At 37.4% G+C, this 72,089-nt stretch overlaps 1 pseudogene; it reads left to right on the top strand.

Annotated features, from left to right (window-relative positions):
* Positions 1–30,768: 30,768 nt before the first annotated feature.
* LOC148107652 (translation machinery-associated protein 7 pseudogene) lies at positions 30,769–30,992 on the top strand (annotated as a pseudogene).
* The last annotated feature ends 41,097 nt before the right edge of the window (positions 30,993–72,089 follow it).

Genomic DNA, 72,089 nt, shown 5'->3' with positions numbered 1-72,089 from the left:
AATTAATTCTGTGTATGGACATACAAGTGCATGTGAGTATGGACATGATATCATGTTTGGTTATAATACTAAAATTCTGGTGATTATAGAACATAAGGTAGGAAAACATATAGAAATCTGTGTATTATTAAAAGACACAGTATAGCATTAATATATATGGCGTGAGATAAACATAGGTTTGAATCCTATCATTTACTCATTAAAAGAGCCTAGATAAGTTCACATAACTTCTGTAGAGTCTCTTCATCTGTGATACAGAGATCACAATATTGACTTTATGGATCACTAAAAAAAATAATTAAAATAAGATATGTAATTATTTTTAACAGTGTGGTATTGTACTGACTTTTCTTTTTAATCTTGGTTTTCTGATAATGTTTAGGATTTTGTTTTTCAGATTTATTTATTGATTTGAGGAGGGGGAGGGGCAGAAGGAGAGAGAGTCTTATGCAGACTCTGTGCTGGGTGCAGAGCCTGATGTGGGGTTCGATCTCATGATGCTGAGATCATGACCTGAGCCAAGACCAAGGGTCAGAAGCTTAACTGACTGTGCCACCCAGGTGCCCCAGTAATATTTATGATTAATTGATTTATCCCCAGATTAAGGAATGTTCACTAAAGAATCTTATCAGTTCTTCTATTGTGTGTAGTGGATTCATCAGATATGGTGTAAATCGTATGACTACTGTTAAAGTATTTCTCCTAGACCAGGGTGAACAGACTATGGTCCGTAGGCCAAATCTAGACTGCTGCCTGCTTTGTAAATAAAGTTTTATTGGAACATAGTTACACACAATTGTCAACATGTTGTTTATGGCTACATTTGTACTACGACAGCAGAGCTGAGTGCTTTTGAAAAAGACAGTCTGGTCAGCAAAGCCAAAAATATTTACTATTTAGCTCTTTACAGAAAAATGTGCTGATCCCTCATTAGACTGTCAGTCTTAGATTTTAAAGAAAATCTACTGGTTGATAAGATAATTTTTAAAAATTACAATACAAACTATATGGCCTAAATCCCTAAATGCAATGCAAATAATATTGAATGCATAATCCATAAAAGAACTAGTATTATATGAAAACATAAATGATTTACCAGTTAAATAGAATGCCTATCAAATATCAGGCTCAACATAACCATAACATTTAGAGGTATGCCATTCAATTACATTTCCCAACTCATTGTGATAACTTAATACTTTACTAGAAAATGATCGGATTGGAAAATTATAACTCAGAGTCAAAGGAATTCTGCAACATTGTTTGGACATGTTCTTCATTAATTGCAATTTATTTTTTTAAAGCTGTTATAGCACCAACAGCATCAGTGTGGGCTTCAGGAGTATACACGGGGAGTGTGGGATCTGGATCCATGTTCCTGATCAGTTGCAGCAGAAACAATTGCACCAATAGCCACGGTGTTGGCAGTGCTCCCACCAGCAGTGTCTGTGCCGGGGGTGGGCTTCCGGGCTCTGAGCAGTGGCACTTTCTCTTTTTCACTTTTCCAGCCTGAAGAATGGAGACAACTGCTTTCTGTAATTTCTTATCTCTTGTAAACACCAACATCCTGCCTTTCCTCCTCTAGTTCTTCCAACACTTTTGCAACAAATCCCTGTATTAAATTCCTCTCCGTGAACATAGGCAACAACCCCTACGACATCGGCCAAAGCAACCTTTTTCATGATACATCCCCAAAGGCAAGAGAAACAAAAGATAAAATGAATTTATGGGACTTCATCAAGATTAAAAGTTTCTGCACAGCCAAGGAAACAGTCAGAAAAACTAAGAGGCAGCCCACGGAATGGGAGAATATATTTGCAAATGACACTACAGATAAAGGACTGGTATCCAAGATCTACAAAGAACTTCTCAAACTCAATACACAAGAAACAAATAAACAAATCAAAAAATGGGCAGAAGATATGAACAGACACTTTTCCAATGAAGACATACAAATGGCTAACAGACATATGAAAAAATGTTCAAAATCATTAGCCATCAAGGAAATTCAAATCAAAACCACACTGAGATACCACCTTACGCCAGTTAGAATGGCAAAAATAGACAAGGCAAGAAACAACAATTGCTGGAGAGGATGTGGAGAAAGGGGATCCCTCCTACATTGTTGGTGGGAATGCAAGTTGGTACAGCCACTCTGGAAAACAGAGTGGAGGTCCCTTAAAAAGTTAAAAATTGAGCTACCCTATGATCCAGCCATTGCACTGCTGGGTGTTTACCCCAAAGATACAGACGTAGTAAAGAGAAGGGCCGTATGCACCCCAATGTTCATAGCAGCAATGTCCACAATAGCTAAATCGTGGAAGGAGCCGAGATGCCCTTCAACAGATGACTGGATTAAGAAGTTGTGGTCCATATATACAATGGAATATTACTCAGCTATCAGAAAGAACGAGTTCTCAACATTTGCTACAACATGGACGGCACTGGAGGAGATAATGCTAAGTGAAATAAGTCAAGCAGAGAAAGACAACTATCATATGATTTCTCTCATCTATGGAACATAAGAACTAGGATGATTGGTAGGGGAAGAAAGGGATAAAGAAAGGGGGGGTAAACAGAAGGGGGAATGAAGCATGAGAGACTATGGACTCTGAGAAACAAACTGAGGGCCTCAGAGGGGAGGGGGGTGGGGGAATGGGATAGGCCGGTGATGGGTAGTAAGGAGGGCATGTATTGCATGGTGCACTGGGTGTTATACACAACTAATGAATCATCAAGCCCTACATCGGAAACCGGGGATGTACTGTATGGTGACTAACATAATATAATAAAAAATCATTATAAATAAAAAAAAAAAAAGAAAAAAAATAAATTCCTCTCCGTGTGAAATACATGGAGTATATTCTGTTTTCCTGATGGAATCTCAACTGCTATAGTGTCTCCAATGAGGAGTACGTACACTTCAATTTTGTGAAAGATACAATGATATTAATTAAGGTATTCCTATGCTCACCTACGGTGGTGCAGGCAGAGGTACTGTGGTCAAGAAGGACAAATCCACAGACAAAATCAAAGGGAATGGGTCCAATGTAAACAACCTGCCATCATGTGACTGGCTAGTGTCTGAAGGCAGCACCCCATCTTGGGGCTCACAAATGACTTATGCTCTGGAGCTTGGGTACAACTCAGCATTGACTGCTGGGTTAACCTTGGTGATAGCAAGTTGTCCTTTGACATCTGTTTAAGAAGCTCTCTGTATTAAATCCCTGCTTCTACTGGGCTTAACAGTGTCCCCCCTGAATTCATGCACTTGGAACTGGCGAATGTGACTTTATTTGGAATCAAAGTCTTTGCAGATAGAATCACTTTAAGATGAGGTCATACGGCATTAGAGTAGGTGCTCAATGCAATAAGTAGTGTCGTTTTAAGAAGTGAGCTATTGGGACACAGAGACAGACAAATAAGGAGAACGTTATGTGACAATGGAGATAAAGATCGGAGTGATGTATCTATACACCAAGGAATGCTGAGGATTGCCAACAACCACCAGAAGCTAGGGAGAGGCAAGGAAGGAGTCACCAGATCTTCAGAGGAAGCATGTCCCTGCCAACACCTTGATTTCGGTCTTCAACATCCAGAAATAGAAGAGTATAAATTTATGTTGTTTTAAGCTAACCAGGTTGTGGATATTTGTGGTAGAAGCCACAGGAAATTAAAATACCTTCTTTGTTTGAAATTTCTGGAGATTTTTTTTTTGTCTTTTTAAATTAGGCACTATCTTGGGGCACCTGGGTGGTTCAGTCATTTGAGCGTCAGACTCTTGGTTTCAGCTCAGGTCATGATCTCAGGGTTGTGCGATGGGGGCCTGCATTGGGCTCCATGCTCAGCAGGGAGTCAGCTTGAGATTCTCTCCCGCTGTACCTCTCCCCCTCCAAGTAAAAATAAATCTTTAAATTAGGCACTGTCTTTGTTCATTTGGGCTGCTATAACAGAAGTACATGGACTGGGTATCTTAAACAACAGACATTAATCACAGTGCTGGAGGCTGAGAAGGACAAGATCAAGGCACCAGCAGATTTGGTATCTGGAGAAGGCCTGTCTTCTGGTTCGTAGACAATGTCTTCTTGTTGTGTCCTCAAATGGAGGAAAGGAATAGGAAACACTCTGGATTCTCTTATATAAGGGCACTAATCCCATTCATGAGGACTACACCCTCACCGCCTAGTCACCTCCCAAAGGACCCACCTCCTTAGACCATCACAGTGGGAATAGGTTTCAACATATTAATATGGGGGTGGGGCACACATATTCAGTCTATAACAGATACTAACACGGTCTTTGTCTTACAAATAGCCTGTAACTATGATAAACAATTTACAATTAAGACCTAAGAAAACCTGCATTCCCACGATGCTGACAAATACTAAATCCGCATATAATTCCATCATTTTCCCTGTATGTATGACAAAGGTCATGGTCTCCAGAGCCAAGCTGCACTGGCTAAAATCTAGGTCTGAGTAACCTCCGTGTGCTTTTGTTTTCTTATGTGTGTGATGGGGCAAATGACAGCATTTACCTCACAGGATTGTGAAGATTAAATGGCTAAGTAAGTGTATCATGCTAACTGACATAGTTTTTTGTCATCAATATACTGCTTTTTTTATAACTGCAATCTACCATACTGAATTTTATCTCTATACTGTTTTTAAATTGACATATATATATATATATATATATATAAATTGATATATATATATATCAATTTAATTTAATTAGCAATACAGTAAGCATCATCTCATATTCCTACAGCATGCTTACCAAAAGAAGACCACCAAGGATACCATTCTGAAAAGACAAACCCTAAATGAGATTATTATTCAAATATCAAAACTCAGTGCCAGTATTAAAACTCAATGAAACACAGTTTGGTGTTATGCTTTTAGTTCTCTTTTATCAGGTCCTCATTCAAAACTATTCAGTTTTAACGTGGCATAAGAACTTTATAAGCATCTTGCATTTTATCAATTCTGTTCACATTTGAACCATTTTGAAGTGAGAAAAAAAAACACACATTTCTGCTCCATTATTATAAATGCTAAAATATGTTATCTTTGAAATTGCACTTATCTGCCAGAAAAAGTTTGTCACTGCAATCAAGTCTAGGTATTACTTGGCAAAACAACAACTATATAAACCCTCTCATTTGGGTGAAATAATTAGTAAGAACCTTTTGTCCCTTTATTCATGTGAGGCTTTTGAAGTGTTAAGCAAAAAAGAAAGAAAGAAAGAAAGAAAGAAAGAAAGAAAGAAAGAAAGAAAGAAAGAAAGAAAGAAAGAAAGCCCCACACAGATGAGCTCTACTTTCCAAAGGCACAGATGAGAGGGAGTGTGAATGGTTGACTGAAACCTCAGGTCTCCGTGGAAGGCCTGAGCCCGCTACTAGTTCAGTGATCATTTTGACAGCACTGAATAAACTGCTCAGAATCCTTTGTCATCCATGACTGAGAAAGGCAAGTTTTCTCTCCATTTTTTTTTTTTTTTCCTGACTGCATTCATACTGTAGTTTCTATGGTTAGAGTTCAACTCCACTGGCCAGAAGGTGCATGCCTATGTTTTCACAAAGATCAGAAATTTGTTCTACATGAACTTTAATGTTTTGATGAATTGATCAAGAGCATATATGAAAACAGAAATAACTTCCTTGCTGAGTCTAATGTTACCTCTCCCTTACTCTTTAGAAAACATCCCCTGTGTTCACCTGCCATTAGCATAGCATCTGGACCACTGTTAATGTATGTGGCCACAAAGGAGAATCTTGCTTAGAACAGCTGAAAGCAGCTCTCTCTGGCAATCTAGGTTTGAAAGCACTGGGAAGCCAATTGCCTCCAGTACTGACCCGGCACTAAACTAGTCAAAACTATGAAAGCCATTTAAATTCCAGCATTTAAAATTCTGGATATAAAATAACTCTAATTTCTTTTTTTTTTAAAGATTTTATTTTATTTTTTTTAAGTATTTCTTTCTTTTCTTTTTTTAAAATTTTTATGTATTTATTTGAGAAAGAAAGAGGGAGAGTGAGAGCGAGAGAGCATGAGTGGTGGGGAGCTACAGAGGGAGAGGGAGAAGCAGACTTCCCGCTGAGCAGGGAGCCTGATGTGGGGCTCCATCCCATGACCCTGGGATCAAGGCAGACGCTTAACCTGCTGAGCCATCCAGGCTCCCCTAAAGAGTTTATTTTTAAGTAATCTTTACACCCAACAAGGGGCTTGAACTCACGATCCCAAGATCAAGTCACATGTTCCACCGACCAAGCCAGATAGGTGCCCCTACTCTACTTCAATTTCAATAAAGAGACACATTTCAATTATCCATATACTTTTTTTGGGGGGGGGGTTTGTTTTTTTGGTTTTTTTGGGGGGGGTGTGAGCAAATACTTTTCTCTTTGCTATAAGTCTAAGATATGTTTGATATCGATGCCACCCATCTACAGGTAGTTGTTATTTTTGTGGATAATACCCTCAGGATGCCTGCAGAGCTGGAAAGAGCATCCAAGTTGGAGTTGTAATAGCTAAATACATAGTTCCAGTACTGCCATGGGTAACCCTGGATAAGTCCCTAGCCTCTCTAGATCTTGGTTTTCTAAACATGAGATAGCTAAACCACATCCTTTCATCTGTCCCTGCCACGGGTAATGCTTTAGGAACGCGTGATTCCGTTCCTATAGAACACCTCTAACCATTTTATTCAGCAACTTCCCACCCTTTTCTTAATTCATTTTCATACATAAATTTGTCTTAGGGTTAAAGCTATTACTGAATGAGGAATTAGCAGCATAGAGAATCCAGACAACAGCTGAAGATTGAATTTGAAGTAAGTTGTAGCCCCACTTCAAACTCAACCTAAAACACCCATCAGGGAGATTGTGAACAAGCTTGCAAAACGGGAGGTGAGAGACTCTGAAAGCTAACCTAAAAAGGGTGAGAAATACACCCTTCACAAAATAGAGAAGAGGAAGAAAATCTAGCAGAGAGAGAAAAGAATAAAAGGGAGACAATTTAAAGAAGGGGTGGTAACATTTTAAAAGACAACCCCATGAGCCATGCAATTTACACTTCCAAATAGTGCTTTTTTGGTTATATATAAGAAATCTCACATTTTGAAAAGTCACATGTAATGCAGTCACCAGGAGTAAGGGAAGCAGAAGGACTGTTTCATTTGATTTATTCCTGAAAATATAACAGAGATAAAAGGCAGATAAAGAGGTGAGATATTAGAGTTTCCATTCCTCAAGTGTTCCTGAAAAGGCTCTCGTGATTTTTAATCTAAGTGAAATGCAGTTTTGTGTATTGCTTTTTGTTTTCTAGAGAGTCCAGGCAGCACTGAACACGGGTCCATCCCAGAACGCTCGCAACCGTGAATGTGCCTTTCCACATGCAATTTTGTATTTCTGCTTCGCCTTTCATGAAACGCAGTTTGTTACACAAGATGGTGAACTGTAGTCCAACCACTGGAACCTGATTTGTAAATACTCTCGGGGAAGGGGGTAGGAAGAGCTGAGTCCTGCCCTCAACTGCTGTTTGGTCACTGCGCAGTCTTTGGCAAACATGTGATTTTTACTTTCATTATATATCTATATCTATATCTATATCTATATCTATATCTATATCTATATCTATATCTACATCTATCTCATCTGCATTGCATAGCTCACAGCACTGCTGTGACAGTTAAGGGAGATGTTTATGCACTACTTTAGATTAAGAATTGATTTTTAGAATGTTTGAAGGCTGATGGGAAGGGATCAGATCACGAGGGAGGGGGAAGCATTGAAGACGCAATGGCCAGAAGATCTGGGAGCCAAACTAGGGTTCCAGACAAGGCGATTAAGGAAAGGCATTCAGAGTACACAATGGTGAGACTTATCTTCTCTTGGAGGAAAGGCCTGTAGGAAGCAGAACAAAGTTTAGGGAAGGCTGTGGATTTGCTGGCGCATGTTTGGTTCCATCAGATCATGGCTGGGACTGTAGGAAGTCAGGTTATTGGCTATATGTCTGAGGTGTAGGACTATGAAGACACCGAGGGAGGTCTGAATTCACACAGCATTTAAATAAATGCCGCTTATTAAAGAAAGGGGGAGTTTAGGGTATGGTGACATACCCCTGGAGACAGCCTGAATTCTTTCCTGGAATCTGTCACCTATTTGTCACTTAAAGCCATAAACTTATCTCACACATAGACATACATCTCTTCTTTTTAATCCTGAAATTAGAACAATAGTGTTTCTACTTATCATGAAATGTTATGACAGAGAATAACCGAAAAGTTTTCTTGCGAGAAGAAATAGGGATATTTTGGAAATTTAAGCCTTTTACAATCAGATGAATAATCCTGTAAAACTAAAAAGAGTTATTAGGTCAGGATTTGCAGTGAGGATTCAGGTAGGCTCTGAATGGAGACCTGTGTCCCCTGCACACAAGCAGGCTTCCTAAGATAGGATTTCCACTAAGCCGAGGCACGGTGAGGTAGGTGTGTGAGTTAATGGGATTCTTCAGAGTCGAGAACACTTTGAAATAATTTAAAAGGGTAAAACACATAAGTGCTGGACAGTGATACATTTAAATACCATCAGGAGCTGTGCCCCGACTGAGACTCCAAGCAGAGCTGTGCGTAAGCATTTGAGGTCTATTTGAGTCTCTTTGGAACTCTTCCTTTCTGAGAGGCAAAAAAGAGTCCTGAAAATAGATTTCATAATATATTCCCTCTAAAGAATATTTGCACTTGAGGGAAATTTTCCTTGGTCATATTCAAGTCCAATGCTCCGTTCTTTGACAAGACTGATAGGTGTTACCTGCTTGTACAAGTAGCCCCAACCAAAATGGCGGCATAATGTGAGTCTGCCACAACTAACCTTGCCTCCCATTGTAAACACAAGGAACCAAAGCTGACTAGGTTCTAGCAAGACGACATGCTGAGTTGGTGAGGTAAAGTGTTTGCAGCTTCTCTCGGGCCATTAGTACAACTCATTGTGAAATAATATTGCATAATTCATAATAAAAATGTCCCTGAACAGTGACAGTTAAAAAAAAAGTAATAAACATGCCTACTGCCTAAAAAAATCTCTGAAGACAGAAATAAACCTTATAATAACTTGGAAATGATATCGAACCAGCCACAAAAGGTAAAGATGGTGCTCTTTCTGCTGTCACACAAATACCTCCTTACCATTCTCACATCTGAATGGTGTTACCTTTAAATGTTTCTACTGTCCACATAAAATAGAGACTTCAAACTGGGTTCCTAACTCTCAGATTGGGTATAATAACCTGCTGAAAGAAAATACATTGGTCAATACGGAAACTAACTTTTCTCTGAATATATTTATTCCTCCAAAATTCTGAAGACGTGAATATTGACTATGATTAGTAATTTGACAATAATGCAAAACAATCCCAGTGGCCCAAGTAAATGTAAACAACAAATTAAGTCTTCCTAGAAAATTACTTTCTGCCTCAGTTAAATAGGCTAGGCCAGATATCTCTAACAATACAGAGGCATATTGAAAAAATTTATCATAATTCCTCATTGCTCTTCCTAAGCACAGATGGAAAACTTTTCTGAAAAGGCAATTTCTTATCTGAAATTATGGGAAAAAGTGAAGACAAGAATCAGGTCTGGTTTCTAACATTCTGGTTGCTGTGGTCTGCAGCTAATTTCTCTGGGAGGGGCAGGGGCTCACTTCTCTCCTACTCTCTTACTGTAACAACTGAGTATCTTCAGAGGCCAATTACTGAGGAAACACCTATCAATGTAGAAAAGAATGAGTTGCCAATAAATTACCGCTCTAACCTTTTAAGTTGACGTCAATATCAAATGTTATTTAAGGACAAACTGCTTGTACAGTGAGCAATAAACTTCTCTTTTTCTCCGATAAACTTACAAAAATATAAATTGGGTTAGGAAAGGGGGACAAAAGTTTATAGACAGAAAAAAAAAGCTGTTGAAGGACATCCTAAAGTTTTTCATTTTCATCCTCTTTTACCAAACATTCCTAGAAATATCTTTACCAGAAATTCGGAACATGTGGTTCAGTGGTGGGAGTATCTAAATTGTTACTTAATATATAACCTATGCTGTAATAATTTAAGAAGTTAGCTATGTCATGGATAGAAATATACCTAAACACTAAACAAACTAAGTTCAATATGCCATTTTTAAAGCAATATATGTACAATTAATTACATAAAAATAGTCACAGGACTTTTCTAGATCTCTCATCCAAAATCTTAATTTATACCCATAAAAGTCTAAATATATTTAGGAATGCCATAGCTAATAAATAACCTAAGTATTACTAATTTTTATTAAATATTTTTAAACAATACTCAGTCCTTCACCTAATACTGAGCACAAACTCATTACTGATTAATATGGAAAGAGATAAGAAATTATACTTTTCAGGAGGGAAAAAAAAGGAAAATGAATGATTCTTCTTTTCCTTTAAGTTCTTGACTCTTTTCACAATATCTCAAATTATAATCAACTTGTTTCCTGTCTGCAGTGACTGGCAAATTGTGATGGTCCTCTTGGATCAAAGAAAGTTCATTAAGAGCCTGGTAAATATTTATTGAGTTCTTAACGCGTGTCAGTCTCTTGCTAGGTGCTGGGGTGCAGAAGGAAAAGGATATGGTTCTTGGTCTCAGTGAGCTCCCAGGTGGGTGAGATATGTTAACAGCTGAAATGTATTACTCTAAGAGCAATAGAAAGAAATACAGAACTGGGTGCCTGAGTGGTTCATTCGGGTAAGCGTCTGCTTTTGGCTCAAGTCATGGTCTCAGGGTCCTGGGACCAAGTCCCACATCAGGCTCCCTGTGCCTTCTTCTTCCTCTGCCCCTCCCCTCACTCACATGCACTCTCTTTCTCTCTCAAATAAATAAATGATCTCTATAAAAAAAAAAAAAAGAAAGAAAGAAAAATATATAGAACTAATGTCCAAGCAAGACTAATGGCTTCTGCTTGGAGACAAAGGGAGATGAAGTGGATAAGAAAAGCCAAAGCCACATTGTATTGAAGGATGAAAAGATCTTTCTCCAATGGATAGGGAAGTGGGGGTCTCTACTAGGAGAGCATAGAATCTAGACATACAGAATTGGATAATACATCTAAGATTATTAGTAAGATACCTGGACCATCAGAAAGGAAAAAAAAAATTAGAAATCTCAAACGGGAGAACTCTCTAGCAATAAGGAGATGAAATAATGCACATCACACTGATAACAAAGTATAGAAATTAGGAAGGAAAAAGGGAGAGAGGCAGAAAAGTTGGAGAGCCTAAGAGATGACAGCTTCTATCTTTGGAACTTTTTATGGTGAGTTACAAAATACAATTCCACAGTACACCGAGAGTAACAGAAGTCTAAATAAATTACCTCACTCAAAGCATTTCTACCACAACAAATGAACCTGTTTTCCTTTTTCTGGATGTTTTCTAGTCCTAAATCATATATGCACATTTTTGGATGGTTACATAAATATATAGAAACAGTTAATATCTCCCTTTTTCAGTTAACAATATAATGATCATATACTAGCCTTATGTCATCCGTATATTCCTGAAAATATTTTTCTAATCTGTGGATACGCTATAAAAGTCTTAAATATTTTTGAGGTTGCATAATGTTTAAGTAGATTTGCCAAAATTTACTTGGAGTTTGCCTATTTAATTTATAGGCAATATTTTGTTATCATAAACAATGTGACAATAAACCTGCTTAGGCAATTCCCCTTTTGAATTAGTTCCTTATGATTCATTCCTAGAAGAGAATTAATAGGTCGAAATATGTAAATATTTAATAGCTATTAATGAATGTCTTTGCATTTTTTCTATAAACCATGAATGTTTAAGTATCTCTATCCCAACTAGGTTTTGAAATGTTTGAGGCTGTGGACCATGCTTTTTAATTAGTGGACTCCTGGACCTACCACATGGCTTGGCACCTGAGAGATGCTAAATGATACTTGTTAAACAAGTGTGGCTGATTGATAGTGGTCAGCAACTATCCATTCTCCCCCATTTTAAGAAACATAATTTAGATTTCAGCTGGCATGTCGCAAGTCCACCTTGAAGATAATCTCTTAGCCTCCCATGCAAGCTATGTGTAGCTAGTGCTACCTGTGAAGTTAAATTCTGACCAATGAGTGTTCCAGATTTCCAGGGAAGCTGCTTAGAGAAAGATGACCTAGCTGGCAGGTTGCCCTTTCTTCTTTCCTACAATCATCTTTCCAGATGCCTGGAATATAGAGGTGATAGGTGATAGCTAGAGCTCCAGCAGCCACATTAGACAATGAGTTCTTTTTGAGAACAGAATCAAAGTACTAGGATAACAAAACAAAACAAGCACACAAACAAAAAAATAGAATGAACCCCGATTTCTCATAACCATGGAATCACCACACCTTCCCTTGACTACCTGCCGCAGGACTACTTTTAGAGAAGACAAATTGACATTGACCTACTTAAATCCATTTTATTTCTGAAATTGGTTTCTAAACAACCAAATAGCTAATGATAAATAAGGTTTTTAAATGAACTCAGCAAGTGATAAAAACAATGTCAGTAAAAATGAGTATATCATTTGACCTCAACTATAACTACATATTATTTTAATTCTAGAATTTATTCATTTTATAGACTAGAAAAGCCAACTCAGATTTTTAAATTTACATGTATTTTATTATTAGGAATGTTTATTTTGCTGTGTTTAATATTTGAGAGTTAACGATCCATCTCTTGACTGTGTATTTACTTGAATCTTAGAGCTCTGTCACCAGTTTTTAGAACTCTTCCTACAGTGTACAGAACCCAGTAAAAAAGTAAACCAGACACTACATCAATTTTTTTCTCATCTCTCTTTATCTATGGTTGCAGTATTCATTGTTTTTATAACATTTCCCATTAGCAGATAATGTATTTCTAATTTTTCTTTGTAACTCTTCAGAGAAGATAAATTCGCTGCCCCTATAGAGACAAGAAATTTTCACATTTATTTACAATTGTTTCCCCAAGATTGATTTTGAAATCCAAATCCACCTGAAACTGAATTTTGAAAACTGTTTCTCTGAATTGATTTTTTATTTTTACATTTAATTTTAAACTGTCCTTGTATTTTAAATACAGCAATCACCAGAATTTGAATCCTGGGTCTAACTGATAATACTTCTTAACCTCATCATATTTCAATTTTCTTACCTGCAAATTGAGATTTTTAAACAATATTTTATTTATTAGAGAGGAGAAAGAGAGCACAAGCCGGGGTGGGTGGGGGAGAGGGAAAAGCAGGCTCCCCACTGAGCAGGGTGCCCGATGCAGGACTTGATCCCCGGACCCTAGGATCATGACCTGAGCTGAAGGCAGACTAACAGACTGAGCCACCCAGGCGCCTCAAAATTGAGCTTTTATGGATAAACTAGGATTACAAATATAAAGTGCTTAGCATAGTACCTGTCCCGTACCACTTAATTCTATATATTTTAGTGCATTTATGAAAAATAAGTTGAAAACAATTACATTAGCTCAATGTTTAGTTCGTTTTCAAATTAATTGTTTCTAAATTTCAAAAAAGGTTGCATTTCCAGATTTACATCTTTAATATGTGTTTTTTTAGAGGTGTATATGTCACCTACATTTTTCTTTCTGAAGCAGGTTTCACTATGGTCATAGCAGTAAAGAAAGGGGATAACTGCATAGTTATTACTTACTACATAGGTTTTCCACTGTTTTCCAAAATATTTAGAGGTGATTAATGCCTATTCCTGGGAAATTTGTAAAGTTTGCTGGACTCTGGACTTGGTGAAAACATTTAAGTGAAGAAAGCTTCTGAAAGGTAAAACATTCATTTTTCTTTGCATTTAGTTCCTAAATGGAGACAAATAGCTTAAAAGCAATATTAACCTCAATGTGCTTAGGCTATTTATCTTCATAAGAAACAGTCTAAAAACAAGAAACGAAGACCATAAAAATGATTTTATTTAATCACACAAGTATATCTCACCAAAAATCTTTAGTTATTTCCTTAGGGCTTAATTCTGACCTCAGTAACTCATGCACAAATTCTATGGATGTCAATGGAAGCTGTGCGTGAGGAACTCTGGGCCAAATTTGGTTGTCATGGATGGATTAGCCAAAGAGGGCATTAGATCTTTTTTTTTTTTTTTTTAAATATAAAGTGCTCTCATTCTGTAATCCTTTTCCATCTTTCCAGATTTATTGACCTAATCCAGTAATAATTATTGAATCTCCATAATATATATCAAACCACACTCTCATGCATGCATCATGGAGTCAGTGGCCTTAAAGCATTTACCTTTCCACATAAATGTTAATAATCTCACAGTAATATTTCACTGTAGCAAAAAAAGAGAGTATTGTGACATGCTTTGTGACAAGGTCAACTTCACTTAAGGAAAAATGCTAACATGTTCAAAGTCAGCCATTACACTGGGGTTATTTCTGCATTTTCCTTATCTTGTTACAGGACAATAATCTGATTTCCCTAGTGCCACAGTTATTTAGGGAGGCTTAAGCATATTTACTCAAAGTCAAGATGTATAAGTGCAAAAATCTGTATCATTCTTTAAGTTCCAAACAAATCGTGTTTCACAAAATCTGCCTTTAAAAATGTGTATCTAGGTATCTTTAGCATGTAAATTTTTCCTTGGAAAGTAAAACTTCTGGAAAGCACATGTGACTTGTCAGAATAATACTGCTTCCCTTGGGGGGCAGCCCCACTTCTCTCCTTAGGGAGTTAACTTATTTACCTTGAGCTGCACATCATGCTTGGCCTTAGAACTAGCATTTGCAGATCGTGCACAGAGCGTGTGAGGGGGGAAGGTAGTAACCGATCCACTTTGCCTGAAGCTGTTTAGTGTCTTCGTCCTCAAGGGCCATGCAGTTGGCATCACAGACATTATGGTGGATTACGCACAAGTATACTCAATTATATACTCAAATTGCAGTGGGCAGTACGGAATGTCTGCAGAGCTTTAAAAAGGAAAACTCTTGGGCTATGCATGCCTGAACTTTTAGTTCAGTGACCTGGTGTGGACTCTGAATTTTTAACAAGTCTTCCAAGTGGTTCTGATGCTATTCAAACAAAGTCCACACTTTTGAGGAACACAGGCATCAAGAAGGGAGAAGCTGAGTTGGTGGTAGAGTGTGGTGTGAATTACAGGGTCAGAAATGCTGGGTGCACATTGTTGCTTGTATCAATTTGACAAATGCAGAGAAGCTTAGTATTGAGGGGGGGTGACAAACAACATCTGGCTTATATAAGACACTCAATAGTTGGGAATTAAACCAAATGCTATTTCTTATTGATCTTCTATACTGTACCAATATTGCCACTCTGCTGTTAACTGTCATGATTCTGATAACACTGTTATCCATGACTGTTGCGGGCTGCATTGCCTAACCCCTCAATTCACACATTGAAGTCCTAATGCCCAGTACCTCAGAATTTAACCATTTTTGGAGAAAGGGCCTTTAAAGGGGGTTTAATCAATAGTTACACCAGGATAACAAGCATGAGTGGAGACTGTCCTGGCAAACTGGGACTTACCTTTACCGCAGCTATAGGACATGAGGAGTTGGATTATACAGACACAGTCAAGCTTCACCTCATTGTATCTGGCCTCAGGAAAGAGCTCCAACATGAACAGAAAGTAAGACAGATTTTCATCCCCCTCACTTCTAAAGCATAGTGATTTAGACCTATTGTATGTATTTGTTGGTGGAATGTACTTTTCATTAATATAAACAGACATTTGGGGGACTTCCCATAATAGCAATGAAGTGAAGTGGTCATGGAAACCTTTCACAGACACCAATGATGAGATCTGGACAAAATTTTAACTACTATTTAAAGGCCTTGGAAAGCATGTAGGATTGGATAGATTCTTTAAAAAAAAAAAAAAACTGGAGAAAGGATTTTATAGTTTTTTGCCCAAGAACACCTCCCTATACTTCCCAATCCCCAGGATTATTGGGTGGGTAGAAAACCACTCATAGCCCTACTGTCTTGGCTCACAGTGGCAGAGAGTGTTCAGGGTTGGGAAAACAGCTGAAAAGTATCTAAAACCAGGCAGAAGTCACCAAACCAAAGTACTCTTGAAAAAGCTGCTATGAAAAGGCCAAAAATTGTGAGTGTTCAGCTTTCTTGACCAAGCACACTCCCTAAAAACCACAGCTGTTTGGCTGCAAACAATGCAGCCTCACTGGTGGTTAAAGATAGCAAAGAGAATGCAGTGTTGGAGAGAAGCTGGGCATTTGGGGCGGTGGGGGGTTGGAAGTGAGGATCAAAGAGAACAGCTCCCCAATCTGAGTATAAGTTCTGCCCATACCCCAGGTAGATTTCAAAACCCCCTAGTGCAGGGAAGACCTAGGGGGCTTGGGGCATGGGTGAGGCAGGCAGACAGCAGAGAGAAAGTTCTCTCTGAAGACTTGGATACACCAGGACAAATTCTGTGAATCTGCTGTGTTTTGAGTGGAAGGCATTGCCAAAACCAGGCATGGCTCCTGTGGCAGAAATCAAAAGCCTTCCTAGGTCGAGATGTCAGAAGAGAGAGTCAGAAGTTGGTGGAAAAGATGGAAATGTAAGGATTTTCCAAATGTGAGGAATCCACGGAAATTATGAATCTGCACACAATCTGAATGTAAACTTTGCCCAAATGCTTGAATGATCACCAAATTCTACAGGCACAGGGGGCATGCTGTGGGAACCCAGACTACAAATAGGAGCACGGTTTGAAGTTGGAGTCCAGACAAGTTAACTGCCTCTTTAGTACTAAACACGAAATAAGCATGCTCTGTTGGTGTGAAGAATGCACAGCCAAGGTAGAAAGGAACACGAAGAAACTGGGACACAGGGGTCAGCGTGGGACCAGAAAGCCCTACATCTGCCGTGGCTTTCCTCAGCGTCACAGCGTGAAGAAGAACACGGACTGTGGAGTGAAACCGCCAAGGTTTTAATTCCTGCTTCTCAACTTATTAGCTGTTTGGACTTTAGGAAACTGCTTAACTTCTCTGTGCCTGTTCGCTCATCTCTGAAGTGGCAGTAACAGGACTTCCTGGTCGCAGCATTTGCAAGGATTAAATAAATGAGTTAATATACGCAAAGCACTTTCAAAAGGCATGTATCATGTTAGCTATTATGACAAAGATAATTTCACTGAGGATGGTAATAATACAGCCCTCCTTCCAACACTTGTATGCAATCCAGGGTGAAAGGGGAGGGGCTGGCGGGAGGAACCTTGAATTTATTAAAAACACTCTGAATCAGCTCTGATTATGCTAAATTGCACAGGAACAGAATAGAAGCTCAAAATACAGTTACATGGAAAAAATTATACCTACTTTTCTTGCATAACTTAATCTTAGATTTGTGCCTACTGCTTACAACACATACCTGCATGTTTAAATACAAACTCGCATGTCCAACATACAGGGTATATTATATTATATCTTGCTTCTTTTTTATTCTATTTTATAGAAAGCCTAATAGTAATTTTGACCGCCTCTTTTTTTGGAGGGAGGGGCTAAAGGAGAGGGAGAGAGAATCTTAAGTAGGCTCCTCGCTTAGCACAGAGCCTGATGCTGCCCAATCTCTCAACCCTGAGATTAAGAGTCAGAGGCCTAACCAACTGAGCCATCCAAGCCCCCCCAACTGCCTCTTTTTTTTAAATTCAGAAATTTATGAAAGTTATTTTTAAATTCTCATATCTTTAAGGATCTTTGTTTGTTTCATTTCTAATATTATTATATTCTAGTCAGGAAATGTGGTCTATAAAATGCATGAAAAATGTTTCAATTCCATTTACTTCTTATAGGGTGACACTTTTCATACGATTTAAAAAAAAATATATTTAAGTAATCTCTACACCCAATGTGGGGCTCGAATTCATGATCAAGATCAAGAGTCACATGCCCTTCTGACTGAGGCAGTCAAGTGTCCCTTTGCATATGATTTTTAAACTTTTTCTCCTTGCTCATTCGTGCATTCAAACCCCACTGTTGCATGCTATGGATATCTTGTCTGCTAAACATAGGGGTGCAATGATGAATAAAACTTAATTTCTATCTTTAAATGACTCACTGAGCAATAAAGATACCAACAAACAACTTTTTAAATAAGAAGAAATAGTAGCATTAGATGTAGACAGAAAACTACAGTAATCACATTTAATACAAGATAATCAATTCAAGAATCAAAAACACAGATCAGGGCTTCATAAAAGAAGTGTGTTTAAGTAGCATCTGAAAGCATGGGAAGGTAATTTCTAAGCAGTGGAGAAAGGGATTCTAGGAACAATGAAAATTACAGTAACCTCCCAGCCCGTATCCACACGGGAAAGATTCCCAGAGCCCTGGTGGATGCCTCAAATCCTTTATGTACTATTTTTTCCTATATATACATATCTACGATAAAATTGAATTTATAAATTAGATACAGTAAGAGATTAACAACTAATAATAAAATAGTTGTATTACACTGTAATAAGTTATGTAAATGTGGTATTTTGCTCACTCTCTCTCTTTCAAAATATCTTATTTTCCTGTACTATTCTTCTTGTGATGCTGTGAAATGACAAAATGCTTCCATGATGAGATGAAGCGAGGCGAATGATGTAGGTGTTGTGATGTAATGTGAAGCTGCATGAGAAGACGGAGCATCTGGGACACCTGCGTTAAGTGTTCGACTCCTGATATTGGCTCAGGTAGTGATCTCAGGGTTGTGAGATCAAGCCCTGTGTTGGGCTCCATGCTCAGCATGGGGTCTGCTTGAGATTCTCTCTCTCTCTCTCCCTCTTCCTCTGTCTCACCCTCCCCTACTTGTGCTCTAAATAATTAAATAAATAAACAAAAGCTTTAAAAAAGAGGAGGCAGAACATCCGTTTCCAGTCCTCAGTTGTGCATGTAATTAAAGTGTGGAAGGCAAAATTGTAGGTAAGAGGGGGACTGCTATACGTATAAGTCTCAGTAGTATCAAACCACAAGCAAGTTCAGAGAATTGTTACTAATTCCAAATTTTTAAGCATAGTGGGAAGGAGAGAGTAAAACCACAAGATCTGATGGGAGGCAGGACTCAGATTGTATTTTGATTTAATGTATATGTAAGGACAGCCTGACATAAGGCCCTGGAGTAAAAACCGAGAAAAGGGAGTCGTTTTCAGCATACTGCATTAGGACTCAGCAAATGACTTGCTTTGTCAGGGGGAGGAGATGGTGTGGATGTGGATTCGAGACTGCGGAAAAGATCAGGTGTTCAAAGGAACTGAAGGATCACTCAGATTTCTGGCTGAGGTGGCTAATGACTTTATTAATAGACATGAGGTTTCTAGGATAAAGTACAGCTCAGGATGGAAAAGATGAGTCTTCACCTGTAACTTAGACTTCATAATTCTTATGGGATACCTACATGGGAGGCTGCCCGTTGGGAGGCTGGAAATCGGAATTTGAAATCTGGAATTCAAAATAGAGTGATGGACCGGCACTTGTGTTTGGAATGTGCTGAAATCCTGCAAATGCTCTTATGCAGAGTGAGATGAGGATAAGACTTGAGACAGAGCCTTCGAAGTTCCAGGGGAAAATGGGAAATAACTCTGGACTAGTCAGAGTTCTCCAGAGGCACATGACACTGGGGTTGCTGGCTCTATGAGCGTCTGAATTACATTGTTACGCCATTCTGTTATGCCGTATTAAGCAGAACAATAAAAATAGTGAGATTAATTTAAAATATAGATGTAGATATATACCTACATCTCAAAGTTTATTTTAAGGAATTGGCTCATGCTTTTATGGAAGCTGGCAAGTCCAAAAATTCACAAGGTAAGCCAGCAGCCTAGACACCCTGAGAAGAATTTCAGCTGAAGTCCAATGCAGTCTGCCGGCAGAATTCCTTTCTCCTCAAGAGAGATCTATTTTGTTTGTTTGTTTGTTTTGTTTTGAATTAAGGCCATCAACTGATTAGATGAATCCTACACACATTATGGAAGGTAATGTTTTACCCAAAGTCTGCTGATGTAAATTTCAATCTCATCTTAAAAAAATATCTTCACAGAAACTTCTAGAATAACGCTTGGCCAACCATCTGAGTACTGTGGCCTAGCCAAGCTGACACATAAAATTAACCATCACAGAAACCGAGGAATATTCAGTAATGAAAAGAGAACGTGCGGGGGAGGAGGGAAGGAGGGAAGGAGTGGGAGAGAAAGACATTTCCTTAAGCTAAGAAAGAATTTTGAGAAAAACAACAAGTGGTCCAAAAAATTTCAAGCAGGATTTGAACTGAAAATATGCTCCTGGGTAAAACAACAGGAAGCCATTCTGATAGAATAACTGTCCTTTGGCCGAAGTCTAAGAGCAAAGAGTTGAAAGGTTAACAGGGGGAAAGGGGGAAACAGGAGACCTTGTGCGCTAATTACCTCCACTAGAAATTTGGCTTGGGAATAGAAGAAATTGCAGAGTGATGGCCAAAGAGAGCATCAGGGTGAAAGGGATCTGCTTTTGCTACAGGACTTGGAAAGAAATAAAATAAACCTGTTATGATTAACACCTTGGCTGATAATAGCAAAAGTGACTCTAGCTCAACACATTAACACTCCAGGTGTACCTGCAATTTACCAGGGGTTCATAAAAGCAGGAGACTCTCATCCTAAAGAGTGATTGTCTGATAGTGAAATTGCAGTGAACTCTGGGGGAAAAGGAAGCATTTTGAATGCCTTTTGATCTCACCAAGCAGACAAAACCATACAGGCAGCTGCATCCTTGGCAAGGCGGATGGCGGATGGGGTGAAAGGCGCTGTAAGAGTGCGCTGGACATTTTTACCATTTTCCCCCAAATTATTTTCCATTACTGGTTCATCCTATAATCTCTAACAAAGGATATATGAACATTCATAAGTAAATTCTTTTTCTATGAAAAACAATATTCTCATTGATTTCACATCTCCTCATAACTAACCTTTCTGGAAGGTCCACGTAAGGTAGTGGGGAGAAAATAGGAATGGAATATTTCAATACCCTGGGCAAACACATCGTCAGTAGTGAGAGCTAGACTTTGCTTTTTTTTTTTTTTTTTTTTTTTTTTTAAGATTTATTTATTTATTTTAGAGGGTGAAGGCAGAGGGAGAGGGAGAAAGAGAATCCCAAGCAGACTCCCCACTGAACACAGAGCCTGAGGGCACTCACTCTCAGGACCCTGAAATCGATCTGAGACAAAATCAAGAGTGGGACACTCAACTGACTAAGCCACCCAGGTGCCCCTGAACATTGCTTTAAACATTTAGGACAGTGTTCTTTCTTTCTTTCTTTTTTTTTTTTTTTCGAAATCTACTTAAATCTAAAATTAAGATGGAGCGCCTAGGTGGCTCAGTCAGTGAAACGTCTGCCTTCATTTTAAGTCATGATCTCAGGGTCCTGGGATCAAGTCCCACATTAAGGTCCCTGTTCAGCGGCGAGTCTGCTTCTTCCTCTGCTGCTCCCCCTGATTGTGCTCTCTCTCTCTCTAACAAATAAACAAAATCTTTAAAAAAATAAAATTAAAATAAGAAAAAAACATACTTCATGGATACATGTTACACAGGCAAGTCTAATTTCTATCATGGCCAATTATTCTCATTTGTCATACAATAAGTCACATGACCTACGCATTGCTTTGTTTTCTTCAAAACCTTACTGCTGGTAGAAGAAACTATAGCATGAGGCCCCGATTTGCATACCATAAATGTATGAAAAGCATTGGAAGTCTTCCCTAGTAGAATCTCATAAAGAATGTAACACATTTTTGGCTATTGCCACCAAATAAACTTCCAACGGCTGGCAAAAGCACATCTCATTTGAAGCAGGGAAGTAATCTCACTTGTTCCACTTGAGTTGGGCAACCAGGTGCTTTGCTGCATTTAAAGAACCTCCATTCGGCATAATGGGTTGGGGTCACTTCATCTAATGTATCTCATTATATTGAGGTAATATAATCATTTCAGTGGCTCGTTTTCTGTTCAAGAATGAGGAATTCCAATGTTCTAAGGAAACAATTTGTTTTCAGTATCTGATAAAATAACGAGTTCACAAGCCTTCATTTAAAAAAAAATATCTAGATTTGGACACAAGTTAAAAATAAGATTGAATATTGAAAGCTTTAATACCAAAATCTGTCCTTCATCTGATTAAGAGATTTGGGAGGAATGTGGGGTTTAGTGTTTTGGATCCCCTGTGTTGTCTTCCTGGCCTGGAACAATGAGCAGCAGTTTATTTTGGGTATGGGATCTTTATGCCAATGATCAACCACCAAATCAGCTTTTAGGAAGGAACAGAGTAGGGGCCAGGTGAAGGGCATTAACATTTGTACAAGAAGACTTCATTCCATCTTTATCACAGCCTCATGAGTTAGGTACAACTACATTCGAGCCATATGAAATTACTGCTTCACAGGTCAAAAGTTTTATAATATTGGCAATTTCACGTGACTCAAACTAAAAGTACAGTTGACTTATGAACAGTGCCTATAACTTCTGACTCCTCCAAAACTTAACTTAAAAGCTTACTGTCGACCAGAAGCCTTGCCGATAACAAGTAGTTAACACATATTTTATATGTTACATGTATTATATAATATATTTTTACAATAAACTAAGCTACAGAAAATTATTAAAAATCATAAGAGAAAATACATTTACAGTACTGTACTGTATTTGTTGAAAAAAAACCCCATGTGTAAGTGGATCTGTATAGTTCAAATCCATGTTTTTCAAAAGTCAACTGTATTCTTGCCATAACAGTAAAGAAACTGAGTCCTACAAGTGTTATATAATTTACCCAAGGTCAAACAGTTAGCGTATCACCCAATTATAAGTTAAACCAGTTTCTTTACCATTCACTTCCTTAGGAAAATAAGACCCTAAAAATCATACTTCCAGAAAATTTGGAATTACAAATATCACAAAATCCACTGCTAGATTTCATTTCTACTCTATGCTCAGGCATAGACCAGTCAGGTATGTCAAAAGAAACAGGAGCCAACTGAAAAAGTTCCCAAAGCCAAAAGCTGGAACAATTTGAGCAACAAAATAAATAAAATAGCACTGAATTATAAACCATGGCATAAAGCATATATCCATTAACCTATATTGATATAAATAAATGACTGGACAAATAAACAGATGGTAGGAAATAGACACATTTCGTGTTACAGAATGGCAAGTAATTTAGGTGGATACTCTGACTTCAGGGAGGCACAGCATAACTCCCAACTCCTTAAACTGTGGATAGCGACTCTCTTTCAAAGAGAACAGGTTGGAAAGGGGGAAGACTGTAAGTTTAGAGCCCAGACCTGACAAACACTGCCTCAAGCCAGATGATCAAGGTTAACATCAATGGTGATAAGGCATGCTGATAGCATATGCCATTGATATGATGTGATGAGAATGGCACTTTATCTTTGGGATCTTGCTCACAAAATCTCATAACCCCAATCTACTCATGAGAAAAAATCAGACAAATCCCAACTGAAGGACATTCTACAAAATACCTGACTAGTATTCTTCAAAACTGTGAAGGTCCTCAAAAACAAGGAAAGTCTGAGACATTGTCAGAGCCAAGAAGAATCTCAGAAGACGTAACAACTAAATGTAATGTGAGGGCCTGGATGGGATCCTGAAGTAGAAATAGGGATACCCGATGAAAACTAGTAAGATCTGAAAGAAGAGTGGAGTATAGATTACTATGTAGCATTTCTGGTCATTGACTGTGGTAAATGTAGCATAGTAACAAAAGAAGTTAATGAGAGGAGAAACTGGGTGTGGGGTATATGAGAATCACATATTTTTAGTAGTAATGGAGAACAGTTACTTAAAGTACTCAAGCAAAATGGGAAAAGGCCATTGTGAATACAATATGTTCTAAGCACCTCACATACATTAGTTTATCTATATTTGTTACAAAACTTAGATTTTATAACTCATAGTGATTGAGTTAAAAAATCATTGGTACAAGTCTCTGATATGTCTAGGAATTTCAAAAGAACATAAAGATTGACTAAACCATGAGCAATATACAAGTGCTTTATTATATCATAAAATAAAGTACTGAAAATAAATAAAAATAAGTTCATGTTGTGACTTCTTCAGTGAGTTGTTCCTAGTTCTTGAATTCACAGGCTGTTTGGAGGAACTCAATATACTATAGTGGGAGTCAAAAGTAATTTACTGAACAGCGACATTCAAAAGTGTTACTTTAGCCCAATTAAGGTAATTCAAAGTTTACCTATTATTTAAAGAATTGGAATATTTTCTAATTCAACTCAAAGAAGTAATATGAAGCACTGAAATAATGCCACAGTGTTTGCACTACGAGCATTTACAAAGACCACAGCTTCTTGCTGTTTATGTAATGACATTCAAGGTTTATTTGCTCATTGTGACCATTCCAACGCACTCACAGAAATCAAAAGGTCTCTAGCCCCGTGGTTATTTTTTTTCAGGGTATTTGAAATATTTCTCAGACCGGTTAATGAATTCAGACTTAGTAAAGAAAGTGAATATTTTCAACAACTGGATAAGACACACTTGAGAACACATGATATCTTCAAAACCTCCAAAATAATTAGAATGGCCGCTATGATTTCATGAAAACTTGGATAAAACTTCATTCTATATAAACCCCTTGAATATACAAATGCTTAAAACATATCAAATGATGTTGCTGCAGTATGCCATGTATTATAGTGCCAATATTCTTCTGGTTAAATAAAAAAAAAAATTCAGAACGTACTTATTCTAAATGCAACACGTTCCCTTTTATATAACATCTTTAGAATGTAGTCATTTTGTATCATCTATCACCTCTGTCACAATTTTCTTAAGATTTCTAACCTCTCAAACTTACTTCTCTTATTACAGACCCCATGATTTATGAGTACCGATAGCTACAGAGACAGCTGTGAGATTAGCATTGTAACCTATAGCAGATCACCTCAGAAACAGTTTCTTCTGAAATGTACTGTCACACTGAAATGGAATTACAACACATTTTGGGGCAATTCTGACATGTACTTTTAAACTCACTTGCTCAATTGTAAAGGGGAGAAAAAGCATAGAAATGGGGAAATAAAGCTACATTGATTTGTTTTGACTTCCTGTAAAAATAATAGACTTTTTATCAAAAGTTTACCATAATGAGGTACACCTCCATTTAGCTAACATCTTACATATTTTCTGTAAGTACCTACGTAATTACATATGTCATTAAGAAATTAAACAAGATGATAGATTTTAACATTCTATTGGAAACATATTAGAATCTATCCTTTGCTAATGATTTTGTGCCATATAAGTGTTTTAATTGTTAATGAAAGGAAAATTCCAAGTCTCACAGTGTATTTTGATTTGATATTTTGTTAAGTACCTGAGGAGGAAACTGTGAGAATGTGTGGCTTAAAAAAAAATTTAAAGGCTGATGTTTTGGGAAAAGAGTTGTAATAGATTTATGGCAACTTCTTGCAACAGCTTTTTCTCTTACCTAAATGCTCACCGCAGCAGACATGAAGCAAAGGTGTGCAAATCACATGTTTCTGGTCTTTCCAGTGGAAACCCAATATAGAATAGCTCTATCATTTCTAGAAGAAAGAGAGGCTAGAGCCCAGGTGAAGAGTATGAAGTGTAGCTTGCCTCAATACGTCTTTCCTACAAACACTAGCCACCTTCTAAATCATCATCTATCTCTTTACTACTCAAAATGTGGACCACAGACCAGCAACAGCAGCATGACTTGGGAACATGTTAAAAATAGAGATATGGGGTGCCTGGGTGGCTCAGTCGGTTAAGCATCTGCTTTCAGCTTAGGTCCTGACCCCAGATTCCTGGGATTGAGTCCCGCTTCCGGCTTCCTGCTCCACGGGGAGCCTGTTTCTCCCTCTGCCTCTACCCTCCCCCACACCAACCGTTTCTCATGGATAAATAAATAAAATCTTTAAAAAAAATTAGAAATCTGAGGTATGATTTCAGATAGATTCCTTAGTGCTTCATATTCACAGTGAAATTAGCAAAGGACTGACTGTACCAATCTTGGTTATTACCTTTACTTATATAATAGAAGTAACTGGGGATATTTGAAAAGTACTGATGTCTATGACTCACCCCACATCAATTAAACAAGATTTATAGCCAGGCATCAGTATTCTTTAAAACGTAGCTATGGGGCACACCAGGATGGCTTCTGACCCCTTTGTCCTAATGCCTTACATGAATCACATAGCATGCATTGTGTTTTCCTGACCATATTGTCTGACACAATGATACAGTGAGACAGAATGAGAACACTGGGTTTGACACCTGTCTTTGTTTTAGAGAGGCTTTTGGATACTGGGCACATTACCTAATTATTTTCTCATAATGTGTCCTCAGAATAGTCTACTTCTGTTTGTTTTGTTTTAACTTCCTTTAACTCGTCACAGCATTTATTACAGCTGACATTACAAATCTGAGGCTCTTTGGGCCCTAAAACTTCAGGGGACGTTAAAGATCATCTGGCAGCAATAGTAACAAGAGCAGCAATAGTAACAAGAGCTGATCTTGAGTACCTTATGTATAGCGGGTCCTATACTAAATATATGCATTTATATGTATAATTATCTCTTTATCCCTCACAAGGAAATACAAAGTTGATACTAAATTATTCCCACTTAACAGATGAAGAAGTGGAGATGTAGGTGTTTTGAGTTCCACATCCCACAGCCAGCTCAGAACCTGGCCCAGTGCCCGAGCATTCTACCTTATGCCTTCTTGCCACTATGTCCCTCTTCCAATCCTAGGAAGCTCAGATTTCTCCGTAGTTTTTACACTCCTCACCTAGGAATGCATCAAGGTTTTGGGAGTCCAGTTGCTATTAAATGGTAATACAATTTTTGAAATATTTTCTGAGAGCTATATCGTGGTTGTACTTGATACTGACTGGATTGGTTTTATTTATTTTCCAGTATAGGCTTAACTGTCAATTCTATAAACAAATACCATCTATATCACTATTGTGTGGGGCTGTTTTTTGCAGTGAAGATGTTAAGGTTAGAATATACACTTCATAGGGGGGAAAAACATGACGATTAAATATAATAAAGCAGAAAAATGGCAGTGGAAGTGATAACAGGAAAACAGCCAAATTAACAAAACCCATTAACAAGATGCAGATCTAATATTTATCCTATGCTTAGCTATCCAGTGTGGGCATTATGCAGTTTTATGCTAGTTTAGCTGATTTGGGATGGTGGGGATGTTTTATTTGTCCTAAAATCAACCGGTTGGGTTCCTATGCCCAGATTAAATGTCTGTGTGCCTCTACCCAGTTGTGATAGTGCAGACTCATAGGTCCCACATACTGAAATTTGCTTTAAACACACCCAGCACAATCATATTGTTTACTATTGCTGGCATTTCTACTCTCAGGAAAGTTTCACATAAATGACAATACATCACATCTTGAGTGACACAGGGGAGAATAAACGAGGTTAGCTCACCAACTATTGACTGCCTTGACCCCAAACTTTCTTCCATTGCTACCTACTCTCCTCAACAGTGAATCTATTCAGAAAAACCAAAGCTGACTGGATGGAGGATTAGAAACTGCTTCCTCCTTCTTGTCATTCAGGTCTGAGCCAGCCTAGTGTCCTTTTGCTATCACTGTAATCCATCTAACTTAAGGTGGAGCATTTGATTTCTTCACCACCAGGCCTCCCTTCCGCTTTAGGAAATAATCCTCTTTCAATCTCCCACCTATTCAAATAAAAATACCATCTCATATTAATAACATCTTTCCCAAAGAAGCTCAAATCATTTTTCAGATATTTCTCTAATCCTCACAGCATTCCTATGAGGTAGGTAATGTCCATACAACAACTTTTCTCCACCAAGTCAGAATGATTATGCAAGGGTATTAGGTGCCCAGAGGTATTATTGAACTGAGTTTCATTTCCTCCAAAAATGTATTTACTGGAGATTGAAGCAGTGCATTTATTTGAAAAATATATATGTGGATTTAAGGATAAAAATTTGACTTGGAATAATGACTGTGTCGTCCATGGTATTTTGACATTGATAGAGATACATTGCTTCTAGCAATGTGCAATATAACTCATTTGGGTACTGTGAGTATAAATTTCGAAGTTGGCAGGTATTTATCAGGTTGGAAATATTAAAGGCGCAATTTATGAATTCCATAAAAGAATGTTTTTGGTACAATCAGTACATTCAAAAAATCATCTTTTTAAAATACACTGTGATTAGTATCGGGGGAAATAAACTTAGATTATTTATGTTAGAGATAAGATTGCCTAATAATTTGATCTTTAAGAATAATGCATAGATTTACTAGGACTAAAATAAAAGAAGTGAATTAAAATTACATTACAAAAAATTTTGAATTGGCTAAAGAAAAATCATCTATCGAGTGGAATGTTTTAATCATGTTCAAAATACGTTGGTAGGTACTACCTGAAATTTAAACTACAGACGGCCTCTCTCCACTCCTATAGTATAAAGATAATACCTAACACATAGAGGGCTGCCTATGGATCAGTGTGGTTCTTAGCACATTAACTCATTTCTTCCCCAAAATGATTATCATCCTCCTTTCCAGATGAGAAAGCCCCCAAGGCACAGGTTCCATCACTCATCCAAGGTGATTGGCTGGGATTTGAATCCATGCTCTCTAGCTATCAGATTCTCATTTTTTGGCCCTACTCCTCTGAATATACTGATATTATATAACTAAATGGAGTCAGCATACCTGTAAAGAGATTTTTTTTAAATTAAGAAATATGAAGAGATTGATACAAAGTGGGAACAATTCCTAAAGTTGATTACGGGATATCCTTCCTTCCTTCTAGGGGAAAGAAAGCCAGATAAATCCAGTGTGCATCAGATAGACCATTTAGAGTTGGTGATGCTTTCTCCTGAGGTCCCATAGGGACCGCAAGGCCATCCTCATACAGTTTCTACTAGTGTGCAGCCCTTAGCCTCCACTTGACCTCCTCCTGACCAAGTGATATATCTGTATTCTGTAAGAAAGGGTGGCAAGTTTGGATGAACAGATGGATAGAATTAAAAACCACCTGACTAACAAAAACCCCAATTGTCTCCTGAGCCACAGTTTAGAAGATAAAGATTTCCAGGAGTGACAATTTAAAATATAAGGATTAATACCCTAAATGTCTCTCTTAAAATAATAGAGCAGTTCAGTTAAGGTTAAGAAAAGCAAAATTTCCTAAATTTAAAATTAAAAAAAAGAAGTATGTATTGACTTACTCATGATTAAAATATAATTTAAATATTAAATATATATTTATATAGTGTTTATATTATATTTAAATATATTTAATATATAAGTATTAAGTTTATTAGATATATTTATTTATTTTTTTAAATTTTGATCCCTGAAATCTTTTTTTTTTTTTTTAAGATTTTATTTATTTATTTGACAGAGATAGAGACAGCCAGCAAGAGAGGGAACACAAGCAGGGGGAGTGGGAGAGGAAGAAGCAGGCTCATAGTAGAGGAGCCTGATGTGGGGCTCGATCCCTTAACGCCGGGATCACGCCCTGAGCCGAAGGCAGATGCTTAACCGCTGTGCCACCCAGGCGCCCCTATTAGATATATTTAATGTATAAATGATTTTAAGTATATTTAAAATATATAGAAAATATTTATATAATATTAAATAAAATATAATTTAAATTAAAATAATAGAAGCAAGGGTGCCTGGGTTGCCTCAGTAGGTTAAGCATCCAGATCTTGATATCAGCTCAGGTCATGATGCCAGGGTCATGAGGTTGAGTTCCATTAGGCTCCACACTGAGCGTGGAGTCTGCTTGATAGCCTCTGTCTCCCTCTCTCTCTCTGCCCCTCCTCCCGCCTCATTTGCTCTCTCTCTCTAAATAAATAAAATCTTTAAAAAAATAAAATATATAATAACAGAAACAGCTAACACTTTTAACACATATAGCTAACTATATGCCAGTTATTATATTATGTTGCCATATGTATGAGTGATTTCATTTTAAAACATTCCTATATTGGGGCACCTGGGTGGCTCAGTCGGTTAAGTATCTGCCTTCTGCTCAGGTCATGATCCCAGGATCTTGGGATTGAGTCCCACTTTGGGCTCCCTGCTCAGTGAGGAATCTGCTTCTCCCTCTGCCTCTGCTGCTCCCCCTGCTTGTGCTCTCTCTCTCTCTCTCTGACAAGTAAATAAAAATCTTAAAAAAAAAAAAATTAAAAAAATACATTATACCCAAGTTTATTTTCTCTCAAAAATACAGAAATATAGAAATATACTAAATATTGACATATAGAAAATATATTAGTTGTATCCTATATAAATAGATTAAAGATGGGAAAAATATATTCTTATGTCAACAGATGCAGAAAGCTATTCAATGAGATTCAATATCTATTCATGACTAAGTCTGTTTTTTATTTTTAAAAATTTTTTTAAATATTCTATTTATTTATTTGACAGAGAGAGAGAGCACAAGCAGGGGGACAGCAGAGGGAGAAGGAGAAGCAGATGATGTAGGGGCTCCATGCAGGGCTCAATCCCAGGACTCTGGAATCATGACCTGAGCCAAAGGCAGATGCTTAACCAACTGAGTCACCCAGGTGCCTCAAAATCTTTTTTTTTTTTTTTTTTCTTTTTAAACAAAACAAAAAAGCCAAAAAACCCACAAACAACTGTAAGTGGAAGAGTAGGGGAAGGGGGCAGTAAGTACCATGTCTGTCCATGGAGGTGGCAAGAAGCCGCTGCAGCAGCAAAAGGAGCAGGCCAAGGGACGGACGAAGAAGATAAGTCATTCAAGCAGAAACAGAAAGAGGAGCAGAAGAAACTTGAGAAGCTAAAAGTGAAGGCCACAGGGTAGGGCCCCCTGGCCACTGGTGGAATTAAGAAATCTGGCAAAAAAACTGTGGAAGGAGGCCAGATGCCCTTCACCAGATGAATGGATAAAGAAGATGTGGTCCATATATACGATGGAATATTACGCAGCCATTAGAAAGGATAAATACCCACCATTTGCATGGACATGGATGGAACTGGAGGGGATTATGCTAAGTGAAATAAATCAAGCAGAGAAAGACAATTATCATATGGTTTCACTCATATGTGGAACATAAGGAATAGCATGGAGGACATTAGGAGAAGGGAGGGGGAAAAAAAAGAAATCTGGCAAAAAGTAAGCTGTTCCTTGTGCCTGAGGCAATGGTGATCCTTAACTCCACTCCTGTGTGCACATCTGGATTCCCCATCATCCATTGTCACTTATAGTTAGAATGAAGTGTTCTCTTCGATCGTGGTGTACATTTAAGAATAAACTTTTGTAAAAAAAAAAAAAAATCAATCATAAAAAATCAAAAAAAAAAAATTGAAGAATACCTACTTTGTCCGATACAAGATATCTACAAACCCTATAAAACAACATTATGTGTAACTCTAAATCTCTGAAAGCATTCTCATTAAAGTTAGGTCAAAGACAAAGTTTCTGGTGCTGAATACCCTACTCAGAGCAATAAGTAAAAGAAATAAGAACTCAAAACGAAGAAAACGAATGCCAATTTGCAGATGAAATCATTGTTAAAACAGCTAACATGTCTGGACAAAATGTGAACACTTGAAAAATAAAAATAATAGGAGAAAATACACAGCGCTAGCTTTATGACGTGGAGTAGAGAAACAAGTCATTAAAGGAAAGGGCTGATCGGTATGAACTACATGAAAATTAACAATTCTGTTAATATAAGGATAACGAGATAAAGTGAAAAACCTACAATCTCAAAGCTTAATTATGACACGAAGACTAACTATAAGGGTGTGTAGAGGTTATGATGGGAAGGATATCCAGACTGCAGAGAGACGGCCAGAAACAGTTACCAAGAGGGATGATGGGTGCCTAAGCTGAGTTTTAAAAGAGAAGCACACTTGGAAGATCTGGGCTTGTCTTGAAGAGGCTAGTAAACGTAAACAGATAATGCATATACCTAGATTGGAAGGGGTTCAATCAAGAGTCACACGCTCTCTCTGGTTTCCAGAGTTCCAGTCATCCTCCTTTGATTTTATTGCCAATGTTCTTGTTATTTATGCAGCTTGTACTAAGAGCACCAAAATGAGGATTTTCGTGAACTATTCTGTATTTGTTTATGTGTGTGTGTATACACACACTTTTCACATAGTTTTTCACACATATTTCAACAGACTTATTTCCCCCCCTATAATCTTGAGCTAAGTTTGCTAGCAAGATTAACATTGTGTCTGGATTTAGATGGAGTTAAGACCTAGTTACCAACACTATGGGTAACAAAGTGGGTCAGAGAAAGTACATGGCAACATGAGCAAAGTTCCTAAGCCACTGGTCTTTAAGACTGCCCTGGGGATCAGACAACACTCAACCATTCCATCTTCTTAGAACTTTGCACACAAGCTCCCCCTTCTCCATATGAGGACTTAAATGTTAGTTACTCCATGAATACCACCATGTTAGAGCAACTTTGAACCTACTTTTGAAAAGGTCCCTAATTTCAATACACACCTGTGACTGATTATGAGAGTGCAGTAGTAACTCATAGATGTCTACTGAGGTTCTTCATTTGCAAAGACAGCCTTATTGACCTTCTAGGTCCTGGGGACAATTTCTGGTTCACTGAGAAATTCTTTAACTTCGACTCAACAATATAGCTTCTTTATTAACTACTATAAAACAGTAAATTTTCCATTCTGGATTTAGAATCTAAAGTTTAGATAGGTTATTTTTGCTCATCTACTGTGGACTCTAGGAAACTTGGTCTTTGACTTAGCTTCAGTCTAGTCTTCATAAAGTAATTCCCATTGCTACATGAAGAGCTGATTCCAATCACTAGGCAGAAAAATAATAAAAAAAAATTTAAAAAGCTAGTCACAGCCAGGAAAATTATATTTTGAATTTTGCCCTTTACTCTTGGAAAAAAATACAGTGATCACTTCGGTGGTAAAACAATTTGGCATTTCCTCTGTACTTGAAACTGAATACATACGCACTTATACTGAATTTCAACTTTTAAATGTTAACACACTGGAGCTTATTTTTCAGAACAAAGCATATGTGATTTATTTTATTTTCATAGAATATTTTTATTTTTTAAACTAGTTCAAGCCAGTGTGTATTACCTAACACTATAAGTAATTCTTATATGAAATACAGAAGGTGGAGAATATGCATATAATTATTCATGGTATGAAAAACTATTGCTATATTATTATTATTATTATTATTATTATTATTATTATTATTATTATTATTCCAAAAACACCAATACAAAACATGCATTTTTAAAACAACTTATATAATTATTCTTTAAACTAATGGAAAATACCACTCATATAAAGTATAGGGCTGAAAATGCACAGAAAAATGCTAGGTAACTTAAATTATACTATTCTGTCACCTTGTCTCTCAATCACTTGAATGTGTAGCATCTTAAATAACAGATGTAGGGGCTGCTGGTGTGTTTAAATAACACCAACCTAACATATTTGTCATAATAAACAAGGGAAGGTAGAGGACTTCAAACCAGCTCTACTTGCTTTATACTGCATGGATAATGGAGGCACTGGAGGGCTCATTTGCAAATGTTTAGTCTATCAGAAGCATCGTTAGGTTACCCGCCCTGGCAGCATGCAGAGTAAACTAACTAATGTACACCCAGACTGTAGGTGTTGATTAGACATTTGTGCTCAAAATGAGAATCACCAAACACGGCTACAGCTAAATTGGCCCTTTTTTACCCTAGATATAGAGTTAATGAATTCTGTAGGGACTAAGAGATTCACAAAATTCAAATTTAGGTAAAAAGATTATTGTGCAGGAAAAAGGTGGAAAAAAATAAATTAGCTAAAAAAATACTGAAAATTTAAGGACCAGATATTTACTTTTGGACTAGCTATCATTAGCTTTATGCAATAATATATTGAATAAAAAAATAGATTAAAATTCTTCTTTTTAGTCAATACCTAAACTAGTATGCCATACTGACATTTTTCTCCTCTTCAATAGTTTGCATTATGGGACTTCCATTTACTCTTACAGAATCATGAAGCATAATAGATTTCCACTGTGGAATATTTGTAAAATATTTTCCCCAAATTACTTTGTTTTTCAGTAACAATCCTCATTGTTCAAAGGTCTCTGCTTTCCAACTTTGATGAGGAAACTCATTAGTAGATGGTGCTTTAATTGTAGTGAAAGAAGAGATACAATGACTACTGCATGCATATGGCCGTCTGTGAGTAATCATACATACAGTGGAATAGTGGCTGGGGATTGTGGTTGGCCCCACATGTGCAAATATTTACAATAGAAAAAAGGCTGGGATAGGTGGGTCCTTCCTTCTCAGTTCCTCTCTTTTCTGAATGTTCTAGATTTGCCTAGGTCGAAAGAATCAGGAGTTATGATTGTAGACGGATTATCAAGAACAGGATAAGTGGGAAATATTCAACTCTAGAATCCTTGCTTATTGTTCCCCAGCACGCCTCCATATTACCTCCAGCTCCCACCCCAGCTCAAGTCTCTTTGCCAAGGCCAACCATACATACTTATATGTACCAATTACTGAGGGCTTTCCACAGGTAAGAAATCTGAAGTAAACGACAAAGAATATTTGCTTTTCCTTTTTTATCTGTTCCAAACTTTTAACTGTTCCAAACTTTTAACTGTTCCAAATATTTCACTCCTCTTTTTCCTAAACCACCTTATTCCTGATTCTTCGCCCAGACTGATCAATTCCTCTCTGCATGGCTCGAGGGTCTTCTTGGATGCAAACTAATGGTTAAAGTCCAAAATTTGAGGAACAATTACTATTTTGTGGAGGATTCACATCTCTTGATCTTTTGGAGGAGAGTGTTGTTCCCAACAGAACGGGCACCCTGATTTTCGGAACTGTTAGAAAAGCATTGCTTCTTGGCTTACCTTCAACGTAAACTATTTGTCTTTGCATTCACTCGTTCTTTCTTGATTCTTTTGAGCTGAATGAAGAACAGCACCAGATGAAGTTCGACAACCCACAAAACACTACATGGAGTGGATATGTTAAGAAAGCAATGTAGCAAGGATGGAGGTAGAAGTTGAGATGGGTAGATGTAAATATGAAACATACTGAAAATGTTAGCAGTGATTCTCCTTGGTTCAAAGTAGGTAGTTTGTATTTTCTTGATGTTTTGTATATTTTCTATGAAATAAATGTGTTTCTTCTAAAGGCAGGTAGAGTAGTGTGAATGGGTGTTATGTTTCACAGATGGGGGTAGAGGGTGGGAAATGTAGTAGATGTTGTGGAGAAGATAATCCAGACGAAGATTTTTAGATGAAAAAAAGAAAAATGTACGCGGGTACAAAGCCAACAGATTCAAATAAGAAACAAGGTGAGGAGACAATCAGTTTTTGGACTCCTGATCTTTCCATTTAATTTGTTTTAGAAATCTACTCAAGAGTAAGAAGTGGTTTTTCATTGAGAGTCCTAAGATACAGGTCTAGTTTCAATGCAATATGCCCATGTGGCTGCCAGTGAATAATTATACACGTGCACACACACACACACTCACACTGACCTCATGGGCATGGAGGAAAAAATCAGTTGCATGCTCTCTTATGGCATTTTAGCACTTCTAGAAAGATGTAGGTAAACATGGCATTATCATTACAATTGTGTGCTCTCATTGCCAAGGCAGCCTTCCATAGTGAAAAAGGAAGGGTTGGCCTCAGATAAAATTGGGTTTAAATCCAGGCTTTTGTGCTTAATGTCTGAGTGTTTTGGGGAAAATTTGTGATTCTGCTTAAGAACCTGTTGTTGTTGTTTTTTTTTTTTTTTAATTTTCAACTCTAAACTGGGAATAGTAATGGGATTAAATAGGTGCTCAAGGTGGGCATATTTTCTTATTATTGTCATTAGTTATTCTGAATATGAATATCAGTGAATAATTAAGATATTTTTCCTTTATCAAAATGATATTTTTGCATAATAATTGATGGGTAGCAGACTTTGTGTACAGCACAGAATAGTGCATTCTAAAGTTACACTGGCAATGCAGCTGTCTGGAGACATAATTTTTCCTACTTTTGTCTGTTTGACATTTTACTATTCTTCAGGGAGGGAACACTTCACAAGGGATTCCATTGTTCCTGGGAATGCCGTTTCTAGTGGTGTTTTTTAGTAACTCAAAGATCAGGCATGTGTACAAAACCCACCATCAATAACAGAGCTGGTACTACACACATAGTTCTTAAAAATAAGATTTACAGTCTTTCAGCTCCCTGGAGTGTTTCTAATCATGTGGCTCACTTTCTACTTCATGATTCAACTCCTCTTAATAAACATAAGAAAGTAAAAGCATAAAACAAAATTAGTTATTTTCCACTCTCGATTAAACACTGTTGCTCCTTTAAGGAGTGTGTCCAAATCTCTGGGCAAGGAATGTGCCAGTCTAGCTGCACATACCCAGAAATTTTCAAGTAGCGGCCCGGACATTGGCATTGCAAAGTCATAGGCCTAGGAGCTTAGATGGTGTGGGTGCGGTGTGTTTATTTAAAACTTTGCCCAATGCCTGGAGGCTGTGTATACTCTGAAAATAAGCAGACAGGTATGTGTATGCTACAATGCTTTGTCATATTAAATACTTAATGTAAAGTTCTGGTTTGTAAGGTTGGGATATTAGTTAACTACTTCCTAGAAAATTAAGGGACATAATAGATGCATCATACTTAGCATATGTCTAGCATGGAGCAGGTGTTTCATAGATTTTGATTCCCTTTCTCCTCATCTTGCCATCACTCCACTATCTCAGCCTATCCAATAACCTAATTACCAGCGTTGACAGAATTTCAAAAGGTCTCATGCTTATTACTATGTTTCTCACCAAGGACAGATATTAATTTTTAAAACAGATTCCAATTCTCCTTTGAAACTATTATCACCGTCCCTCGTTTGTCTTATTTTAATATATTGATAATGGTTATTTTAATGTCCTTGCCTGTTAACTTCAGTATCCAGGTAATTGGGGGTTGGGGGGGGGGGGTCTTCTTTTATTTATTTATTTTTAATCTTTTTTTTTTTTTTAAGATTTTATTTATTTATTTGTCAGAGAGACAGAGAGTGCACAAGCAGGGGGAACAGCAGGCAGAGGGAGAAGCAGGCTCCCCGCTGAGCAGGAAGCCCAATGGGGGATGGGATCCCAGGACCCTGGGATCATGACCTGAGCCGAAGGCAGACACTTAACCAACTGAGCCACCTAGGCATCCCTTATTTATTTTTAATCATGATTATTTAGTTCAGATGATGTTATTTTACCCAAGAGGGGGATATGCTTTTCTTTGTTAGACATAGAATTTAGACCCTTTGATCTCAAGGAATGTGACCTGTCTGGGTTGAGTTGCAGATTTGGTTAAATGCAGACCACATCTGTTTCACTCCCATTCCTTACATGTGGACTTCTGGATTTTTGATTGAGAGTCTGGCACATCCTTCTCTCTTGAGCTCAGGAAGACCACAGGAGTGTGAGTTATGCCCTTCAGAGATCTGAGTTTAGCAGTTCTGTGTCTTACCCCTCATTGTTTCAAATTTGGGGAAGTTTTGACTGGGGGCCTAGTGTGTACTTGTAGCAGGTCACCTCCAATGGGATCTTGTTTTCTAATCACTGTAAAGCTTCAGAAGAGTCCCTTAGCCTCCCATGCCACTCCAGAACTCGGTGAATATTTCTTGAGGAAAATGGCTTTGCATTTGGAGGTCCTTTAGATTCCTATCCACCATACTAACCCACTTGACTACTGAAGGTTCTACTGCTTTGCCCATCTCTCGGTGGTATGTTTGTCTAAGCCCTATCCTATCCTCAAGCTATACCTTGAATATGCAAATGGTCTTAGAAAATAGCTATCAACTCTCAGCTAACCTAATAAAGGCTCTTCCTTCTTGGGATTTTATTTCCTCTGGTTCTTGTTGCTTCTATAGTTTTCCAGTGTCATTAAAAATATGATTTTACTGGGACATATCCATTTACTTCTTGGTTGTTGCCATGGATTAGTATATCACATCAAGAAAAGGAAATCTCAAAGATAAAAAAATTTAAACTTTACATAAGATTTCATTTTTTTCAAACAATATAGTTAGAGAGCATCATTATAGCAATGGTGTGTTTCTCTAACAGCTCTTTGTAGGGGCCATTTCTGAAACCTGATGTGTCCTTCCTACAGAAAAGGAAAGAGGACCTCCAGGAGAACATTTAGGAATGACCTGCTTGATAGAGTTATATAGACTGAATGTAACGTCAGCTTCAGAAGATTCTTCTTCACAGGATACATATCTTAAAAGTGACCAGGAAGGAGTTAAGACCCACAGTTAAGACCCACAGTATTGAGTTAAGGTTATACCACTGCATGGATTACTCAGTACTTATTCAAGTTGGGCTGGTAATGATCTGTAATTAGTCAACCAGCAATCTCACATGTTAAGTATATTCCAAGTCTACATTTTACAACCATCATAGCGAAGCACTGGATTTTGTGTTATATTAAGTTTTGAAGTGGACTGGTTTCCAAATAGAGAAGCACAAAACACAAACTAAGTGTGAGAGCTGGTCTCCCCAGAATGTCATTGCTGCTGGTTGTAATATTAATGTTCTCTATAGTGTTTTCTTCCCCCCAAAATATAAAATAGAACAATAATGGTACTTGCCTCATGGGGCTGTTCGGATAACTGAATTAGTTTATACGTGAATGCTTAGAACAGTCCTCCAAATAGCAAATTGCTATGTATGCTTGCTGGCATTATTATCATCAATGATATCACCGTCAAATGGTAAAGTAAAATAATCACCATACTTTTACTCAACAACTTTGACAGACTTGGATTATGACCTATACTTCTCCACTTGTTAATTTTAGCAAAGCCTTTAATTGTATTATTTTATATTCCCACAAGAGAAATGTGTATGAGCATTTATTCTTATTTCTACATTAAAATAATGGTCATTTTTGCAATGGAAAATTGACATAAATGTCTAACTACTGCTAATAGATTTGTCTTTCAAGGTCTGGTGATTTTTCTTTACTTACCTCAATAAAATGTTCATTTATAGTGGTGGGGGTACTGAGAACTATTGGCAGTATGAGGTACGTGCATCAGACATGGCAAAGGCTCACAAAAATTTCTTTAGTATCAAAAAATACTACCAATTACAGAGCCTGTCCTACTTTGAGGAAAACAAGAGCGATTAAAATGAAAATTGTTGCTGTAATCTCAGTGGCAATATGGAAGTATTATTACTTTTGGATTACCCAATTATTTTTTTTATCTATTTTAAGAAATAACCTGTAAAAATATATTTTATGCCTGATTTTGTCTCTTCAGATTCTAAGACAAATTCTAGGCACATGCTTTATTGAGCTGTTGAATGAGGAACTGTATCCTTTGTTGTCCTTGAGTTCTCTAAATTCCAATAGAAAGAAACTATAGAGCAGAGAAAAGCCTAAGTCTGGTAGTGGCAATGGTTTATTCTAGTAATGTAACTTGATACCCAAAGGCAGGGAGGCATCATTTGTTGCCTTAGCAAGCAACAATGACACCTTCCAAGTACAAGCCTATGTACTTATTTGCAGATGGACTATGACAAAAGATGTCTTTATCTTTGCTTCAACATACTGAAAGCAGATCAAAGAACCAGGCAAATGAGCTGGTACATACATTATCTGGCTCATGATTTTATCTAGCTCATAGGTATGTACTTGAATAGTACATACTTGGATACACAGACACACATACACAGACACAGACACACACACTGAGTGGACAACCACTCCCATTGGAGTGAAGCATTCATGCTCAATTATTCTGTATTCAATTTACTTCAAGCATCCTGCTGAGAACCAAAGCCATTTTCAGTGACAAACCTAACTATCTACATTAACATGAATTTACTTTCCATGAATATCTTGCACTGGCTTATAACAGTTTGTTGCAGGAATTTACTAAAATTTGATTTAGCTCTGATGATAATAAATAAAGAAGAACGGAGGGAGTCATTGCACAAAGTCTTAAAACATAAAGGAAAAAAATAACCATAATGTCAATGAAAATAAAAGTTCACCCTCACTTTATAGTGACTTAAAAATAAGCTAAAGAAATAGATTTTAACCCTGGCCCATATGAATTAAAAGTACATGCGATTAAATGACTTTAAGTCAGGAATCTGTGTCAAAACATGAGTTACACCTAGAATCACAATTCTCATTTCCATTGTTCTCATCAAAAGTCACTTTACTAAAAGGAAATTAAAGATGTATATTATTTCATTCATTTCCATTAAGGGTAACAGTATCCATCAAATGATGTAAAATGTTTCAAAAAAAAGTTTAGGTAGTTTAAAACAGACACTTCTTTTTATGAAGAACTTTAAAGTTACAAGTCAAAGAAAACACCTTCACAAAGATCTGAAATATAAATGTGGCGGTATTTTTGAGGTAGCTAAGAATTTAACATGGGGCGATGGGGGTGGGGGTGGGGAAGAAATTTCTTTTAAGAGACCTGGGAGTCTACATATTGAACAATCCACTTACCCAAATGTCCTTCCCACAACAAAAACATCATGTTCTCTGCTGGGCATCCCCGTTTTGCAAGATGTTAAGCTTATCAGTTAGCAATAGAGCATCAAAAGGGAAAACTTCATTCCCAGCATGCCAAGAAAGTGACAAGTGTTATTAAATAAATTCTCACTCTTCTCCACAACTGGTGGTGAGAAGGAAGAACACCATGGAGTTTTGACAAAAAAAGACCAAGTGAGAGAAGAACATATTCATAATTCCCAGTTGACATGAATCTTTAATCTAAGATCATTTATTTTGTACAGATATCATACTCATGCATAGAAATATATAAGCATTCTTGATAATATCCTTTGCCACTCGTAGATTATTTTAGCTTTGCTTGTGACTGTCCCTTTCATAATAAGAAATCACTTAATGTCAAATGTGTTCATTCAGTTAACTCCAGTGATGGACCATGGATAAATGAAACCCACAGTTAACACCAAAGCTTCATGTTAGGCAACATGTCAACTTTCTAACTGCCCAAAACCAGAAACTGACTGACTTGGATTCTTTCTGCTTTTGGTTCCCCTGTCATTTTACATTTCCAGGGCTACAGAAATGGCAGACAAAAGAAAAGAGAGAATGAAAACAAAGAGAGGGAAGGAGAAAAAGACAGGGAGGGATAGAGAAAGAGAGAGAACGAGGGATTGATCTTGGTTGAGTAGAACTCGTCCCCCCCACCTTAAACTGGAATATTTTTATGGGTAAAATTATAACATGCAAAGATCCAGTACTCATACAAAAGAAACTATACACTTAGTAGGGAAAACCCATTTGCCCATGTGTTTTTGGGCCTGGGTGAGCCATACCAATAGATAATTAGATATGATTTTGAAAATTAATGAGTCAAAATCACATCTTTTGTAATTAGGTCATCTAAGATGAAAATCTGACTTCATTCTTGTTCACTGTAACAGTAACCTTTTGCTCCTCCTAGATCCCAGAAGGCAACAAAATGATTCAACCTTACTAAAATTTCACCTTCAGTAATCCATTATATCTTAACTTACACATTAAGACTTTAAAACCTCCATCTGGTGGACATAACTTGACCTCTTTTGATTTATAGGCAACTTGTTTTCACAGGTAAGCAAATTTATTTTTCCTGGACCACCTGGCTGAGGCAGGAACAGCTGAGGCAAGTCTGCTCTCTAGTGAGCTACTCTTGCACTACCAACATACCATTAAAAGGGAGGAATTCAGGGTGATTTAATGTCTATGAAATTAGAGCTTAAAGTACTCTTGGAAACTAGCTGAGGAAATGACTCCTTATCCCTAATCAATTCGGAGATCTGAAAACAATGGCTACGTCAACAGCGAGGGATTCCTTCTCCATGCCTGAGTTGTAGGATTACTGGTGCTCATGGATGTTAAGTGAGGAGTACAGAAAATCCCAATTATAGCCAAAGGTTAAGATAGATGATATTATCGGCCAGAGTTTCTCAAAGTGTGGTCGGCAAACCACTTACATTAGCACCATCTGGGAGTGGGATGGCGAGGGTCTCTGTTGAATAATTCGGTTTTTCCCTATTCTGTTATTCTTGAAAATGATTAGCTTTAACTATAGATATGGATGGAGATATCGATGGAGATACGGATATATTCCTCCTTCCTCACAGGATCTAAATGTACCAATTACACAAGGGTATATAAGGGAAATAATAGAAGATATTCAGGAAATTGGCATTTACTTCTATTTTCACTCGTGTGAACAATTTCAATATAAATGTGGAGACATATAGCTTTGTTGAATAGGTGAATAAGAACGATGCCAAACTTTACCTGAAACTTGTGCTCCTGGAAAATAACAAAGATTACTATATCTCTCCATCCTTTTCTTCTCCAAAATACCCCCGTCTTAGTCTTCCTAGAAATGGTCAGTGCCAGGGACATGCTGACCTCGCGTATTCCCACCTACACCATTCCTTAATGACGTAGACAAAACTCAAGTACATCTTTCTCCATGACTCCTTTAAGGCTTACGGATGAATTCCTTGTCTACCTGTCTCTATAAAACCCGAGACCTCTTTCTTGGTTTTGAGACTTTCCACATTCATGAATGTTCTATTGCAATAGCCTGAATAAAATCATCTCCTTAATCGTCACGGGCCATTAGTCTTTCAGAATAGCATGCCTGATCATTGTTCTTAACACCTATTTGTAAGAGAACATGTGGTTGAGGAACTTACGAGGGTCATAAATTCAACAAAAATAGGAGTGGCATTTGTGACCATATTCCTTTGTTGTGCTTTCATCTGTGCAGTGGATAACCAGATTGCATGTTTGAAAGACTATCTTGGCAAGTGTCTAAAAGCTGCTCTGAAAGATGAGACAATATCTGACCACAAGCACAATAGCAAATAGCAAGCTATTTGTATTTCTAAACTAAGACAATGAAGTATCATTTAAAGAGAAGGAGCCTTTAGAGAGATGTAGAAGTTAAAAACCCCAAGATTTTATAAACCACTGAATGCAGGAATGGGGAAGGAAGGAAGGAAGGAAGGAAGGAAGGAAGGAAGGGAGGAAGGAAAGAGTGAGTAAGGGCAAGAATGACTCCAGATCATATCTTCAGACCCTCTGCTTGAGTTGAAGAATGTGAGAGGAGTGTCGGGTTTAGTGAAATTGACTTATTTTTAAGTTTATCCACACTCAAGTATTTAAAAATAAAGGGACTTAATGTGACTTACACACATAGAGTATAATAAAATAAAGTGTTCAAAGTAAAACGAGTAAGCAAATTAGAATAATACAAACATAATTATAAGAAAAGTAGCATGAAGCCTAGAGTGAAAGTTGATCAACAAAATGGATACTTTAGACTCTACATTTGTCACACAAATGAGTTTTCTGGAAGCCAGTGCAAAGAAGGGAACAAAATCAGCTTGTGAGACCAATTTGTCTTCTCAAGAGAAAGATAATTACTCAGGAAACTAAGTATTGAATGACTAAGAGGTTTCTTTCAAACATGTTGAGTTTGAAGCTCCGAAGTAATTTAGACAGAATATTAGTTTAAAAAAATAGAGAATTTCTGTTTCAATTTAATAGCTTAACATGCTGACAACTTATAATTGCCACGAGGATTGGATAAATGGAAGCCAGAATTCCTGTGTTATGACAGGGAGAAGAGACTGGAAAAGGAATGCTTTTGAGTGCTGTACTTATTTTTAAATTTGGCTTTACCAATTCACAGTTGAAGCAGATGATTTCCTGACACTTAAAAAAAAAAATCTAAGTTTCTATCTGATTATGTTTAACTCTGGAAAATTGCCTAATGAATTATTTAGAATATAAATAAATACAATTTAAAAAGAGTCATAACTTCAGGTTCTCTTTTTATTTTACGATTCCTACAACTTCCAAGGGTTATGAAAAATGTAAAATGTGGATTTAATCAATTTTTTGGCAAGGATCATGTTCAGGAGGTCATTTTAGTAGGTATATTAATCATTTTAAAGCTCGCAGTTTTATGAACCTCAACATAGCATATTACACTAAAAGGATTAAATATGTCATGAGAAAAGGAAACTCTGCTTTATTGACAAATTGTAGCCTGATGGAAGAATTGACAATGTGAAAGTAAATCATTTTAACTTTCTGTGATAAATCATTACATAGATCATATTCTCATCTACGAAATCCAATCGTTGTTAAAAATCAGAATTGTCTTCCTCTCAATTACTTAAAAAATATTTGAGATAGGGCATCTGAGTAGCTCAGCTGGTCAAGTGTCCGACTCTTGATTTTGGCTCAGATGATTATCTCAGGGTCCTGGGATCCTGCCCTGGGTTGGGCTCCGTGCTCAGTGGGGAGTCTGCTAAAGATTCTCTCTCTCCTTCTGCCCCTCCCTCTGCTCTCTCTCTCTCTAAAAATAAATAAGTAAATCTTTAAAAAAATATATTTGAGATAGAAGAAGGGAATGAGCGAGAAAGTTAACTGTTCCATATTGTGGACATGCTGTGCTCTGGGCCGGATGTGGGGAATCACACGGTTGTTGGGGCTATAAATGGGGAGGTCTAAATCACAAGGTTTCCATCATGTTTAGATTAGGGAACCCAAACTCCAACAGCTTCGGGACTTTGCTTCAGGCTCCACTGTTAAAAACTTTAAGAACTTGGATTGCAACTTCTGATCCCAAACCAGTGTTCCTGACTCTGTTATGTTAGGAAAAAAAAACAAAAACAAAACATCAGAATGACCATTCTCTTTATTTTCATCCCCAAATAACAAGATTGAGGATTTCTACAAAAGAAAAAAAAAAAAAACTTACAGATGCATAATGTTAAAATATCACCTTATCATAAAATGGAAATATGACAAATCAAAATAAAAGCAAAGAAAGATGGAAACAGACTGTTTACTGGACAAAAATTTACTGAGTGCCAGCCACTTTTTCCAGGCTAAAAGAGGATGGGGGTCCAAAGACATGATAATATCCCTACATACAGTCTTGAGTTGAAAGTCAAAATTGCTTTTGGTATAAAAAAATAAAGGCAGTATGTTCTTTTCCACCACAATTATCTAAGCCTAACTTCTGCATGTGAAATGCAGATATGATCTTTCACAAACTTATGTATTTAACTTTTTGTGAGATGTTTCTAACCTGAGAGGTGAGAGTTATATAGAGGTTAAGAGCATCGCTTTTGGGGGCGCCTGGGTGGCACAGCGGTTAAGCGTCTGCCTTCGGCTCAGGGCGTGATCCCGGCGTTATGGGATCGAGCCCCACATCAGGCTCCTCCGCTATGAGCCTGCTTCTTCCTCTCCCACTCCCCCTGCTTGTGTTCCCTCTATCGCTGGCTGTCTCTATCTCTGTCGAATAAATAAATAAAATCTTAAAAAAAAAAAAAAAAAAGAGCATCGCTTTTGGAGTCAATCGGGTCTGAATTTCCATCTCCATGTTACCCTTGCCTGTTGCCTCATTCAAACTTTAAGATATTCCCCAGTTACGCGGAGGTAAGACAAGTGTCTGCCCCTGCACTTAGTTAGATCTCTTCAGTGAGCTGGTGTAGTCCAACGGTTAGCAAAGGGCCCAACACACAGCAATCGTTTTCTCATGAGCTACTAATAAGCTGTACTCTTAGCAGCAGTTTGTGAAGGCCAACTGGAAAAGTTGCAACCCGATCTCGTTTGCCACTAGAATAAAATCAGGTGTCTGGGCTGCAAATCAGGCTCCTTACATATCCAGTCTTTCTTCTCCCATATCCATATTTCTCCTTGTATTATTGCCCATCCCCTCACATTTTTCTGCAGAATATATATATATATGTATATATATATAGTAATAATATATATAGAAATACCATATATATATATACTGTAATACTTTATAATAATAGTGAGTAATGCATGATATATTTATATATAATTTCTATTAAATCTTGGACTGCAACTTATCTCCTAATCTACTTTGTCTTATCTTTCTGATTCGTGTAGAAGCTTTTAGAGGACAGGTGTTGGAATCATCTTAATTCGGGGCAGGATATTATAGCTCTACTTGGTACCTCACGTACTTCAGCAGTTAATTTTTTTCTTTTGGAATAAGTATATGTTCAAGTTGATTTTATTATTATTATATTTTTAAGATTATAGCACGCAAAGGCAGAGCAGATCAATGGTAACACTTAAACAGCAAAATCTTAAAAAAAGAGAAATACTGTCATTTCATTATTTGGGCATCACTTCATTCCCACTTTTGTACTCTCTACTGCTCCTCCATTGCTCTTTCTCCCCCATTTCAAGGACCAGCACACCCAGACTCCATTTTAATTATGCTTGTGAGGTATTTTTAGCTTTGAGAAATTGTTGCCTTATTTGGAACCCATAGTGGAGAAGAATCCTGGGAAAAACCAGGGTTCAGAAATTAAGTGATCAGTCACTCAGCTATCAAGAAGTGGAGTGGCAATTAAGTTCCCTAATAACGGAGAATGATTTCACTCTTCGTGCATTATTTTCTCTTTAAACTCACGATTCCCATTGAAGATTCCATCTGTATTTTCAAAATGACTGGGTGTCTTAGATTAATGGCATGCACTGTCTGTGTTTTCCCCATTACTCAGTAAAAGGGTGAGTCAGGTACAAGCTTGGATGCCCAACCCATGGCTTGTGTCACCAATTTCTGAGAAGGAGGTGTTCAAAGGCCAGATGTAAACAAGCTAGAATTCAATCAAACCAACAGATAACAGTGACAGCCCTTGTAATGTTGTTGAAATGGGAGCGGTAATGTCTTGAAACTGTATTTTTCCATACATCATAGAGGTCTTAGAACAGGATGAACTGATTCCATAATCCAGGGTCAAAATATGTAGAAATAAAAAGGAAACAAGCAAAAATACAAAAACAAAACAAAAAGAAACAAAAGCAGGAAAAAATATCTTCCTACCTTCATCTTCAACCTTCTGCAATACATTTCCTTAATGAACTGCTTGCTCCTGCTATACTAAGTGCCAAGAACAGCTTCTAAAATCCTAGTAGAATAAATGCCCTTCACAATTAGACGCATCTCCTTCTCAGTTTATGCAGAGACACTGATTGCTTGGTAGCTTTGAGTTTTAAATGATCCTTCCATCCGTCTCTAGTCTATATTGAGAAATATGTTGACTTGAGTAAAAATAATATTAATTATATTTAATTCAAAAATAAATATATTTGATTGGGTTAACAAATCTAAATTATTTAATGTTTTCTGCATGGTAGCAAGAAACTCTCTTTTTAACTTCTAAAAATAATGTAACTATGTTATATACCTTTTGGAAAAGAAAAAAAATGTCCATAATTACCTGGCACAGATATTAACATGTCTATATGTCATTAGTTGTTTTTTTGTTAGTGTTTTTTTTTTTTTTTTTTTTTTAAGATTTTATTTATTTGTCAGAGAGGGGGAACAGCCGGCAGAGGGAGAAGCAGTTTCCCTGCTGAGCAAGGAACCTGATGTAGGACTAGATTCCAGGACCCTGGGATCATGACCTGAGCCGAAGGCAGACATTTAACTGCCTGAGCCACCCGGGCATCCTGTTTATCTTTAAGTTTTTGATAGTTGACATAAATGTATATAGTTTTTTTTTTTTTTTTTACATTTATTTATTTATTTGAGAGAGAGAGAGAATGCCCAGTGCCCCAGTGCATATAGTTTTAATTCCGCTTTTTCTCCTTTTATTTTTTTTCTTTTTTTCTTTTTTTTTAAAGATTTTATTTATTTATTTGACAGAGAGAGGGAGAGCCAGAGAGAGAGGGAACACAAGCAGGGGGAGTGGGAGAGGAAGAAGCAGGCTCATAGAGGAGGAGCCTGATGTGGGGCTCGATCCCATAACGCCAGGATCACGCCCTGAGCCAAAGGCAGACGCTTAACGACTGAGCCACCCAGGCGCCCCTATATTTTTTATTTTCTTAAAGATTTATTTGTTTGTTTAAGAGACAGCATGCATGGAGGGGGGTGGGCAGAAGGAGATGGAGAAAGAAATCTTCCAACAGACTCCCTGCTGAGCAGAAACCCTTATGTGGGGCTTGATCTCAGGACCCTGAGATCATGACCCGAGATGAAATCAAGAGTTGGAACCCACTGAGCCACCGAAGCACCTCTGCTTTTTCTCCTTTCAATAAGAGCGTGTTTCCTTGTTATTACATAGTCTTCATTAGTATCAATGGCTGATAATCGATACAGAATATCCACTAAATATATCAAGGTTTACCTAACAATTCTGCCACTGGATACCTGTTTCCAAATATTACATAAATATACCAAGCAGCCATCTTGTTCAATGTTTATGATGGTCTTGTGGTTATGGCAAAACATTAGAAAACATCGTATTTTTTTTCCTTCATAAGAACATTTTTTATACAAGTCCATTTTATTTCTAAATTTAAAAAATAGAATTCCACATATTCTTGTTATTGCGTGTATGTTATTCTTGTAGATTTACACGCAAAGTCACACAGATAGGACGGACAGCAACTCATACTTTCCAAAGACAGTCTTTTCACTAAATATTATTGTTCTCGTCCATTATCAGATTGGGACATCTGGTAACAATTAGCCAGATAACATCAAATTACCTTCCTTCCTTCAGAAGTTGTGACGCACAACCCTTGAATCCCTCCTTCTCAGAAACATTTTGTAGGTGACTCGCTATTTTGCCAGAGTAAAGCGAAGCAGGCAAGACATCCCAGAGATTATGCAGCTACCTCATCGGCCTCCTACAGCTCTCTCCATGAGGAAAAGCCTCAGCACTAATTCGCTCCCCTAAAGTGTGACCACCATAAGAACTTCCTGTGGTTCCTCCCTAGTGACAAACAGTGCATTTGAATCTCTGAGTGGACAAAGAGAATGAGCAAGAGATACAGGGCTGGTGCACTGAACACCAAGTGTTAGTGGGAAAGTGTACTTTTCAGATATAGGTACTTATAGAAGTTTTTTCTCAATAAAAGATTATTCCTAACAGGATATATATATATATATATATATATGTGTGTGTGTGTGTGTGTGTGTGTGTGTGTGTGTGTATCTTAAAACAGTTTCCCCGTAAGTAACGACTTGAGGGAGCAAGACTACATAAATGTAGAATATATAAATGGGATAAATACACAGTTTAGCCCAGATTTGATGAGGTTTCAGGCTTCTTGGGGGGTTGTTCCTGAATCTGGGACAAGAAGATTGTGTCTAATCGAAATTCTGTAATATATCCCACACCTTGTGGAGTGCTGTGCGCAAGGCCAGCTTAAGGCTACATCCTTTTTCTTGGGTGAGGGTTGACAGGGAAGCAGCTCTATTCTCGGAAATTTTCTCTCCCCAGTCAGCCACTAGTGCCCTCCTTTCCTCTTTTGTAATCCCCAGGTCAAAACTAAAATGTGAATGGCTGATCACAGTTTAAAGTGTTACACCTCCCAGGGGGGAGAGAATTTGAATAGACATCAAAGCTTTGAGCTAATGGGTGAAGCTCAGATAGAGAAATCCCAAGTACCAGGAGATGCCCTTTTTCTACAACAGCAGGTCGCAGAGGGTTGGGGGAGCGCCAAGGCCTTCCCAGCATCCTGAGGGCACGTCTGCGGACACGCAGAATTCCACTCTGCTTAGAGGTAAAGCCAGAAGTTGTGAGCACCTACTTTATGGTGACAACACTTCTTTTGGTGGAAAGGAGACAGTCTCATGAATAATTTCAAATTCCCTAGGCTTGAGGCAGAATCTAGTCTATTCTCTTTGTCTTTTATTGGCTCAGATTCATGTATGGAATTGATATAAAGAACATTAGCTCATTAGCTTTCTGAGTCAGACCTCCCTAGGAAGGCTCCTTACTAGTCACATCTTAGGCAAGTCAGTTAACTTTTCCTGGCCTGAACTTTTTTAAATTTTGTAAAATATAAATAATAGCTCCTATCTTCCACATTTGGTATATAGGTTAGATACAATATATATAAATTCCCTTGCATATTGTCTATTAACAGGCACTCAATAAATGGCATGTCTTCCCTTTTTTGGTTCCATACTTCAAAGGCATTAATGGCTATTGGTCAGGAGACTTGAAAGGTAATGGCTATTAATACTATGAGCTGGTGTATCTGTATGTGTGTTTTAGCATCAAGATGCGTTTAATGGTGATATTTTGGGAAATCAAACACAAAAACTGCTTTCAATGATTACTGGACCATTTTCTTTCTTAACTCTCATTCTTGTGTGTAGCTGCATAATCTGAGTTGTCTGTGTCCACATTAATGCTTATAATGCTCCCATGGTGTTTGGAAGAGATAATAGTTTACAGTAGCTAGAATTTGTATGAAGGATAGGATAAGGATTTGTCTGAGCAGATTTTATCTTAAATATTTAAAGACGAAGCAGGAACCATTAATTTTAGTGTGAATCAAGAGACAGCATTTTAGCATGCAACTTCAAAAAATTATCACTAAGTACCATATGACTCTGAAGGGAAAACAAAACAGTAAATATCATGATTTTTTTTTCAACCTCAATGAACTAGCACAAAAGGATTGTAGATGTGGCACTTTTTAATGGTTTTCCGCATTCTCATTTTTTCCCCAACTCTTCTGTTTCCCAAAATTGACATCAAACACCCACACAACCTTTAAATTACAGTGAATGGTAGTATCATCTAGTGTTACTAGAACAGAAATTCTCAGTCCTCAGGGTATATCGCAATCACCTGGTCAGGGAGCTATTAAAAATATAGATTCCTGTTCAACATTCCAGACTATCCATTGTAATATTCAAGGTGTATCACTATTAAAAAACAAACAACAACAACAACCAAAGAACCCAGCCAGCTCTAAACATACTGTAGCACATGGATTGCAACGCAAGTGCTAACACAACTAGGCAGTCCCCATCGTTCTTATGAAGATGGGCATCAAGAGGCACAGGGCAGAATGGGAAGGGAATTGGCACTTGCTGAATATGCACTATTAAGTCACATGTAATGCTATTTTCCCCCCATTTAAACAACACTGCTGTAAATTAGTACTATGATGTCTGTTTTGCAGGTGAAAAACTTGGCTTCGAGAGGTTAATGACTTTGCCTAGTTGTGACATTTATACGTTCCATCAGTGATGGTGCCAGTATATGAACTCAGGTGTATCTCAAAGTTGCTATTCTCTCCACTGGACCTCGCTGCCAAATATAAACAATATGAATTCAGCGGATTAGACCTGGCCGGAAAGTCATTTTCAGCCTCTTCTCTGGTAACTGCCTTTCTCCTTGTGCAAAATGTATCATCCACAAAACAATGATTCCTTTCCAAAATATGAAATTCCTATTGGTGGAGTGGAAGGTACTGGACAAGTGGCAGAGAGTCATGTAAGAAACAAAGAGAAAAGGGTCCTGACTTCAAGTAGCCAATAGTCTGGCTGTGATTATGACAAATACAAGGAAAACATTAATGAGGGAAGTAAATGGAAAGTACTAAGCATGTGGCAAAGAAAATAGTACAGCTCAACAAACTGATAACAAATTTAAGATTTGTTGTTATTAAGCACACATATTGTTAGACAGCCCGATTAAGAAAAAAAGCGACACACAATTTCAGTTTAACAGCATACCCTGTTAGTCCTCCAAATGCAAGAAAGGGTCCTACCAGCCTCTTGTTGCTCTAAAACTTCTTTCATCCACGCACAGGGATCTGAAGGCGCTCCTCCCATCGGCCGCGTGGCTTGGGGTGTGACAGCAGTCCTTTTGCAAACAACTCGGTAATAGAACAACCTGGCTTCATCTATGTGTGGGTATTTTCCTTTTTTAGGTCCTATAAAGCACATGAGTGCTCCTTTTAAATACTTGCTTCACTAATATCAAATTCATGGCCCTCTGCTCTATTTCTGGACTCTGCATACACAATAACTTGTGTTTCACTAGTGAAGCATAGTGCAGTCCTTTAAGAGCATTTTAAAAGGCAATTAACCTTAACGTGTTTAGTGTTAACTAGGTACATAACTCAATTGAAGAAATGAAAGAAATAACCATTATGACCAATCTAGCACATGCCCAGGCAGAGAACATGACCTTGTGACTTCTGCCTAATCAATTGTAAGGTGCATCTGGATTCCAGAGACATTAAAAGGTGAAAAATCATACACCTAAAATCAATTTAAAATGGTAATTAAACCATAATAAGGACTTTTAGATGGGATGTTAAGGCGAAGCACAGTAGAGGGGTTAATCTTGAGTTCATCAGGGATGGTTAGGCTAGATGGGCACAGAGAAAAAGCGAGAATCCTGGGGGTGAATTGCTGGAGCAGAGGTGCAGAGGAGGGAACACAGGGAATGTATGGCCGGTGATCCCCAGACATGAGCAAGCGTGGCTTCTGAAACATTCCTATATATTAGTATCCAGATGCTCCCACCATTTTGTGCAGATGCTTTCTACTGCCTACATAATAATGTACAAAATCTTTGGAGGAGAATCCAAGGCCTTCCATGAACTGGCCTCAAACTCCCATTTCCATTTTCTCTCCCTCTCAGCCCGGGGCTTCACACTTCCCTATCAGCTCCCTCCCTCCATGTGCTGCTCTGAATGCCCTTTTATCTGAATAGGGGTCCCTTTATTTGAATACATTGACCGCTTTCAATGCACAATTATAGTGGGAATGGACATTTCATGACCAGTAATCCCTTCCCTAGGACAACCAGACAAAAAATGTGTGGTGGTTTTACGCTTTCCAGGGTCATTTGTGGAAACAGGTGCTATTTAGCTATTTGTGACTGCCTGCTAGACTCATGGTCTGCCTTAAGAAGAGCCACCCTATTACTGACTGCTTCATGCAAAAAGAGGGATCGGAGCCATTAAAGGAGACCAGTGTGACACAGGTGTTGAATTACTTCTCTCAGTGTGTTCTATTCCGTGCTTTTCCACTACTGAGAAAGACAACGAGGTGGCTAGCTTGAGTGTGCACTGTGCATGTTTATGTGGTATTATTCATGAGCTTAGACACAATCTCAGCCAAGTCATGGTTTGTCTCACTTTAGTGAAGCATTTCTTTGAAAAATTTCAGGTCCCGTAATTGCATTTTAAAGATACATAATAAATTGCTATTAGGCTCCGGTTAGGAGGTTTGCTGAGGTGTGAACTGACCATTTTGTTCCTTTCTCTTTTATCAATAGTTCCTTCAAGCCCCACAGTCTTCAGAACACAAAAGGATGCACTGGAGTATCAAACGCTGTAGGTTTATTACTATACATTATGAATAATTTAATGCAGTAACAAAATAACACACTGATAAAAGCCAACAAGTAATATTCTATTCATAGCTGACTGGATAATCAAAGCCATTGTAGGTGCTTTTTCTAATACTAATTTAAAATTTGCATTATGGCTTTTTTGCCTTCCCAAATGATAACCTCCTATTTGATGAGGTATACCGTACACCCTCTAGAGTCTTTACAATTGGGTTCAAAAGTACACTTTTGTTATACGCAGCAGAAGAAAAATGATTCATAGATAAAGAATAATTTTGCCTTAACTATTTTACTTTTTCCTTATTCTACTGGTCTAGTATTTGGAATTCTACTGTCTCTAGGTTTCCTGCAAAGTTCCACAATGATCATATTGAACTCAGAAAAAATGATATAACATCACAGTGTCATAAAAGAGTTGTAATTGGGTCACTGAGAATTGGCAATCTTCAACTACACCGTGTATTTATTGTAAAACTGGTTGGTCACACTTTGTAGACCGTAATCCCATTGATCACAGCTGCCATTGGTTTATGGTTTAAAACGCAAATATATTATGCATATCCATGAAGTCTACTAGAAGAAATAGATGCCTTTCCCAGTTGCTCTTTGGTGTTTTCCTTTATAGCCAGAGAAACACACTATTTATGAACTTTGGCAACAGGACATAATCTCATTGGAAAAAACTATACCAAGCCCCGGTGTGATCTTTGAACGGGTTCTTTGAATCACTGGATTGTTTTCGCTTTGTTTTCAAATCCCTGCTGTCCATGGTAGAGAAAGGAGTTACTTTCAGTTTTTAGGAGTGATTTAGATCCTTAGGAAGACATGATATATATATCTATATATATATATTTTTTTTCCTTAAGGACTTTGATAGTGTTTAGCACATTAACTAATCATAAGGGACTGATTCAGGCATTTAAAAATTAAAAAAACAGATATCCCATATTCTTTTCTCCGACAGAACATGTGCTTGATCAAGAAGAGAATCACTGAGCTCTAATCAGCAACTACACAGAACAAGTGTCAGAGAGACTAACAGACATTTTCTGAGACACATCTCTGGGGTCTGCTTTGCAGGTAGAGGAAGAATAGAGATTACAGAGACACCAGTTCTCCTAAAGAAAAGGGCATGGGTGCAAACCTCTCCTACCCTATCTTTGCAGTTTATGCAATCCTTACTTCTGGCTGAGAAATTACTAGTACTTTTTAGTAGAGCCCAGGCCTTTTATCTGTTAGCCATACATTCTTATCTGGAGATTTAAATCTGTATGTCAGTCATAGAACTATGGCAACATCATAGAACTATGTCATCTTTTAAGTAATCAAAGCAGAGAATTTCTGAAATCAGGTGATAAAATATACAGGTAATGAGATTGATTTCACTCTGTTTCTCTCAGAGCAGCTGAATCATAAAATACTGAACAAAAGGCAAAGCTAAGCCGTTTCTGACATGGCTTGGGTTGTGAGGTATGAATTTTCATTTAAATTTAGACATTAGCTCAAAAATATTTGAAGACAGTTAACAGAAAATAGATTTGCCTATAGAAGAATGTATTTGGGCGCTATTCAATATGCTACCACCAGACCAGCAACAAAGTAATTACAAACGCTCTTTTTCATGTTCATTTTTCTTAAGGAAATCTTCAAGTTATATTTTATACTTAAACATAAATATTTAAACTCTTTGGATCAGTTTTCTATGACAATGAAATCTGAAGTGTGTTTGTAAACCATCAAACGTCGAGTCAAAGGACAACAGGGGATAAGAGATTTTATTACCTCTATTGAACTTTTTGAAGAAATTACAAATAGTTAATGCACTCAATGAGTACTTAAATATTGCTTTGTGCAGTCCCAAATTCTTCTTAGAGGGTAAAATGAATATGAAGAAGAGCATTTCTCTCAAGGCAAGGAATTTATAATCTAATTAGGCTCTTCATACTATTCTCTTTGTTGTTGTTGTTGTTAAAACATGCATTGAATTAGAATTTACACTAATAACTCATGTCTAACTAAAAGTGGCATTTACTGTACTAGGGAACGAAGGAGTAGTGACATTAATTTAACACCTCTACATGTCAATCACTGTGCCGGGTATTTTTGTAAGGGTAACCTCATTTTCAAAAACATAGTTACTTTTAAAATAATTTCAAATTTAGAGAACTGAAATAATATTACAAGTACACTGAGAGACCTTACTCAGTTTTCCTATCCTTTCCCAATGACTCCCTTCTAGCAAAAGCCTCTAAGCTAGGATCACAGGCCACACTCACTTGTCCCATCTGCTTCATCTGCTTCAATCTGGAATAGTCCTCAGCCTTTCCTCAGCTTTTGTGACTCACATTTTTGAAGGCTACAGACCAGACATTTTGCAGAATGACCATCGGTATGGATTTGTCTAATGTTTTCTCATGATTAGATTCAAGTGATCCATTTGGGGCTGGAACAACTCAGAGGTCAGGCTGTGTCCTCCACACGGCATTGCAGTGGTGGCATCCATGCCACTGCTACCGACAATCTCAGTTTTTAAAAGAATTTTTATGTATGTATGTGTGTATGGACGCAAGTATGTATATATTTATGAGAGAGAGAGAAAGAGAGAGAGCAGGGGGAGGGGCAGAGGGAGAGAGAGAGAACCTTAAGCAGACTCCGTGCTGAGCGTGAGCTGGATGTCGGGCTCCATCTCAGGATCGCGAGATCACGGCCTGAGCCGCAATCAAGAGTCAGAGTCCCAACCCACTTTTAAATAAAACTTTATTTTCTCATTACAGCAGAAATATATATTCCATACTAAAACTACTAAAACTCAAATATTGCAAATATTACTAATGTGCAAAAGAAAAGGTAATTATGGCTTTCCTGTCCCATAACTACTCTAACAGACTGGCGTAAAATCACCCTATTTTCTGTTTGCATATCTTAACGTGCAGTGATCTTGCTTGTTTCAAGTTATTTTTTTTAGTTCCCACAGACAACCATCTGAGGGCTTTTTTTTTTTTTTAACTGCCATTTCTTAAAAAGGACATCTGCTCAAGGTCACTCATATAGGGAATTAGGATGTGAAAAGAGGTTTTCTGTCACCAAATCTCATTTTTATTCTTTATTGGGTTATAAAGTATGTTGGTATGTAAAGGCTTTATATGCCGGATATTTAACCAAACATCTTCAATATCTTTTAATACAACAATTTTTTAATGTACAAAATTGTATAGGGATTGTTAACTGTGGAAATAACATTGTGAGGAATTTTGGTGAGGAAACCAATTTCTCATCATCCTGACAGTATTGATTGATCACAGTCCTTTCTAAACACACGACTGTCCGATGATCCCTCTGGATGGCTTTCTAGTCATATTTTCACTTTCACTTTACCTCTATTATTTTATGACAAATATTTTAAATCTTATAATGAGCACATGCCATTGAAATTAATCCTGGAGAACATATTTAAAAATTAAATACAAAAACACCAAAAAAAAAAAAAACAAAAAAAAACAAAAAATGAAAAACCTAGATCCTATTGCTAGTCTGCCACTAATGAGCTACAAAGTAGTTTTTTTAATTTCCTGGTGCCTCAGATTTCTTTCCTATAAAATCAAGAGACTATTTGTCCTTGCTTTTCCACATATTATAAAAGGAATTAGTACAATGGAGAAATCAATATATAAACAGATGGAAAAAGCATTTTGTTTTTTCTTCCTTGTCCTTTTCTTTCCTTTTTTTTTTTTTTTTCTTTTTCTTCTTCAACGTCCACCCCACTGTCCTATGACAAACTGTGCCATGCTACTTAGGGTACAGGGACCATTATGTGCCACAATAGGAATATAGTCCAGTTTCTTCTGTTTTATGTATGCACATCAACCACCTGATCCATTAAATGAGCTTTTTACTGCCCGTGTTGCTCTTTCTCATAAAATAGTCTTTAAGTCCTTTGAGGACCCAGACCTTAGATAAAGCAAGACATGGAACAGGAGAGGGGTTGCTGGGTGGTCTGGAGAAGAAAGGAGCTTTGATTCCAGCCAGAAATGCTTTTCAGTAGGGACATGCAGGCTTAATATTTCTCAACAGGTGATTTTGCTTAGTGAAACTCACACATACGAGCCTCCTCTTCTTTCTCACCTTCCAACCCATTTCCATCACCCTCCTCCCTCTCTACTTCCTCCTACCAGGCCCTTTCTCCTAAAAGGAATTTCGGGTTTCTAGGAAGGTTCATTATCAGCTCCCTATCCCCCACCCCACCCAACACCTGTACTTCCTTTAGCAGGAGACAGAAATGAGTTATAAAATGTCCTTGGGCAACACAAAGTTGAATGAAGTTCATATTTGGGCTTATTGAGAGCTGTTGGTTATTCTCTTGAGAGTAGATTCTTAGAAAGGGAGTATGGTGAGATCTTAAAAGCTCTGTGTGCTTGAAAGGCACAGATGGGCTTGGGTCACACAGGACACCCCTGAAACAACATACAACAGGATATTCTTATAGGGGGGCCTTGATTGTGATGTGTCCATCAGTGTGTTACTCTCTAGACTAGCGGTGAAAGCACAGAGTGCTTGCTCTCTTGCTCTCTCTCTCTCTCTCTTTCCCTCTGTCTCCCCATTCATTTATTGGATCATTTATTCATTCATTTACCACATAGCAAGCGATACGATGTGTGGCAGGAGTTGGGGGCAGGAATGCAGCGATAAATAAGACTCAGTCCCTGCTGCCAAAATACTTATATTATGGTAAGGGGAACAGATTGTACGGAAAAATCAGTTTTAAATGTTTTTGACTTATTCACCTACGTGTAGCCAGACCTGTGCCATAAAATATATACTTATTCTGAAAATAGGGTGCCTCAACATTTGTAATTCTAGATCTTGAGCAAGAACAATCTTAAATGTGTCTATGGACTGACAGTAAGTTTCAGTCAGTGTATATATCCCACTAACCCCTGGTGACATCTTATACAATCAAATCAACAAATAAAATTCACAAGTAGGCCTTGCAGAGAAAGAGTAGAAAGATTATTAATTTGTCAATAAATTTTAATTTATCTCAGTAAAGTTTAAATTAATTATATAACTGTACCTTAAAAAAAAAAGTTACAAAATACACCTACCCTTTGGGATATACCACTGTATAACATTTGCCATTCTCACTACCTCAGGAAAGGGGGAACAATGCCTTATTATTATCTAACTGTGGTATAATCTAAAGGAAACCCTCTCTTTCACTCTTTCTAAAATAAATAAATATATAAACAAAATTGTTGGAAAAAAGGGGGGGGGGTGCCTGGGTAGCTCAGTGGGTTGAGAGTCCAACTCTTGGTTTTCGGCTTAGGTCATGATCTCAGGGTTGTGCAGTCAAGTCCTGCACTGGGCTCTGTGCTCACTGCACAGTCTGCTTAAAATTCTCTCTCTCCCTCTTCCTCTGACCCTCACCCAGCTCACGTGCCCTCTCAGTCTCTCTAAAATAAATAAATAAATAAATAAAATCTTAAAAAAAAACCAAAAACTTTGTTTTGTGTTTTTCTCTGTGGAATCCATTAAAGAATGATAGATATTAGTGCTTAAAATAAAATACACATTTTCTTTTTGTGGCATTTTCTATTCTTTGTATTAGAAGAAAAATATTAAGCCAATTCTTAGTTCACATCAATAAATGCTCTTTATCAATGTCCCCCAGGCTGCAGTCCATGCGCTGTTGGTGAGTCTGCTCATCTCAGAGTCTTGGTTTAATGAGTGGTTAAGTCAGTGCAATCTGGTGTTGGAAGGCCTAGATTTAAGGCCCAAATCTTCCTCTCTGTAAGTCCATAAATTTGGGCAAATCCTGCCTGTCCTCTTCACACTATTGTGCAGATTAAATGATTGGCGCATGTTAATGAATGACTTGACCCCAGAACTGAGTAAATGATAAAAACATGTTGAGTAGTATTGGAGGTAGGGTTTTTTTGTTTTTGTTCTTGTTTTTTTTGTTTTAACATGCATTTCTTAACATCCATTGAGAATCTCAGATCATTAGAGCACCATTTCTTAGTAAGTGAATCCATTTAATATTTAGGTCAACAATTTTTATAAATAAAAAATATGGCCTATGGGGCCTACATACACACACACACACACACACACACACACACATGTATTTTAAGGGAGCAATGAACTGAGGGGAGGGCACTACTCACTTAGGATCCATCCTGTTCAAACCACGGCCTTATTAACTAGCTATGAGATTGTGATAGAACATGTATTCTGGTCTTGGCCTTGACTTCAAGTATCTGCTTCAAATCTGGGGTAATTTCCAGGCAGTGTTTTTAGCTGCTCTGAAGTAAAGAAGCCTTTCATTACAGCACCGGTGTGTGCTCTGCCTGAGAATGGAACTACCATAATAGGCCTGGACAGAAGTACAACACTGTGTCTAGCCATGTACGAATTTTCTCTTTTCTCATCCTGGGGGCTTCTTGAAGGTTCCCTGAGATATGTCCTGCCTGCATTTTACAAATACCTCTGAGCAACAGGCGTCTCACTAGCCTGTGCTCACTGACAGAAGATGGATTCTAATGTGTGCAGGGGCCCCGGGAGGGCCCTGAGAGGTGACAAATGAAAACTGGCCTGTCTGGGAAATTTCCAGGAAATTTGCCAATCTTCATCATGCGCTCTTTAGGCATCCAGAAGAGGTCATCAATTAGAGGTTTCTTGCTAGATCTAGCCTGCTGATGTTTTCTGTTGGGCCCACATTCCGTTTTAAAATATCTTAAATTAGTTGTTCACATTTCAAAATTAAGACACTTCATATGAAATGTTAGACCTCTGACTTCTCTTAAAAAACCAGAAGTGACCCAACTGGTCACACATCCCCATGGCTGGGGAGCTGAGCAGAGGCCCTGTTGTAAGGGGTGAAGAACATGGACCTTGGGTTTGCTTTGTGGTTCTACTTCTTAGCTGTGTTCCTTAGGCAAGTTACTAACATCCCCCATGCCTCAGTTTCTTTGACCTTAAAATGGGGATAACAATTGTACCTTCTCATTCAGGTTGTCGTGGAGACTGAATAAATTAATATCTATAAACTACATAGAAGAGGGCCTGCCTCGTATATTAGTGCAAGGACAAGCAATCCCATTGCATGCCTTACTTGGACCATGAGGTATCTAGCTTGTTCTTGGACCCATCTGCCCCATTTCCTCAACTCTTTTGTAATTTGTAGATGTCTGAATTTTTAACTCTTTCGATCATCACAGTGTTTTTTCCTAAAATAAAGTGGTGGGTATAGACTAACCAGACTCCATTGACCATAACAAATAAATAAGGAGCACATGACTCTTGATCTTGGGGTGGTGAGTTCAAGTCCTACATTGCATGTAGAGATTACTTAAGGAACTTGAAAAAAAAAAATCGAAGCTCAAAAATAAAAAAAAAAAAAAAGTAAAAATTTTTATGAGAAAAAACTGACATCCTACAAATTGTTAAAATATCTAAATTACCATTTGGAGAGCCAGATTAAGATCTGATAATTAAGTTCTCTGCCAAAGAGAGCCATATTAAAGAATTTGAGACTCACGGTTCCCATACATAAAAATAACTTAGTGACAAGGCAATCTTTTGTTTACCATTTTGCTATTTTTAGATTTAATTGTGGAACTCTGGGCGCTAGAATGTAGATATTTTTTTTTTTTAAATTAGATTTGAAAGTAATAATGTTTCATGTTGAAAAGGACATAAAATTGATTTTCTGATATAAGAGTTCAATTGCTCAAATTAAAAAGCCATTAAAAGTGATTATGATAAGTAACCATAATACATTTTCCAGCATTGTGGTTTCCTAGGTTCTTTTTCACCAAAAGCAGTGGGTCAGACGCAGCACTGGAGGAAGGGGCAGAAACCATGATATCGAGTTTTGTCATCACCATTAAGTATCTAAGCACACCTCTTCACCTTTCCAGAGCCCTGTTTCTTCTTCTATAAAATAGAGAATTCCTGTGTGATGTTATACAGGGGAGGTATGCACACTGATCAGATGAATTTAGGGAAAACTATTAATACATTTTAATAAACTGCATAAGGTTGTTTTGGCATTTGATACACAAAACCTACTAAAATAAAATAACTGAATTAATCATCTAAGGAGTTTTAATTTTTTATCAGTTTTTAATGATTCTTCAAGTTTACTGACATCCCTTGAACTATCCATCATATCAGGTTAAGCATTTTGCATCTTGTAAAAACCAATGTGCCAAACAAAGGAGAAAGGCATCTCAGATGTGTCTCTTCTCGGTAGCCAAACTATTCTGAACCTGCTAATACCCAAAGAAAATAGAAAGTGAGGCTGGGCTTGAATGTGCTCCCCAAACTACTTGTGTCAGTAAAAAAGCTGTGCTTTCTAGTGGTGAGATGCTGAAAAAAATATCACCCCATTCATTATTCTGGACAGAGGAGAAACCTCTCCTGGGAAGTCTGTAAAAATCTACTGCAAAGAATAAAGCTATAATATACTGTCAGCAACAATTTGCCTTGGCAGGAGATGGACAATATGATCTAATAGTCCCTTTTATTTCTAATTTCTATGATTCTGTTTCTTCAAGCCTTATACAGTTCTCCCTATCCAATTCAGTTACGTACTGAACCAGAGTCTCCCAGTGTTTGGGCTGCTCTCTGGGGTTATCAGGAACTTCTAGAAACCACATTAATACTTTGCTCAATGGCTTCTCTTCTATGACTTACATGTTCTGAACTAAACCTCTGTGTTTACAGGCAACATATGATCATTCTCATGAGTTGATGCAGTGTTTTTCTACGGGGTCAAAATCATCAAAGATATGGAATGATGGCTAAACGGCTTTCATTATTTTTAGCTTGTCAGGGTCACTGCCTCTGGGACTCCCGCTCTCATCTTGTCTGAGCCCTGCTACCGGTATATCTCTCTACTGTCCAGCTCGTGCTTCATAGCCCAGGATCCCTTTGTACCTACAAGACAAAGGCTATATTAGTTTAGTTGGTAGTTCCCGCCATAATTCCTATATGTTTTGGAATAAATTGTTTAATAGGCACCTGTTTGCATCATGCACTGTTCTAGCGGCTGAGAACACAAGAGACATGTGTCTCTGCTTCCTGTGGCTCACCTCTAACAAGGAACCAAACAATAAACATGGTAAATAAGGGAAATGCAGAATATCTAGGTAATGGTGAATGCTAAAAGGAAAAGTAAAGAAGAAAATGAGGACAGGAAATGTAAAATGGAGGAAAGTTCACCCTAGCTAGTGTGACCAGGGAAGGCTTCTTGTAGTTGCTGTATTTATCCCAGAGTACTATTTTTACCTTTACTGGTGTGTTCTCCACTGGGGAAGAGGCACTGTCTTAAGCAGTTTTATATCTTGAATGCCAGATAATATTAATAAATATTGGGTAATTACATGGTACAGTATGATCTATACATCTTCCGTTTTTAAAACTTATTCACCTATATCTTAATTCACTTTCTAAATATAGGAAAAATAGAATCAGGGGGCTATTCTTGGATGTTTGATTTCTAGGAAAGCCACAAAATACAAGTTCTGTGAGGGTGGGGTTATTGCCTTTTTGTTCACAACAGAATCCCAAGTGCATAGAACTATGTCTTGGTAAGGGCTCAATAATTTTTTTAAATGAATGAAACATTTGGGCATATGCAAATACAGACGTGTGGCCAAGAGAAGAGGAGATTAGAGTAACTTTCCCCTTAGCAGTTACATGCTATGCTAATTCAACGAATCTGAAAGCATGAAAGAATATATATTATTTTGTCCTTCTGCATCAGATAAGACATGAAATTCTTTTCTTCCGAGGGGAGAATGGATCAGCAAACACAACTCTAAAAATCCAGCACGTATGGAATGCATGTCTCATTGTAGATATGCTAGAAAATGATTGATTCCCAGATTAAATTAAAAAACAAAAACAAACAAAAAACCCACAGGCTCTTGTTGACAATTAAAACAGCATTCCTCTACCTAATTACTTGGAACACAAAAATCCCAGAGGAAGGGAGAGGGGTCAGAACATAATACTTTTAGTGGTCATTATTGCTCTTTTAAAAATTAATATCAATGAATTTCAGAAGGTTTTCTCAGGAGGAAATTTGCCATGGAATGATAATAGGAGGCAATGAGAAGAAGAAAGAAGTCTGAGAGTACTACGTGGGGGGAGGGGGCTTCTTGTCTATTTCACATTTTTACCTAGCTCAGATTCTATTTAACTTGCCTACTGGCAAAAAGATATTCCATGATGGAAACATCCACTGGTGTCTCACACAGAACTTTATGAAAACAAAATAGCAAAGGAAGTCTGGAAAAATAATAGTAAGTCCCTCGGTAAGAAAGACTTCCAAGTCAGAAGACCTGGGTTCAAGACTCCTCCCGACCTCTACTAGTTATCTACGCCTGGACCCATCAACAGCCTCTCTGAATAGTCATTCTGCCATTTATTCAGTGGGGATAATAACACGGCTATCAAGCATACGTGATAGGATTTTGTGAAAATAAAATGGGAAAGTAAGAGGTTAATGAAAGGAAAGTGCAAAAATATTTACATGATTAGCTATGGGCCAAATAATACAATGGACATCTGTCTCTCATGTGCTGATTATGCACGAAGTAAAATCGAAGAGCATAAATTATATTTCTCTTTGCTGCCCATATATAATTCCCATTAAAATACCTTTGTTTTATAATGATTTAAAAATTATGCACACTTCAGGCTATATTGACATCCCCCCTCCAATACTTTAGTATCTTTAGTTTCCTTGGCATTATCTATGACTTTTTTTTTTTCTTTAATGTGGTTCTGAGATACTGGATATATTTTCAAGATTATTTTGGTTGTACAGACGATGATTTTAAAGACTACACAATCTAAATCCTTGGTAAAAAATATCCAACTATTCATAGTTGTTTCAACTCCTAAATTAAAAGCTATGGTTTTGCATGTAGTAGCTTGCAATAAAAAGAAAAATTATACGTATCATGGTTGTGTTAGCTGATGGGTACTGGAGTCACTATTTTGAAATTGTAACCAAAACTGTATACACCTCTACAGATTACCAGCTGCATTAACATACTTCTCCTATTTCAGGAAACTTTCTCAGAGAGATGAAACAGCAAATAACTTTGTTTGTTTCAGAAATTTCCTGAAAGTACCTTAGACAGCTCAATGTAGGCTCATCAAATGGACAAAGCTCTGTTTGATAGCTTTGTGTTGGTAGACATACCAACCACAGGTCATGAACTTGCCCAATCTTAATCAAGTTCCTGCTCTCAGGTTACCCAAATCTCATAAATATTTTCCCTTTCTCTCCCCTCTCCAAGATGCTGCTAAGATTCTGTAAGTGTTGCGATCACTTGCTGCAATAAGCCGTAAGTATGGTTTTGCTTCATCCACTGGTCATTTTGATGAGCTAACTTCAGGGAACTAGAATTTGGAAAATGTCAAGGAATTTGAAAGAATTAGCGGGAATTTTTTTTTTTTTTTTTCCAGTTTGGGGAATTAGTCTCATAAATACCAGCATCTTTCAAATTGAAGTATGAGGACAAGAAATTAAATGATTATTTGCATGAAGTGGGGCTTTTAATATTACCATACTTCTCAACTGTACCGAAGCAATGTCCATTTTCACACAGAAAATAAACACCTGACAAACTAGAAGGCTGTATGGCAAAATTAGCTAATTACTTTTGCAAACCTCATGACCTTATGTGACATCCATCGGGCCACGTTATGTGTGAAGATGGAATGGGTATGTGTCCTGAATACTGCACTCACGCTACGTGAGATATTTTTCCCTTTGTGAGAATGAACAATCAAGGAGCATGGACTAAAGCAAGAGAGTGTTTTTCTGACTTTGTTGCCCAATTTTAACTCTTCTCTCCTAAAATGGGTGTTACACATATAACAAATAGTGAACAGACTTTCATTATCTACTATCTATCAATCATTCACATTTATAAAGAATCCTTCATGTGTGTATTTTAAAGTGATGCACTCAAAGATGGAAATTATACTTTCAGATAAAAGCAGTTCTAAAAATATATTAAATGTAGGTTCAAATTTAGATAACGCAGCAGTAGATTTCACTTAAAAGGGAAAGGATCTGAAAGTGAAGGACAGCAAGAGAAGGCCTACAGCCATACCAAATTTGTGTTTGACAAGACAGAAGACTCACGAAGTCTATGCATAGGGGTCTTGAGAAATCTTTATGAAAATGCGAACAGAAAGACTGGCTGTATGACACATCTGATCTAGTCTCTGATGTCAGACATCTGGTATCGAGTGTGCTTGATGCCTAATAACTAGAGGGGAAGCCATTTTTTTAAGCTACTCTAAACACTCTCTTATTTCCATAGCTTAAGGTGAAGTACTGGAGAAATCTGTCTCCCTCTATCTTCCAGAAAGTCTACAGATAGTTTCTGCTCATTTAAACAAAAACCAGAAGAGCGGCCGGCTGTAACTTCCAATTCTCAACCTATCTTAATTCAAGGAGTGGTCACAGTTGAGAGGACAAGAGCTTTAAAGGACAGAGAGATGCCTGAGAGGACGTGTGAACATTTAACAACAACCAATGAAACTCCTAAGTAGATATTGGTGGGGGATAAGGTTTTCAAGTCAGTAAAGAGATGAGCACTGATTTTAAAACCAGAGGCAGGTTTACTCCAAAAGCAGACTAAGCTGACCCTGGAAGATACTGGATAAAGCATTTTTAATCTCACACAGGAAAAAAAAAATTAAGTTCTAAACAATTCCATAAAATGTGGTACCAAAAAAGAAATCATTTTAATCATCTTAAAGTATGTTGGGCAAAAATGTTGGCCTAGACCCCAAATCACTAACTTCATTAGCTGCATGATAGAGGTCAAAAAGAAAATCAAAACAATTACCGAAATAAAAGAAACACTAAATTTATTGTTCTTGTCTTTCCCTAGTGCTTTTCATCGTTATTCCAGTGCTAACTCAGTTCCGCCATGCTTATTAACTATTTCAGGCCATTAAAGTGCTATTTATTATACTGCTGAGATAACATACTTTTTGGAGATGCTCATTTACTGCAGAACCATCATAGCCATACAGGAGAACACGCTCCCACTGAGTTCAGACCCCCATGCCATCGACAAAATCAGATTCCCAAATCATACTCTTTATGGTGTCTCAAGTTTTAGATATTGATCAAGAGTAAAGGCTGGATGACCCCCCCGACAAGCAGAAGTAGAGGCCAAAGTAGGTGAACTATGTTGTTTCAGGAGTCGTGTTAGCAGCACTGCTACCTCCTCTCATTATCTGCATGCTAATATAATTGCAAAGCCTGACAAGGCCTTCTATTAGTGATGCCTGCGCCGACTGCCATTGAACTGACATCTGCAAATGTTCTTTTTGGGCCTGGTGCCAAGCCTCACTCTAGCACGAGAGTCTGTGGAAAGCTTAGCAAGATCATCACATGCCAGACTGTGACCATCTCCAGGCAACTCTTCTAAAACTGGAAGTTTCTGTATTTACTTAATATTCAGAGAGGTTACTTTTATTTTTTTAAGTGTTTCTCTTTTGCATATGATTTAATAGGTTCCCCTGTTTTGAAGAATTTATTTTAAATGTCAAAAATCACACAGAACTCCTGGTTTTAGTAATTCTATTTTTACTGCATGCTAAGTAAAACACAAATATTGACTAAATATACTAGACTGTAGAAACGTTTTAAGGGGATTTGCATTTTATTTATCATAACATCTATATGCAATAAATGGCTTCATATGGAGGCAAACTATTTAGTTTCCAGAATATGCTTCTTGGGACGAGATCCATATGTGTATTAAATCTGATATTCCTATAAGAATCTACAACTCACAGCCTGGATACCACAGGCATGAAACAAAGTAAACGTTGACAATCGGACATACCTGGCTTTCAAATATCACTAGTGTGTCAGGTAGATAAATTGACGATAGAGGTGCAGACATATGCAGAAGCAAATATCACCCTGAGCAAGTCACTTCACTCTTTCGGCTTTGCTAATTTCTAAGAGTGTCATGGTGAGAAATAATACAATTTAGGCAAAACGTGTTGCACACCGCTTGGCACGGTGTAGGTATTCAGTATCTCTTAGGTCCTATCCTTTCTTTTTAAATGCTTGAAATTTTTAGAAGTCTTGGATTGACTCAGATATTGAGAACAGCTATTCCCTCCACGGAAAGATTCACGGTGGGATTACTTTAGGCAGCAAATGGTGCTCCCGCATTTAACATACTGCCTAATTTGCAAATGCCGCACCTGTCCGTGGAGGCAGAAGTCTGTCCTTTAATAGGGGCCCGTGCCTCCTGATAACCTAGGTACCAGTCACTTTGCATCTGATAGGACACCTCTAATTGAAAGTATGATCGACAACACACTAGTGCTTCTTAGGGGCCTGCAAACGTAAATGGCCTTTTATATATGGGATCAATACTGTAGTCATTTGTTGATATCACTGTAATAAGATTTTGTGGTTGGTGGTGGAGGTTTACAAGGGAAATACATATAGAGAAAAAACAGCCAACCATGCAATTGCACAAACCTGCCTACCTAGTCTTCATTGCTGCCTCATCTCTGCGTTTTAGCACAGTGAGGCTATTTCCCAGCAAGCAGCATGGGGCTCTGTGGCAGACAGCACAGGCAGGTTCATAGTTGTGAAGCTTCCAGTGTGTTACCATTCTGGGGCTGGACTGGATTGTCCAGGCAATCATAAACGGCAAGATTCTCTCTTGTGCTGCTGCTCAACATTCTCTCTGGGGCAGTCTTACTCTTTTTACCCACGTAGCGCACTAAAGGCTTTGTCCACAATAATACACAGTCTTTCAAATGAACGGTTGACCCATCCTAGTCCTGGTGTGTCTACTTTCAATGCTTTGCCCTGTGGGGCAGTGGGGGGGAAAAAATCTCAGAAAACAATTTCTAAAGATGTTTTACATCCTATACCCAGTAAAATTTAACAACGTTCTTATGCATATGCATAGGAAAGAAATCATTTTTTTACATCTTGATATTTTCATTTTATAGTTTTGTTTTTGAATGACTTTATTTGGTAGCTGTATATTACGCTCTACTAGTTCTTTGGGTATCTAATATTTTGTGGTCATAAGAGTTGCCATTTATTATTTATTTTGTAACAAGCATGTGCCAAGCTCTGCGCATTTAAATTTCACAGAAACATCTAGGGTTAAGTATAATTTTTATTCCTATTTTATATACACATTCAAGCTTAGAGAATTTAAATAATCTTCCTAAGGCTACTCAGTGGTGATAAGTCAGGACTTGAACCTAGAGCTATACATCTAAATTATTTTTTGATCCTAACTTTTCTTACAAATTTTCAATAGGACATGCATGGCTTCAAAATGTTTTGGGAAGGTATGATAAAACTTACTTCCGATAGCATTTGTTTGAAAGCAGTTGAGAGAAAGCTGAATTCCTTCAATAAATAAAAATGCATAGAATTGGGGCACCTGGGTGACTCAGTCAGTTAAGTGTCTGACTCTTGATCTCAGCTCAGGTCTTGATCTCAGGGTCATGAGTTCAAGCCCCACGTTGGGCTCCATGCTGGGTGTGGAGCCTACTTAAAAAATAAATAAAATAAAATAAAATAAAATGTAAAGCATTCAACTGGCCAATATATGTCCTCTTTATTTTCTTAGTTCAATAACTATAGAATTTTATTTCTTTCCCCCCCCTTTTAGAATTTTATTTCTTATAGTAGAATGCTATAGGTGTAGAAACTGGAATGATAAAGATTCTATGCATCCATACATAAAAGCCCAGCTTCTGGAGAAAATGTGTCAGATTGTATTTGAGTCCTAAGTGTTTGGAATAAGAAATAATTCAAGTCTTTCCTTAAAGTGGAAGAATACAATTCTCTTACCTGAATCAAAAAAATTAATTAATTGATTAACTAACTAATGACTATATCCGGTAAACACCCAGGTCTTTGACCTTTTATGCTACATTCGATCCCAGAAGATAATGGAAAAGCCAACACCATCTTAACTATTGTGGCACCAAGAGGGCTCCAGGCGATACAGACAAGATTTCTCTCTACTTCTTTTCCCTTCTTCTAAATTGAACCCAGGAGGGCAGAGGTGGGTCTTTGCCAAGATTCTTGAGAACCACTGTTTGCAGGAAAATTAGGCTAGATTTCTAAATTGACAATTTTAAGATTGACAATTTCATTCCAAGTTTCCTTCTGTGTTTCTGTGCTCCAGTTTTAATTATCACTTAGAGTAAGTGTACTGGATATATACTTATCAACTCCTCATTTCCCCTGTGGACCACACTGTGGGTTACAAAATACAATTTCCATTTTGTCTGCTGATGGCCTAAATAAGGTACATGCAAAACAACAGGATGGGCTTCTTAATTTAGCAGGATAAGATGCTCATAGAACAGTGGCCCTGGGGGTTAGATTAGAGGAGGAAGAGAAATAGATTCTACCTCAGTGGAGTTGAATAATTTCTAAAAGATTTAGCACAAAAGAACTGGGCCATCCCACACTATGAACACTTACAAAAATCTAACAATAACGTATTAATTTTTTCATATCCTTTAATACAGGGATCCATGGCATACATGCAATTATATCTTATGATATTTTAAGCACAAGTATCATAGGAAAAAAAGTATAAAAGAAATGTTAAGGATATGAATATCATGGCAAGGTTGTATTAATATATTGGAGTGTAAAATATATGACATACATATCATGCATTTTATTTAATTCCTAATTTTAAATCATTTTATTTAATTCCTAATATTAGAATCTTCACTGTGTAAGTATAATAAATGCTATGATAAAATATCTTAACACGAAAATACTTAAAAAATAAAAACATAATTAATACTTATTTTTAAAATGAATTTTCCCACTAGTGAACTGTTTTATCATATTTCGTCTGAATACATGACCCGTTCCCAGCCAATACATATTCCAAACCATAATTCTTACCACGATCATCACTGTCACTGGCATCAGCAAAATCTAATGAGTACACATTATCAGCTAATTTTTAGGAATCCAAAAACTTATACTATGGGCAGGATTTAACAAGTTAGTGGGCTGCCAACGTAGGGGGAAAAGATAAAGGATCATGCCAGACAGTGGAAGAAGCATGGTGGTTTGTGAGTTTCAGAAAGCTTCACGAAGGAAGTAGAGCTAGAGATGGACCTTGAGTAGTTAGGACTTATCTCACAACACAGGAACGAGAAAAATTCCTCCCTGCTGCAGTATAGCAAGAACCAAGGCACACTTTACTAAGCTCTTTGACTAGGAGCGCCTGGGGGGCTCAGCTGGTTAAGTTAGCTCAGGTCATGATCTTGGGATCTAGCCCCTTGTCGGGCTCCCTGTCCCCTGCTGAGCGGGGAGCCTGCTTATCCCTCTCCTTCTGCCCCTCCCCCTGCCTGTGTTCTCTCTGTCTCTCTCTCAAATAAATAAATAAAATCTTAAAAAAAAAAAAAGCCCTTTGACTCTGAGCAAGTTTAATGCAGTGCACTATGAGAGTAGAAGGATAAAATATTTTATAAAGGGTGATGCCTACTGACCTAAGTTTGGTATTTGTACTTCATAGTGCAGGCACTGGAATCACGGAAGATTTTTGAGTAGATGGAATGATGTATGCGAGTTTATATTGGGAAAATAAATTTATTAATTGCCTGGCATGACAGAAGAGGCTACGGAGAATCGCTAAGACAAAGAAGAGTATTCTTAAATGTAACACCCTGGTTTTGTACACATGGCATTTTCTTGTTCATACATGTCACATGTTTTGTTTCCACACTTATGATCAGATCACAATTACTTGCCTATACTTCTGGAAAGTAAGATAAATGACAGTTTAATACAGGAATACAAGAGATATTCAAAATACACTATATGTTACATTGCCTCAAGAGAAGTAGACCTTGAGTGACAAAACATTCTAGTTGAAGGAAGATTAAAATATTCTGGGAGGGCATCAGAGAAGAGAGGGTTCGAGCTGGTTCCGAATAGGGGTTTAAATCTTTAGTCCCCAATTACACAGACTAACAGAAGTAAGAAACAACCTAAGTAACTTAAATTCGACTATAATGCATTGATTTTTGTTATCTATCTTTCCAATAGATATAAATCAATCTTCACTCCCTGAACAATGATGGACAGTGTGGGGAGAACACATACAGGTTGGTAAAAACCAGTTAAACTACAATGTATTGCCAACAATTCAGATAGGTGCTTGGCACTTACTTAGTAAGAACTGATTGTATAATCTCAATTGTACATTATACAGTCTCTATGCATCTGTGGACACAATGCAACTTACTATTATTTTTTTAATCTACCACCAAACTGTTACATTTTTATTCTAAATAGACTTTGCAAATATTAATCAAATTTGATCATACATTGAGAACAAAGCAAAAGCATAGAGTAAAAATAGTATCAGTATGATCCCCAACCTGATAAAAATTAATACTTCAAGTTTATGCTAATAAATACAATTTAATAATTAAAGAAAGTTGGTATATCATGTATTTTTTCATTCTTTTCTACATTTTAAAATTATATGTATTTAGATTCCATTCTAAGTGCTAACATTTTAAAAAGTCTTAATCAATAACATTATCCATATTAGGAACTCATAGGATTGAGTTCCCTTGGGCTTCTGAACATCTTATTTGGTAACTTAAAGCATCTTGTTTGTTTTCTTTTCTTTCTTTCTTTCTTTCTTTCTTTCTTTCTTTCTTTCTTTCTTTCTTTCTTTCTTTCTCTTTCTCT

The sequence above is a fragment of the Ursus americanus genome, chromosome 27, assembly GCF_024610735.1.
Source record: "Ursus americanus isolate L20-20 chromosome 27, mUrsAme1.1.p, whole genome shotgun sequence".
In the NCBI taxonomy this organism is placed as follows: Eukaryota; Metazoa; Chordata; class Mammalia; order Carnivora; family Ursidae; genus Ursus; species Ursus americanus.
The sequence above is the reverse complement of the archived record's forward strand: the minus strand, read 5'-3'. Positions and strand labels throughout refer to the sequence as shown.